The sequence below is a fragment of the Protomyctophum bolini genome (genome assembly GCF_963924005.1).
Source record: "Protomyctophum bolini genome assembly, chromosome: 8".
NCBI lineage: Eukaryota > Metazoa > Chordata > Actinopteri > Myctophiformes > Myctophidae > Protomyctophum > Protomyctophum bolini.
This window is the reverse complement of record NC_137869.1, coordinates 44,759,625-44,831,713: the sequence shown is the minus strand read 5'-3', so window position 1 is coordinate 44,831,713 and position 72,089 is coordinate 44,759,625. Positions and strand designations below refer to the sequence as shown.

Here is a 72,089-nt window from a genome sequence, read left to right as displayed (position 1 = left end):
ACAATATTGCGCATCCCTAAAATAAACTATATATATATATATAGTATATATATGTATATATATTATATATTTATATATAATTATATACACCGGTAATGAACTACTTGGGGTTGCGTCGATGGGCTTCACTGATGACCTGACGCTGCCAGATCCAAGAGGAACATGGTTACTCAATACCGCCCCCAACTGGCAGAGTCAGGTCACTTCACTGATGATGCACCTACCGTACCTGAATATCCTTGATGTTGTGCTGTAGCTGCATGGGACACAAAAAGGCACAACAGAAGACGATTACACTAATTACACTAATTGCTGTCATGTGGTAGCAATTAGCAGCAATCTAAGGCGCCAGTCACATCTATCAGACAAGCGTCTTATCAATGTTTTATGGTTTCATCTGTCTTGTCGTTTGTCGCATCAATTGACCACAATGCTTTGCGGAATCTGGGCGGTGCGTGGGCGGTGCGAGGACATGCGGAAACAGATCCACGTGTTGCCTGTTGTTGTCCTTACGCTGTTAGCTGCGGGACACAGTAGCTATAGTAGCTTGTTGGTTGTGTCAACGTGTTGCGTCTCCACTTTATCAGTACCACTACCACAGTAGGTGCCAAGTCTGGCACTGATTCCGTGTGTATGTATATAGCCTCCAGGTACGCAGACTAAGCATGGCATCATTGTGGAAAATTAATATTTTCTGTTAGCAACGACTCCATTATTTTTAATAAAGCGCATCCATTTTACCACAACACACGACTTGCTGCATTTCAGGCTGTTAGCCATGACGCAGACGTCGATGCAGGCTATAGGCGAAATATAGGATAAGAGATGACATGCGTCTCCAAGTTGGAGCCTATAGTTGCGCCTGGGCGCACGGCTCTCTCTGCCCAAAATGATTGTTTGGGAGCAGTAGCATTTTCAGAAATATAAGTCATGGCTACGACTGTTTCATAATATCCAGTCCAATGCGCACTGCCCATGCGAACGGAAAACATGTTCATTCATATTAACAGTTTTATTTTATTTTAACAACCAAATCATATGGAATGGTTTGAAGTAGGCCTTCATTTATAATGTCGCATCCTCTGTGTAAAGCACTGATGTCCTTTTATATCGTTGGTCCGTGCAGTCAGACGGATAACTATTGATTATGGGTCGGGTGGAATAACAAACTGATACGAGGTGGAACGAGAGATCTGAACGGAGTCGACGCGACACCTGAATTATATAAGCATTAGGCTATATAGACCAGAGCTAGGTTAGGAGTGAATGATAAAATGCATGCACCTTGAATTATAACGTTTGTTTTAATTTTCTGTTCGGCCACGACGGGCAGGGATTATATTTTCCTGTTGAATTGCTTACTGGAACAGACCAAACTACTTTACTTAACAATAAAATCATTTTCGTTACAAAAGTGCATAGGCTCTTTCCTCTTCCGTGTCTGCACTATGCAGAAAAAAAACAACAGACTCAGAGTGTGAAAAGACCGCCCAGTGCAGCGTAACAAACGGACCTTCTCTCCTATTGGTTGGCGGGTAAACCCAACCCTTTTTGTCTTGTCTGAGGTGCCGCCCTGTTCTTCAGCTTGTCGCCTACAAAATGTTTTGTGTCTTGTGTCTTGCCCCCCCCCCCCCCCCCCATGAAACACGTTTGTCTGATGAAACCACGTGACTCCCATTAGAAATGCATTGGGAGCTGTCTTGTCTGATGCTTTTCATCAGACAACCATAAGACGCTTGTCTGATAGAGGTGACTGCGGCCTAACACGATAGAAAGAACACCGATTATGATCCGTCCTAAACATAATGATACGAAACGTATTATATTCCTACCTTTTAGGAAGTGTTGGCAACTTGGGCAGGAACAGTTTGGATTCATCCTCGGAGGTGTAGAATGAGCTGAGGGCACTGTGGAAAAAAAACATTCATGTTATTGTGCATGTCACTGTACATTTGTGCCTCTTTTTTTAGCTGAACCTTACTGTTTTTTAATATATATATATATATATACATTATGTATTTTTTTGTTTAGTTTGTATGTTTAAATGGTGCATTTATATAGCGTCGCTTTATAAAGATTGTGCATTACATTGGTTCCAGTGTTGTTTTCGTCGACTAAAACTAGGACGAAAAATGTTTCGTCGACTACCTTTTTTCCACTGACAAAAACCTAAATGGAAACTTAAATGAAAACTAAGCTATATTATGACTAAGGTTAAGCTAAACGTATTGACAATTTCGTCAACGGACAGAAACTACACTAAAATATTAGGAAGGGGACTAGAGTGGACAAGAGGATCCAGTCATTTTACACTCGTTTTGCATGCTGAAAACAGCAGATCTAGCGCACGATCAAGCTCGTACAACGGCTATTTTCAGCAAGTGTAAAAATGAGCCTATTACGACGCCATCAAGGGCCTCCAAAATACATTTTAGTCTACATTTTAGTCGACTTTAACCCATTCTGAACGGGAACCCATTTTGGTGTTGGCATCATGTCGTACTTTAGCTATTGAAAAATAGCAGACCTACAAGCTCATAGCAGCGCCACCGAGTGGCGCGCTACGAGCTTGTAGGTCTGCTATTTTTTTTTAATCTGATCTCAGGTCAGAATGGGTTAATCAGACCAGTGTGTGTGTGTGTGTGTGTGTGTCCAGTGGAAAACTCATATATGAATCTGATCTCAGGTCAGAATGGGCTAAATAAATGATGACCGACCTGCTCTCCTCCAGCACCTCCATCCAGTGCATGCAGGACACGGCCGTTTCCACGGGGAACACGTGGAGGATCTCGGCCTTCTCCGCGTCACACAGCACCACCTGCTGGGTGTCTCCCAGGCTGAACGCCAGGACTGAGGAGGAGGAGGAGGAGCAAAATACAATTTTTTTTTTTATATATTTTTTTTTATCCCATGATTTTGTAACCCATTTTTCACCCCTGTGTCAATGATCTAATGTGATCCTGCAGGGCTCTAACACACCCTCCGCCAACCTAGTCCCCATATATGGGGGAGAGCAACGGACTTGAACTCATGCTTCCTTCATGCCTGAGTGTCCAAGTTGCTCCTTTACACCTGACAGGGGGGGAGTTTTCCTGGTTGGACGACGTGTAGCGTGTGGAAGGAACACGTTATTCCAACCAGTTCCTTTCCCCTCCATCAGGCGCCCCCGGCTGGCCAGAGGGAGGCAGTTTAGTGACCAGGATTACTGCATGTTTTTGGTGAGGGTAAATACCCTAGGGGACACGGGGAGAACATGCAAACTCCACACAGAAAGGCCCTTTCGCCAAACCCCGCCTTCGGGTATGGGCACTGATGACGCAGAGTTTGACATAGAAACATAGCTTTTTCAGAAAACTGTCAGGACGTAGAAGACATTTATATTATCTGATCTCAGGTCAGAATGGGTAATAACTCTAAACTCTTACTTTTGCCATCGGGTCTCCAGGCAATGGCAGTGATCTCCTTTCCCGTGTACTCATTGGGTGGCAAGATCCACACCCGCTGGAAGTTGGCCAATCGGTGAAGCAGCAGCTACAACAGTATCAAGACAAAAACAACATAAATATGATGGGAAGTGTCAAGCAGAGACAGTGACTCTGAGGCCCCACCTGGTCGGTCGTGAGAATATTGCAAGCGTGCCCCCCCCCAAATAAATGGCAAAAACACTAGGATTTGAATGATAAACATTGGAATTAAAAAAAAAAGAAAAGTATGTCAGAAAAAAATTAATGAAAAATATACCTTAATCTTTAAAAAGTATACTACGTTGGCTCTATGGATCAAAGTCGGAACACAATTGATCGATTGAATCCAAAATAAACACACGCCTGTCATTGGAAATGCATGACTCGGTGTTCCCGTTCCCGTTCCCGTCTGTGTTGATTTAGTCAGTCTTTTGAATAAGATAGTTTTAGTCCCATTTTAAGTCATCCGAGATGATTTAGTGTTCTATTCGACTAAATATCACAAGACGAAAAATGTATTTTGGCGGCCCACGATGGACAAGTGATTTTACACTTGGGGCGCATGCTGAAAATAGCCAATCTACAAGCTCACAATAGCAGATCTACAAGCTGTGTGCCACGCTACGAGCTTGTAGATCTGCTATTTTTTTGTTTGGTTGAAAAAGTGTCGCAAATCTTTGAATATATATTCTTTCAGAGCAAACGCTTAGTTTTAACTCAAATCTTTGCTTCCGAGAGGTCCCTGGAACAACATATTTTCAAATGGGGGGGCCACATCTAGATAATTCCAGGGGGGGTTCCTTGACATGGAAACGGTTGAGCTGCTGCACCACTGAAATAGAAACGTAGGTTTTTTTTCCAGAAAACTGTAAGGTTTTGGAATCCTTTTTTTGTGTTTGTTTGTATAATCGTCCTCAGGTGTAAATTCTGAACGGGAACCCGTTTTGGTGTTTAGCACCACGTTATGCTTTAGCTATTGAAAAATAGCAGATCTACAAGCTTGTAGGTCTGCTATTTTTGAAAAAAATCGAAGAACGACTGACATTTTTAGAATCTGATCTCAGGTCAGAATGGGTTAATCAGAGCAGTGTGTGTCCCAGTGGAAACCTCGTATGAATCTGATCTCAGGTCAGAATGGGTTAAGGTTAATACAGGCTGAAATGAGTGGCGACAGTGAGCAGGGCCTATACCTCTCCGGTGGTGTTGGCGAGGGCTATGAGGTCTCTTTTGGGAGACCAGGCCATGCAGAGCACCGGGTTCGGAAGCTGCTTCTCTCCCACCTGGCGGAAGGCAGGCATGTCTGTCTGTCTGGTTCAAAGGGCTGGAGATCTATATGAAGAGACAAAAAAAATGGTTTTTAGATATCCGTGATATTTTATTAGAGATGCTCCGATAATCGGCAAAATATTCACTTCCGATCGGTGATCGCCGGCCATTTACGTACCGTATCGGGAGAAAGCGATCTTTTTTTCACCATTTAAGTGGTATGAATGTAAACATCAGATATATTGTATAATATCATTTTGCATTTTTGTGACAGGCCTAAACATTCTCCCCTTCCTCCCCACACACACACACAGGAACAGTTTTGACATATAATAATTTTGGAAATATTAAAATTTGCCCCTTACGCGACCGGTCCAGTATCGGCCGATCATGAGAAAAACAAATCGGTCCCAAAAAACCTGCTCGGAGCATCAGAAAACCCCTCTGCACCGGCCAAGTATTACTTTTCAGTAATAAATTTTAAACTGTTCCACACCGCACAACGCACACACACACCCACACATTTCAAAATGCTATAGTGACTAACCGAGTGTACAAAAATCTAACACCGATTTCAGAATTCAGTTCGGAATGAAATCCGTTTCATTGTCATTACAGGTGTACAGTATTACAAATAGTAAATAGTATATTTTGCTGGCCACGGCTAATATCGCTAGCCAAATGCTAGTAGCCAAGCACCAGAGCGTGCTGCTCACTCTACACCACGCGTCGCTCGCTTAATAATCAGTCATTTCTGTATCAATGCGGACATAACGTGGTAAATGTTCATAAGCACACAATTGTACAAAATGCTTTTTACACTTGACTTATCTCCAGAGTCCTCAGTCCTGCAGCCCCACCATGCCATAGGGCCTATGGCATGGTGGGGCTAGACTGGCATAGCCTATGGCATAGGCTATGCCAGTCTAGCCTTAACATCTACATTTATATGTTATTCAATATATTACTTTAGCACAAAATATAAGCTTTTCTAAACCCTCATTCAAAAGTTATGTAAGTGAGTAAAAATAAATGTGATGGTGTTATTTTCAAAAAAAAGTTAGAAGGTGCTGAATTTGCGCAGTATAAACAATAGAATAAATTTTAAAACAAGGAACATATCAAAGTTATCAGAACAAAAACAAGGCAGAACAGAAACATATGGCTATACAAATGACTGTAGGCTGTCTGTCATTGTATTTTCTGTGAATTAACTCAGTTTAATCCAGTGATCCTCAGCCATTTTAATTTCAAGACCCCCAAATTAAATGTATATGAATTAGCCTATAGGGTGACAGGGTCCCAGGCCATTTCATTAGGATTTTCATCTCTGCACTGGGACCCCATGTTACAGATATGTTTACAATATTGTACAACAGTAGCTACTTATATTTTGTTATTTAAAGCAGTGATTATTTATTTAATAACCACTATTCTGAACCAATGTTCGCCTTTAAATTTAAAAAAAAATGTAATCATCCTTAACCTTTAAGCTAAGGGGACTTAAAATCATTGTTTTAATCGATGGCCTTCATGCCCTGGCACTTGGCCTTGTGCCCTCAAAAAGCTGACCACACTAAAGGCCAAGTGGCTCCCCCCCACCCCGCGAACCCCCACACGGACTTGCACCACTGATTTTTTTTTGGGACGCATGAGAATTTTTTGGGACTCATTTGAATTACCACCTGTGCATCCCGGGACCCATTACATTGAAAACCTATTTACATCACTGCAACCATCCAATGTGTGGCCCATGTGATAATGCACTGGTTCTCAACATGGGGTCCACCATCCAAGTGTCGTTGAGGGGGTTCCATGCAACCAAAACAATGGTGTACTGTAAATGGACCCTGCGAGTCCATCACTCCAATAGTGTACACTACTCTCAGAACTAAATGAGCACTGAGGATATGTTCCAGTACAGTCTTTCAAATTGAGGTCTCTGGGGACTGCAGAGGGTCGTTTAGTGTGAATATAGCACACTGGACCATGCAGGGCTATAGGAGTCGTTGAGAACCACAGTGAGGGAGCTCCAGGGGGTGCCCACCCAGCTAAATGATAGTTTTGATTGATGGATTGATTGATTGATTGAAATATTTATTAACAGTTTGCAGAATTACAGTACATTTCAAGCAACAAACTCAATACAAAGACTGTTAACTGTGAGTGGACGACCCATAATTAAGCATTACACTTGTTTACAAGAGGGTCCACCATGTTCAATTCATCAAAACATTTAGAGACGTACAATTTAAATAGACACTTCTACATAGCCAAAGAACAGAACGGGAATTCATCATAACCAAAGCAAAAGGGCCATTTGGTTCCATTTGTACACTCTCGGAGTTAAACTAACATTCATTTTACAATATAAAATGGGAGTCCCAGAGAAATGCCATTAAATGGGGGTCCGTCCGTGTAGACTAATGCATGTCAAACTGGGGTTAAATTAAACGGATTAAGAATCACTGTATAGAGCCGTAAAATAAATCTTCTCGGTCTCTTGTGAGGGCAGGGGGTCCCTGGAATATCGTTTCAAATGGGGGGTCCGCGGGCTAATGAGTGTCAATTTGGGGGTCCTTGACATGCAAAGGTTTGGGAACCGTGCACTGCTGTAGTGAATCAACCTAGTGATATTATTGCATACTTTCGTGTTGACATGTGAGTGTGTATTGTCGTTAGCACGTTAGCAGGGTTAGCTATTGCGGTTTGTACGGTACTAGACTACTATAGTTGTGTTGAACAGGGTTTAAAATGGTGTTTTCATATCTTACCACAGAGAGGAGAATCACGCAAATGCACCAGACCGAATGTACGGAACCATTCGTTTATTTACTGTTGAACTAAAGAAGTTAGAACATGAATTGTCTACATTATTTATCTCAAATAAAGCACTGGTGTTTTTTTGTTTTTTTTTACAATTCCGCGGACAGCGCCATGTTTTTACCATCGACCAATCGTCGTGCAGCAACGGATACTAGGAAGGGACAAACTTCCTCACCGTGTAACCATGGTGTGTTTATCAAGCAAGTTGGAGAGCATAATATAATGGCATATGAAAATAAAATGATGCAATAAAAAAATACTTACTAAATCTAAAAGTACTCATACAGATCTGTTCCATTTCACAAGTTATTTCAAAGGTTTTCAAAATGTGTCAAAAATATTTCGAAAAAACAACGCATCGTTGTGAGCTTGTAGATTGGCTATATTATCAAATAGACAAAGAAGGCCGTACTCGGTATAGGCCTAATGGTAATTTAATTTAAAATAATAAATCAAAATCTTCACAGTAACTTGTTTTACAGTACGTTTTCTTAACCCATGTAGGCCTGGCGTAAAAAAAACAAAAAAACAAAGTTCGCTCTGAAAGAATATATATTCAAAGATTTGTGCCGCATTTTTAACGATTTTTCAAAAATAGCTAAAGTAGGCTATAACATAATGCTTAGTTAAAACACCAAAAGGCGTCCAGAATGGGTTGGAGTTGGGGTCCACCCTTTACAATTTACAGTTTAGATATTTAGCAGCCCATAAAGCCCTAAACCACACCAAAGGGTCGAGACGGCTTTAGCGTTGCCCATGCAGTGTGAAGCCCAGCACACACCGGCTGCGTCCGCCGCGCGGCCCTCCATTATTTTCAATGAACGTTAACGCACACCGGCTCCGTCCGCCGCGTCGCGCCGCGCCGCCCGGCGCGCCGATAAAACACAGTTCTATTTTCCAGGCGGCGCCGCGCGGCAACCCACCGCGCCGCAGACGGTCGCAGACGGTGTGCGATGGGCTCGGTATGTCTTGTTGACCCACGTTGACTCTATAGTGATTCAACGCATGTAATTCAATAGCCCAAACCACACCAAAGAGTCGGGACGGTTTTAGTGTTTGCTTTTAGCGTTTGGTCCCAAGGAGTTGCATGGTGACCCTTTGGCGTGGTTAGGGCTTAGAGCGACTTCAGAAAGGTGCTGCTGTCGGGCAGAAACCCTCGTAAAACCATATTTGTATATGTATAGCTATACAGTATGTCTGAGTAATTATTTTCATAAATTTTGAACCAACGGAAAGCATTAACAAGAGCTTGTGTCTAATCAATAACTACATTGGATCCAGCTGGACCACGGGTTCTTTCCCCCCCCCCCATCTCCTGAAAAGTAATTAACTGTTTTAGACATACAAGGTTTCCACCTGACAGTGCCAATTAAGTGTTCATTGAAACCCAAAGCCAATAAACAAGATAAATAAGTGCATCAAAACAGTGCAGAGAGAACCTCTAAGGCAGTGGTTCCCAAACCTTTTCATGTCAATTAAGGAGCCCCACATGGACACTAATTAGCCCGCGGACCCTCGTTTGAAGAGATATTATGCCGGTGACCCCAAACCGTTTAATTTCAAGGACCCCCCAGTTTGACATGCAGTAGTCTTACGGGACCCCCAATTAATGGCATTTCTATCTCTGGGACCCCCAAGTTATAATTGTAAAAATCAATGTTAATTTAACTCTGAGAGTGTATACAAATGGTTCCATTTGTATACACTCTCAGAGTTACAGACCCATAAGGGTCCATTTGGTTTCAAACTATCATTTAGCTATATGGGGACACCCTGGAACTCCCGCAAAGGACCCCTGGCGGTCCCCTGGAACGTGCACTTTGGGAACCACTGCTCTGAGAAACTATAGGATTCCAGATATCCTAGTGAAGTGAAAGTACAAAAAGTATTGAAAAATCTTAGGTGTGCCCAGACCCATAATAATAATGCATCCCCAATCAAGCAGCAGGTGTTGCTGAGTGATTGGCAGAGGCACACTGTTTTCAACTGTGTTTCTTTGAGCTGTAGTCTGTATCCTGATAGTTTATTTATGCAAGCATTTATTATTGTATGCTTTTAATTTACATAAGGTGCATATTACAAACAAGACATTCTTCCCCTGTGCTCTCTCTGCTGCTGTTAAAAAGTGAAAGTACAAAAAGTATTGAAAAATGGACATTATGCAAGTAAAGTAAAAAAAAAACAACAAAAAAAAACGATCCCCCAGAATTGTATACTTATAAGTACAGTTCTTGAGTAAATGCACTGCAGTTACTTTCCCCCAACGGGCTGCATCTCGACGCTCGGCGAACTCGCGGCGTCACACTCGCCGCCGCTCTGACGCGCAAAAAAGAACGGCGCGCAACAAAGCCCGCAGTGGCAGCAGCAGTGCGAGTTCCGCAGCTCCCTGCAGGGCAGGAAGCGAGGACAGCGCGACTGCATCGCGACGACGACGACGACGGCAAAGGCGGCGACGAGCACGGTGACGAGCGCGGTGACGCCGACGAAGACCTTCCAGCCGGCCGCCATGAGCCGCGACAGGACAAACACGGCTCCCGGAAGGACCAGGAAGCAGAGGAGGACGTGGAGCAGGGGAGACCAGCGGTGCCGGGCGGCGACGTCGCCCAGGCGCCCGGCCAGCCGCACGGCTGGCGCCCGCGCCAGCGGGACGGGGTACCAGAGCAGCACGCCCGCGGCGTTGAAGAAGAAGTGACAAAGAGCGATCTGTGCAGAGGGGGGGGGGGAAGACATATAACGAGGACACAACGCGATCAGTTCTGGATTGTCAAAGACTATATGTATGTGTATGTGTGTGTGTGTGTGTGTGTGTGTGTGTGTGTGTGTGTGTGTGTGTGTGTGTGTGTGTGTGCGTGTGTGCGTGTGTGCGTGCGTGCGTGCGTGCGTGCGTAAAAAAACGTTTGCCACGGACAAGACCACGTTTTTTTCAATGGACACATTTTGTCCACATACGAACATACTGATGGCCCCTGCTTTTGTGGTACTAACTGACCTGTAATGCCTGGGCCAGTGTCTGTCTCTCCAGGGCAGCCATATAACTGACCTGTAATGCGTGGGCCAGTGTCTGTCTCTCCAGGGCAGCCATATAACTGACCTGTAATGCGTGGGCCAGTGTCTGTCTCTCCAGGGCAGCCATATAACTGACCTGTAATGCGTGGGCCAGTGTCTCTCTCTCCAGGGCAGCTATATAACTGACCTGTAATGCGTGGGCCAGTGTCTGTCTCTCCAGGGCAGCCATATAACTGACCTGTAATGTGTGGGCCAGTGTCTCTCCAGGGCAGCCATATAACTGACCTGTAATGCCTGGGCCAGTGTCTGTCTCTCCAGGGCAGCCATATAACTGACCTGTAATGCGTGGGCCAGTGTCTGTCTCTCCAGGGCAGCCATATAACTGACCTGTAATGCGTGGGCCAGTGTCTGTCTCTCCAGGGCAGCTATATAACTGACCTGTAATGCCTGGGCCAGTGTCTGACTCTCCAGGGCAGCCATATAACTGACCTGTAATGCCTGGGCCAGTGTCTGTCTCTCCAGGGCAGCCATATAACTGACCTGTAATGCGTGGGCCAGTGTCTGTCTCTCCAGGGCAGCCATATAACTGACCTGTAATGCGTGGGCCAGTGTCTCTCCAGGGCAGGCCAGGGCGGTCAGGATAGCGGTGGCCGTGGAGCCGATGTTTGAGCCCAGGGTCAGAGGGTAGGCTCTCTCCAGGCTGATGACGCCAGCACCTGATCAACGGGGACAACAAGTTATATATAGTCCCACTTTAGTTTCTGACCTGAGATCAGATTCTAAAAAAAATGTCTATTACAATCCTGACAGTTTCATTATTAACCCATTCTGACCTGAGATCAGATTCTAAAAAAACGTCTTCTATGTCAGTCGCTCTTTGATTAAAAAAACAAAAAAGCAGACCTACAAGCTCGTAGCGCGCCACTCGGTGGCGCGCTATGAGCTTGTAGATCTGCTATTTTTCAATAGCTAAAGCACGACATGATGCTAACACCAAAATGGGTTAAAGTGGGAAATTTGGTATTATAGTATTTTTTATTGGCCTGAAAATTGTCTAAATTTTTATGAATCCACTTGCTGACCGGCTGTCACTATATTGGGCAATTCTTTTTATAGGGGTTTCTTGTGACCCTATATACCATTAAACTCCTATGGCAGGCAAAAATGTCAAACTTTCCTTTTGCTTGCCTTTAAGCAGCATGTAACTAACTAACTATAGCTAACTAACTAACTAACTAACTAACGACTCGACTCGAGTTGGCTTCGTACGACGCGTAAAACGTCTTTAAATAAATACTTTTTGAAATGTCTATGGGAAAAATGCATTGGGCCTGGCGTCGTCATGAAAGGGGGCGGGACTGCGACGCTCTAACTAACTAACTAACTAACTAACCCCCTAGTTTGACATTCCACATGCTACTTAAAGCAAAAGGAAAGTTTGATATTTTTGCCTGCCAAAGGATGTTAATGGTAGAAACCCCTATAAATGCCCAATAGTGACAGCCAGTCAGCAAGTGGATTCATGAATATATGACAATATTTAGGCCAATAAAAAAAAGACTATATAACCAAATTTCCCACCCGTCCACCTCGGCTGCCGGACTATTATAAGACATTATTTTGTCGGAACATTCATGAATTCACCCATTTAGACCTGAGACCGCATTATTTTATTTTAAACTTTAGCTGTTGAAAAATAGCAGATCTACAAGCTCGTAGGCTATAGCGTTCATTCCCAGCAATAGTTTTTAATAACTCAAATATTTGCTTCTGGGGGGGGGGGGGTCCCTGGAACAACATATTGTCAGATGGGGGTCGGCGGCCAAATATATATAATTCTAGGGGTTCTTGACATGAAATAGTTTGAGCTGCGCATCAGAAAACCCTTTATAGAATCTGGTCTCGCAGGTCGAAATGGGTTAAGAACTTAAGATAGCATCATTTTGTCTGAAAGTTTATGAATTAACCCATTTTGGGGCGGGAACCCCATTTGGTGTTTTAAGCATTGTGTTATATACTTTATAGCTATTGGAAAAATAGCAGATCTACAAGCTCGTAGCGCGGCACCGAGTGCCGCGCTACGAGCTTGTATAGGGGTCTGCTATTTTTGAAAAATCGTGAAAATGTGTCGCAAATTTTCGAATATATATATTCTTTCAGAGCGAACATTTTCAACTCAGATCCTTGCTTCTGCTTATGGACCAACATAATTTCAGATGGGGGTCGGAGGCCAATTAAATGTTTGAGAACGATGGGTTTTCTTTCCTCTGCAGGTCTAAATGGGTCAAAAGCATTGACCATTGACAGTATTTACATCATCGTGTAGTGTATACAGTATATAGGTGCCATGAATAAACGTACCGACGAGGGGCATTATGGCCGAGCTGAAGACGGAGCTGCTCTGAAAGAGAACGGTCATTCCTGCTCCCACCACGATGGCGACGTAACCCTGGACCCATCCGAAAGGGAAGGGCAGATCTAGACCAGGGGGGGGGGGCAGTCAGACAGATATTTTGTGAAGCCACTAAGGAAATCGGGATTTCCTGAAAGTTCATGTAATGGCCTGTTGTGGCGCTGTCTGTCATTGGGCCCAGAAAAACCCCATAGCCCCATAGAAGTCCATGTATTTGGGCCCAACTTCACCTTAGACTGTATTACCTTAATAAACACGGTCATGAATACTTTCTGCTTCCAGTCACTATAGTTTAAAGTCTCATTTCTAATGTCACAATATTCTTTTTGGAAAATTATGGTCCCATTTATATAAAACAAATGACCATAAAGTCGCGTATGTTCTGAGGGGCGTGGCTCCCACTCGAGTCAAAATAAAAACCAACGGAGAAGAAGGGGGGAAGTCCCGCCTCGTTGTCTGGGCCAGCCAATGGGCCAGCTGGGCCCAAACGGATCTAGAAAGATGGCGACGTACAATTCAAGGACTGACAGGCTTCATTTTACGTCCATGTTAGACCCGCGGAACGCTTTGTCCATATTTTTTACAGTCTATGATCTAGACACACTAAAACAACACCAGGTGGTGAAGAGAGGGAGCAATCACACGTCTCGTTAATTATACCAGCTGGACCACACACACAACAACAACGACAACAACAGAATCAGCGGTGTCTCTATAGAGCTTTGCAGTCCCGCCCACCAGTCCCATATTTATTTAAAGACGTTTATATACGTCTTTAAATAAAATAAACATTTATATTAAACACAATGTTTCGGGCCCAAACAAAGAATTAGAAAGTAGAAAGAAAAAAAACGGCATGGGTTACACAACACTTTTTTTGTTTGTTTTTCTTCTTTGTAATTATTTGTTGTTTGGTCCAAAATATTGTGTATATTGTTTGTTCAGTAACAGGGATTCTCTCCTGTTCCAAGTGTTCCTGCAGTTCCAATGTTGTCTGCTCATTTCTTCTTTGTGTCGTCACTTAACTTAATTTCCAATCTGTATACCCTGTCCTGCGTTCTCCATCCTGATTGGATACAACAATTGGTATCGTTTATTTTAACCAATGAAAATCACTTACCCTATACCTTTTTAGCTCTGAGAGTGTAAAAAATGCAATTAACATTGAAAGAAACATGGCCGAGGCGAGCGCAGATAGAAACGGCTCTCCCCTCTCTTTGGTAAATAAATAAATAATATAGCTTAATTATTCTGGGCCAGATCTGACTATAGTTATGATATGACTTAACGGTAGAGTCAGTGATTTCACTTAATTCAAATATCACTTATTTTTTTGTTTTGTTGTGATAATCCTCTCTACTATAGAGTGTGCTGACCATATAAGGAGTTCCTCCCTGTCCCCAGTTAACCCCCTGGGGGGGGGGTCAAAAAACCTTAGGTTTCGTTTTTGTTCTCTATCCTGATTGGATGAAAGCTTGTGTCCCAAGGCAAAAACGAAACCTAAGGGTTTTTGACTGAAATCACTGACACCCCCTTTAACATTCTGGACGGTTTTAACCCATTTTGGCCTATATAACCTTCTTCTAAATCCTCCAGTTTTCTGGAAATAGCAGACCTCAAACAAGCTCGTTTTAACTCAAATATTTGCTTCCTGGAACAACATATTTTCAGACGGGGGTCGATCGGTGGCCAATTGCATGCGGCCCTCGACATGAAATATTGACAACCACTGATACAGAAACGTATACGGTATTTCAGCAAACTGTCGTGATTTAGAAGACATTAATGGGCTGTATTTTGCGTGTCTTAAGTACCAGGTCTTATTCCCTATAACTTGAGTGAACTAAAGACCTGGAGGCGTGGTCAATGCTCTTTGGCCACTCAGAATAGCCAAATGGCATTGATGATCACGCCTCCAGGTCTTTAGTTTACTCAAGTTATAGGGAATAAGACCTGATACTTAAGACACGCAAAATACAGCCCAATATTGTTTTTTAATTTCTACGTCAGGTAGAAACGGGTTGAAAACTCTCTCCGATTCGTCCAGGGACGTCCGACGTCGTAACGGGCAGAATTCATCAGGTGATATTCTCTGGGCCGGATTTGACTTGGTTTGACTTGATCTGGCCATAATGGAGACCGTCACTAATTGCTATGGGTATAACACGCTCGCTGGGGGTATATATACGGTTGTGTGTACCTGTGCGACAAAGAGAGAGTCGACCAGGTGCTCGACGGAGGTACAATAAAAGTAAAAGCATTCGGGCCGTGTGTACTGTACCTGTGTTGAGCACCTTCTTGACGGCGGCGGCCGCCCGCCCCTCCTCCAGCACGGAGCCCAGGGTCCGGCCGACCACCATGAAGCCGCCGTAGAGGACCGGCAGCAGCGCGGGGAGCAGGAGGAGTCCCACGGCCGGGTCGGACAGGCCCACGTCGGTGAAGAGGTGCGCACCTGCAAGACGTTCATAATTATAGAGTATATATAGTCCTGCCTGAAGACACCACACCACGACACGCCTATCTGGCCGCGCGGTCCCCCCTCGGTATATGTTTGGCTGTGTTTTTCTTATTTTCGAAAGAGTCGTCCGAAGAGGTGGCTTTTCGGACTATATATATACGGCAGAAGATTGGGAGTGAGTCTGTATAGTCCGAGCGCCAACCCCCTCTGACCCTTTTCGCCTGTCGTGGATAAACTCCTTTTAACTTTCCCCCCCCCACCCCACCGTTGTTCGATTCTGCTTTTAGGATCAGCGGTCAGCTGTGTTGGCTATTATAATAGTCGTGACAATTTGCTTGCTACTTTGTGGGGTTGGGGGGGACGGGGGGGGGGGGGGGGGGGGACGGTGTGATTGTGGCTGCCCAGTCGATGAATAGAGGGTATGCGCGTGACGTGACATCATCGTACCTGGAAGTTATGCGGGAACGCCCACTGAGTGGCAAAAACCTACTTTCTGGCCTCGACGGCCCATTCATCCAAAGAGAAAAGTATACTGTCTGATTGCATTGAACAATGTTAAACTCACCTACATTGCAGCAGCTGTATACGAAAAGCTTCAATTATCCTCTTTCTATCTGCAAAGTTTTTGTTTCATGAAAATCCACCATGGAAACGTTATGAGCTATACTTTCTGTCAAGAAATGCCCTGCATTTGATTTTTTTTTTTTTTAAGTGTCATAGTTTGGAAGTGCTTGTTTTCAATAGCACAACCTTTTGCTGCCTCCTGCATCATGTGACATTTAGAAACCGGTGGTACGCATGAGGACGGTTGAGTGATTTCCAACGAGCGCTTACAATCTCCCAACACTCAATGTTTTGCCACTCAGTCTAGATGAGGGGGGCGTGTCCTGATGGGAAAATCATGCATGTGCATATACTCTCTATAGAGCGTCACAGTCCCGCCCCCTTTCAGAACGACGAGTGGCCCAGGAAATGATTCTCCTTTCATTTTCTCCATAGGCTTTTCAAAACGTATTTATTTAACCCTCTAGCACCCAGAGTTGCTTTTTAGCAACAAATTTAATTTAATTAATTACTAAATTATTATTATTTTTTTCTGTTCTTTTTTCACCTAAACGTCATCAGTGATGTTCATTGCAATGCCATTTCAATGCCATTGGTCATGATATTTGCATATAAACACCCCCCACAGAGGCTGAAATTCACGCAAATAAAAAATGTCTGGACTCTGTGTCAAAGACTTTTGACCTTTACCCTAATTAAAAGTAGGTAAAATAATTGTAATATGTTTTTTTGTGATCATTAGAATGTCTAGAACATGTTTTATTCATTATTGTGAAAGATATCCCCCAAATGTAAATTATTAATTTATTATATTATTATATAATTATTATAAAGTTTTCATCAAACTTTATTTTTTTATTTTTTTTAACATATTTTTTTGTGTCAGTCCTAGTAGTACAAAGTAGTAGTAAGGTTGAAATAAATTTTTTGCAAGTAGAAATTAATGCGGGTGTTAGAGGGTTAAAGACCTTTTAAGCGTCGCACGAAGCCAACTCGAGTCGCGACAAACACAATATTTTGGACCAAACAAATATTTACTAAGAAGAAAAACAACAAAGAAAGTGTTGTAACCCATGCCGTTTTTTTCCCACTTTCTAATTCTTTGTTTGGTCCAAAACATTGTGTTTGTTTTCATGATTTGTCACGACAAGAGTTGGCTTTGTCCGCGCCGTAAAAATGCCTTTAAATAAATACTTTCTGAAAAAGTCTATGAGGAAAATGAACGGGGATTTCTTTTCCGGGGTCTCTCGAGGGGTGGGCGGGACTGCGACGCTCTAAAACTATAGGCTAACATTACATTTCTCGAGGTGTATGGTCTCCGTCACGTTGGTCTGGGTCCAGCTCAGGTTGCCCTCCTGCCAACAGTTCACAGCGGCTGTGCAGTTCTCCAGTCCCGGGGCTGTCACGTTCATTAGAACCTGCTGGCATAAAACAATGCAAAACCGAGTCTTTGATAGTCCCGAGAAAACACGCAATGATACCTTTGCGATCAACCAATGCAATGCACGAAGACGGACACCTTCCTCCACATAATTAAACACCATCTTCAATACCAAACTTCTCCTCCCCTCCTAAACAAAAACGCACGCACACACGCACGCACGCACACACGCACGCTTGTTATGGACATTTCTAGAAGCTGTCCCTGGTTTTCCTGATGGATTGAAAAGTGAATTTTAGGAAGAAGAAATGGACATGAGGCTACAAGGAGGTATAGCCATGTGGAGATAATGATGCTAATAATATAAACTTTAGTTTTAAAGGACCTTTTGAAAGACGGTCATACTAATATTAAACTTTAGTTTTAAAGGACCTTTTGAAAGACGTTGATACTAATAAACTTTAGTTTTACAGGACCTTTTGAAAGATGGTGATACTAATATTAAAATGTAGTTTTAAAGGACCTCTTGAAAGATGGTTACAAAGTGCTCATCCTGTGCCTTCACAATGAAAGCCAATGTGCTACAAGGAACAGGCCAACCTGATTGGTTAGGGTGCATACCACATGACATTGGACACAATGAATGTACTGAACCAGCTATAGTCCCCAGTGTGATTATAGGAGATAATAATACTAATAATTCTTAACCCATTTAGGCCTACGGCCGATTCTAAAAACGCCTTCTAAAGCCTGACCTAAGGTTTTAAAAACTTCAAATATTTATATAGCAGCATCAAAAAAATTACATTGAATACTGTACATACTGTACAGAACCCAAATATGGGTGCCCGGACTGAGGGGGTAAGATACCAATAGGGGTTCCCGCCCAGAATGGGTTAAAGCACTTAAACACAACAAAAGGGGAAATTACAAAGTGCTCCAGGGACAAAGACAGACACAAGTCTCCTGCTTTAAAAATGCAGTATAACTCACCCCGGTGCTTGCCTGGTTTTCCTCCCGGAATTTTCACCAGTGAGGGGGGATAACTTTGTAATATGCTATTGGCTGTTTGTGTTCTTTTTGGAAAAATATAAAAAGATACTCCTGTGGAAAGGCTATATTATTTTACTTATATTGACCCTATAAACAATTTAGTATTATTTAGTATAATTATGTAAGGTTTTCCCCACTCAAATGGTACCTCGTCAGATAATCCCCACATATCCTACAACAACTTCCGTGAACAGACTTCACTGTATAGTAGCTTTTCATGAATTATATTTGCACTTAGGCTGTGTCTGCTGTCATGAAAGTTTATAGTTAGAGAAATTCAAAGTCCAGCCGTCTGCTGTCCAGCCTCTCCCACCCCTCACTGGGGGAATATTCTGGGAGGAAAACAGAAACGGCGTGAGTTGTCTTGTTACCTCAGAAGGCACCACTGTATTAGTGGTGCAAAGTAACAGCACGATACATTACTGCACTCCACAATGGAGGGGACTTTAACCCATTCTGACCTGAGATCAGATTCATACGAGGTTTCCACTGGACACACGCTGGTCTGATTAACCCATTCTGACCTGAGATCAGATTTAAAAAAATGTCAGTCGCTCTTCGATTTTTCAAAAATAGCAGACCTACAAGCTCGTAGCGCGCCACTCGGTGGCGCGCTATGAGCTTGTAGATCTGCTATTTTTCAATAGCTAAAGCATATAACATGATGCTAACACCAAAATGGGTTCCCGTTCAGAATGTGTTAAATACATTATAAAGGACTTTGCATCCGGAAGGTCCAGGAAGATACAGTATAGCTTCTATAGGGACGCCGTTATAAGTATAGGATCTCTGTCGACATTGGTGTGCATTTGTATCATGTGGCCAAGAGTTATATGGCACTGTTGTTGAGTACTTTGTCCACCACTGTCAGCCTATACTAAACTGTCCTGTTATTTAAGCATTCGATAACATAATTGCTGAATTGGGTTGTATGCATGCGCAGTGTTTAGTTATCTGCTAATTAATTAAGTGCTGAAAAATTAAGTACCTAATGCCAATGTACTGTATCATGACCGGATGGACCATTGTAAAGCGATTTGAGTGCTTATAGAAAAGCGCCATAAAAAAAGGAGTCCATTATTACTGTATAACTATATAAGTGATGAAGCCTTACGTACCGTCTCTTCTCTGGTCCTACACCAGACTTTGATCAGACTTTTGTTCCTGGCCTCTGGATCCCCCGTGGCGATGTCTCTGATGACCCCTTTGTCCAGCTACAGGCAAACACATAGTATGAGTATATAGGGCCTTCGCAAATATTTATTCATCACACAAACGTGGCGGTCATTCCACAAACACATGCTCAATAGTACAGCTCTGGTTCATAGCTCTAATGCGTGCCTTAATAATAATAAACTTTATTTGTATAGCACCTTTCATACATAAATGTAGCGCAAAGTGCTTCACAGGGCAAAAATAGAATACAATAAAAATAAGTAGTTAAAATGATAAAACAATGGCAAAGAACAAAATTGAATATAAGAACATAAAATAAATAAAAACAAATAAAATAATAATAAAATAATAATAAAAACACCACATGCAGCAAATCAGTCAGGGCAGGGTGGGAACGTGCAAATTAAAACTCAATTAAAAGCAATGTTGTAGAAGTGGGTCTTGAGCTGAGCTTTAAAAATGTCTACAGAGGCTGCCTGTCGAAGGTACAGTGGGAGCTTGTTCCATGCCGACGGCCCATAGAAGCAAAAAGCTGCTTCCCCGTATTTTTTAGTTGCCATTTTTTTTCGGCAGCGCGAGCAGGCCAGCAGTGGAAGACCTTAGGGGGCGGTTTGGGACATATTTAGGCAGGCAGTCATTTAGGTAGGAAGGTGCGAGGCCATTGAGAGCTTTATAGACAAGTAAAATAATTTTAAAATCAATCCTAAAAACAACCGGAAGCCAGTGCAGTGATGCCAAAACTGGAGTAATATGTTCTCTCATCTTAGTTCTAGTTAAAACTCTGGCTGCTGCATTTTGGACGAGTTGTAATCTGTCAGTTGTTTTCTTAGGCAGTCCTGAATAAAGTGCATTGCAGTAGTCAAGCCGAGAGAAAACGAAGGCGTGGATTAGCGTTTTTGCATCGTCCAAGGACAAATAGGCTCTGATTCGTGCAATATTTCTAAGGTGAAAAAAGGCAATCTTGGTAACATGATTAATGTGAGAATTAAAATTCAATTCAGAATCAATAATAACCCCCAGGTTCTTTACTGTACTGTTACTTTCTACAGTCAGGTTACCAAGTCTGCTTATTATTGATTGTTTCTGCTCACTAGAACCGATTATGAGAACTTCTGTCTTATCCTCATTTAGCTTGAGAAAGTTCTCACTCATCCAACATTTAATGCTAGACAAACAGGTCTTAGAGCTATGTTACTCTCAACTTCCGCCGCTCGCATGAATGCAGACCAGCCTCTCCTCTTTGGCGTAAATAAAAAGAACGTTTTTGCTACTCAACCAAAACAAAGGCGAGTTGTGTCATTAGAAAGCCTACTTTCCTTAGTGGACGCACTCTGAGCCCCCCCCCACCACACGTATAAACTGTACTTTTTGGCCAAAAGGAGATTAGTTACTCCGCTGCGCCCTCTACTGATGTTGCCCAGAGGACTGCCTCATAGAGAATATTTTTCCTCCGGTGAAAACAAATCCCTTTCTGGCCGAAAAAGTACCGTTTATACGTGTGGTGGTGGGGGGGGCTCAGAGTGCGTCCACTAAGGAAAGTAGGCTTTCTAATGACACAACCCGCCTTTGTTTTGGTGAGTAGCAAAAAACGTAACCCACAACGCGATACTTTTGTTTTCAAGTATTGTATCACAAACGTCAGTAGTACACGCTTATATATATAAAGTTATATGCAAGAAAACCCTACCAATTCAAAATGTTCCCTCTGTATAAGTGCATTATAGCCTTATACAGTATGCAACGCCATCGCCACTAATTCCAAAGGCCACTCAGGGAACATTGTTTAACTATTTTCAGCAATTGTATAATATCTTCTGGCTGGGTATAGATCTAGTTGAGCTTGTCATTTTGAAAGTATAGCTCTCGAGTCAAAAAGGTGTGGGCGCCTCTGCTGTAGACTGTAGCGTAGACATTGTAGCATCTTAACCCATTTTGGTGTTAGCCTTATGTCATGCTTTAGCTATTGAAAAATAGCAGATCTACAAGTTCATAGCGCGCCACCGAGTGGCGCGCTACGAGCTTGTAGGTCTGCTATTTTTTGAAAAATCAAAGACATTTTTTGAATCTGATCTCAGGTCAGAATTGGTTAATAATGAAACTGTCAGGATGTAATAGACATTTTTTAGAATCTGATCTCAGGTCAGAATGGGTTAATAATGAAACTGTCAGGATGTAATAGACATTTTTTAGAATCTGATCTCAGGTCAGAATGGGTTAATAATGAAACTGTGAGGATGTAAATAGAATCTTTTTTAGAATCTGATCTCAGGTCAGAATGGGTTAATAATGAAACTGTCAGGATGTAATAGACATTTTTTTAGAATCTGATCTCAGGTCAGAATGGGTTAATAATGAAACTGTCAGGATGTAATAGACATTTTTTTAGAATCTGATCTCAGGTCAGAATGGGTTAATAATGAAACTGTCAGGATGTAATAGACATTTTTTTAGAATCTGATCTCAGGTCAGAATGGGTTAATAATGAAACTGTGAGGATGTAAATAGACATTTTTTTAGAATCTGATCTCAGGGCAGAATGGGTCAAGAAACTCGGTTATATGCTGTGCAGTGATTGAGATCGACTGCCTTATTTCACTGACGGAAACTAAATGGGAACTAAATGGAAACTAAGCTATGACGACTAAAACTATAAGACTATAAATATACTGACAATTCTGTCAACAAAAAAACAAAAAAATAGACTAAAATGTTAGGAAGGGGTTGTAGTGGACAAAGAGATCCAGTATAAGTCATTTTACACGCGTTTGCATGCTGGAAATAGCCGATCTACAATATAATTACCATCATTACGACGGCATCAAGGCCCGCCGAAATACAATTTCAGTCGACTAAATCAACTCAGCTCAGTGGCCTTGTGGTTAGAGTGTGTCGACTAAAACTATAGGCTAACATTAAAACATTCCAGGTGACTAAACGAACACGCGCGGGGCTCTACCTGGATGATGGAGTCGACGAGGGGCTTGGCCACGGCATTGAACAGCTCCGGGGCGCTGACTCCGCCTCCGCCTCCCTCCCCGCGGAGGCTGAAGAAGGAGCGGGTGGCGAGGCCGCTGAGCGTCTCCAGGGACCCCGTCACGCACTCCACGGGCAGGAGGACCGCCACGGTCAGCCAGTTGAAGATGGCGTTGAGCGCCGCGTCGGCAAACACCCTTGTTGGACCAGTCAAAAAAAGATACTGTTCTTTTGTGTCGGACGTATTTATCGCCAAGAACCTGCATCAGCGTGCGTGCGTGCGTGTGTGTGTGCGTTAGGGCATTCACTTCTGGTCATTTTTACTAGTTGACTAGTTGCCTAGTTTACTAGTCTAGTAAACTAGTCGACTAGTTGCTTAATGCCCTATAGCGTGCATGCGTGCGTGAGCGCGCGTTTTGTGTGCATTCACGCTGCGGGTATACAATCATTATGGTTCACCTGTCCAGTGCATGTGGATCTCCCCCGCCTCCTGCATCCAATCAATCATTATATGGTTCACCTGCCCAGTGCGTGTGGATCCCCCCCCCCCCCGCCTCCTGCATCCAATCAAACATTATATGGTTCACCTGCCCAGTGCATGTGGGATCCCCCCCCCCCGCCTGCATCCAATCAATCGTTATATGGTTCACCTGCCCCGTGCGTGTGGATCCCCCCCCCCCGCCTCCTGCATCCAATCAATCATTATATGGTTCACCTGCCCAGTGCATGTGGATCCCCCCCCCCCCCGCCTCCTGCATCCAATCAATCGTTATATGGTTCACCTGCCCCGTGCGTGTGGATCCCCCGCCTCCTGCATCCCAGCCACGACGTAGCTCGTGACCGTGGCGCCGACGTTGATGCCCATGACGACGGGCACCGCCGATCCCACGCTCAGCACTGCGAAATGAGACCAGAAACGCGTCAATACGCCACCAACAACAACAACAACAACGTCTCTGTGTGTCGTGGCCCGCGTGTGTTAACCCATTCTGACCTGAGATCAGATTCTAAAAATGTCTGTTTGAAATTGACAGTTTTCTGAAAAAGCTATGTTTCTATGTCAACCGTTCTTCAATTTTTCAAAAATAGCAGACCTACAAGCTCGTAGCGCGCCACTCGGTGGCGCGCTATGAGCTTGTAGATCTGCTATTTTTAAATAGCTAAAGCATAACGTAATGTTTACACCAAAAGGGGTTCCCGTACAAAATGGGTTAAACTTGTTGCACACATACTGCACCTACATGTGTGTAGACGTTGCATGTGAGAACACAATACATTAGTGTGTTTAGTACATTTGTAAACACGAATAGCTGCTGCAGCTCCCTCCCTTATTAGTTTCCTCTGAAGCGAAGTTGCTTTACGTGTAGCCACGTTATATATCACTGGATCGTTTGCGGTGACGTTGATTAATAATGAGGTTTTTATTCATCGCAGCCAGCTGGGTTTAAACGAGACTCAGTGCAACATGACGAAAACCTGACGCTTCTCCAGCTGTGATTATCCGATTGATTTTATAAAAATATCGAAGCATATGGCAACTTGGCAAGTTAACTGGTGGTTAGTGTCGGGTTATTCCATTAAGGCTCTTCACAACGCTATAAGCTCTGTAGTATTTTATTTGCAACAGCCATTAAATCACACGTACATCCAGTCGTAGTAGTGTAAACAAACTTCCTCCGTATCCGCTGCCCGCGTCAACATGCCATGACGTCACATCCGTTTAACCCCTTAAAGACCTCTCATGCATTCCACCATATCATACTACCACAGTTAGTAGCTCGTTTGGTGCGCAAACCAGAGGGAAACCATGCAGCGGTAGCAAGGTATATGCAAGAAGCAAGTCTCTCACCGTTCACTGGTCTCTACTGCCTGCGCGCGGGGCACGGGGGCAGGCTACAATGCTGCTCTGGCCTCGTACACACACATGCCGGACTGACATGATCTGTTCTGTCTGTGTTTCATGGCCGCTTCATTCTCAATGCTTTTCCAATGGAAGTCACGTGGTTTGACATGTGTGTACGAGGCCTCCCGAGTCTGAAATGCCAGTGCGATGCATGCGACCCCCGTCTCCAGTCCTCCTCCTGTCACAAGTGAATCGCCTATAGCGCACTATAAAGCGCAGCCCTCTTCATAATAAATACATACACGTATCGTATACACACAATCACATCACACAAATAACAGAATTGCTATTGTTATTATAATAACACTAATAACACCGGACCGACTAATTAGCATATGTTTTGGGCCCGGCCCGGCCCGGCCCTATAAAACGTCGGGTCGGGTCGTGGCTTGGTCGGGCCTGGTCGGGTTCGGGGCAGAGTTTGAGAACTTTAACCCATTCTGAACGGGAACCCGGTTTGGTGTCAGCATCATGTTATGCTTTAGCTATTGAAAAATAGCAGACCTACAAGCTCATATCGCGCCACCGAGTGGCGCGCTACGAGCTTGTAGGTCTGCTGTTTTTGAAAAATCGAAGAACGACTGACATTTTTAGAATCTGATCTCAGGTCAGAATGGGTTGATCAGACCAGCGTGTGTCCCAGTGGAAACCTCGTATGAATCTGATCTCAGGTCAGAATGGGTTAATGTATACAGTATGCGTCTTTAAGACTGCTCTCCTCTCCCCCCCACCGACCGACCGTAACCATGACTACAGAGAGACTGCAAACGCCACTACAGAAACACCTGCACTGACTCGAGTCATTGTTTTTTTCCCCCCCCCTTTGAAAACAAAACGCCTGCGGTTTCTATACATTTACAGTAGATCCACGTGCTACTGTATACAGCAGTGGTTCCCACATTTTTTACATGTCAAGGACCCCCCCCCCACCTCCCCCCCCCCCCCATTTGAAAATGTATTCCCCAGGACCCCCATAAGAGAAGTTTTGCGCGGCTATCTATAGCAGTGATTTTCAACCGTTCGTTCGTTCGTTCGTTCGTTCATTCATTCGTTCATTCGTTCATTCGTTCATTCGTTCGTTCGTCCGTCCGTCCGTCCGTCCGTCCGTTCGTTCGTTCGTTCGTTCGTTCGTTCGTTCGTCCGTTCGTCCGTTCGTTCGTTTGTTCGTTTGTTCGTTCGTTCATTCCTTCATTTCAAGGGCCCCCATGCAGCTTGACCTGAATTAGGCTACGGTCCCCTATTTAATGTTTATTGTAAAATCAACGTTAAGTGTACAAATGGAACCAAATGGACCCTATATAACCCGCCAAGGACCCCTCCCCGGACCCCACTTTGGGAACCACTGTAGGCCTACACAGTACACTGTAGGCCTACACACACTGTATACACAATCGTGCTGCATGCTTACGTCCAGCCGACACCATGCCGACCACCATGGAGGAGGGCGGGGCCGAGCTCTGGAACACCGCCGCGGCCAACACTCCCGTCACGCAGCCGGCCGCGGGATTGGCCAGCAGCACAGCGTTGTTGTCCTTGAACATGTCCCCGGCTGCCTTGCCTTGCGTGCGTGAGTGCGTGCGTGCGTGTGCGTGTGCGTGCGTGTGCGACAACAACAAAAGAAGGTCAAAAACATGGCAGTGCACCGCTCCATACAAAACGAATACAATTCAATAATGGCGCACCGAGCTCCGACCAGCACTTTGTGTGAGTGAGGAAGGGGGGGGGGGGGCGAACGGGAACAGTTTTGTGGTATACACACAAAAGCAAAGATATATACTGTAGTGTATAGAGCGTCCATAGTCCCACCCCCTTTATCATGACGACGCACGAGCGGCCCCCGGGGAATTAAAGGGAATTTCACTTTTTTTTTCTCCTTTCTTTTCCCATAGACGTTTCAGAAAGTATTTATTTAACCCATTTTAGGCCTGACGTCGAAATTAAAATAATATTATATTTCATGTCAAGGACCATAGAAATTATATAGTAATATGCCTCTCCCCTTTTTGGGCAGAATAAATAATTAGAAAGACGAAAAACAACAACAAAAAGTGTTGTACCCTGCCCTTTTTCCCCCCCATTATTTGTTCCCTGTTTTTTAGGATATTTTCATTGAAAAATAAATGGAAAAAAACATAGTCTAAGCATCATGTGGTCAAGGGAAAGGGGGTCACTGAATCCAAAACCGTGTGAGAACCACTGGACTAGAGCTGGTGTTGGCAAGTAAGTTGGGCCTTCATGGGACAGTTGGGCCATTAGACGGTACTGGGCCAGAATACCAAAGTTTTTCTGAAAAACCTATGTTTTTATGTCAGTGGTGCTCAACCCCCAGAATGATCTGTATTGGGGCCACGGACCCCCATGTCAAAATATGTAGTTCCACGGACCCCCATCTCGCAAATATTTTAGTTCAAAATGTTCGCTCTGAAATATATTATTCAATGATTTGCGCCACATTTGAATGATCTTTCAAAAAGAACAGACCCATACAAGCTCATACATCTCATACAATAATAACCAGGGGCGGATTTACCGTTGGGCTAGGGTGGGCTGAAGCCCGGGGGCCCACAGCTAGGGGGGGCCCCGAAAAAAATTAAAGAAAAAAATATATAATATTATAATCTTTTTTTTTTTTTTTTTTTTTTTAATAAAATTGTAAAGTATTGAAATCCAATTCAAGTGAAATGTGTGAAACTTTATTTCTATTTACTTTACAGTTTATTTAGATTACACAGGCGAGGAGACAGACAGGTCTCCTCCCCTCCCTTTTTGACTCTTTGATTTCCTCTCCTCTCCTGAGTCTCCTCTTGTGTATGACTGCGCCCGTGCGCCGTATGCGCGGCGACTCCGGCGAGTTCTGGAGGTGGAGAGTCTGGAGACAGCAGAGCAGGCAGCAGTGCAGTCCGTGTTAATGAAACCCCAAGAACCAGATAAGATCGCGTTGCGCCTTGGACCCGTGCGTTGATGGGACATTTAGATTTATAAGGCGAACGGATGGAAGTGTGGATAAAAAACAACAACGAGAGGGGAACTAACGTTAGCCACTTAGCCTCGTATTAGCTGGTTAGCTAACGTGGTTATCACTACAGCACAACAAGGCTCCAGTCCGGTGTAGCCTACTTGTGAATGAAACGACACGTGGAAACTAACATTAATCTCTAGCGGTCTAGTCCCATATGGAACCTCTCTGTAATTCTCCAATCTGTTAATACATCTTTCTTCAATCAATAAATCAATCCCTCTGCTATGTAGAGATACTGTATAATAGTAGCCCATAGGTGTGTGTGTGTGTGTGTGTGTGTGTGTGTGTGTCCCAAAAAAGTTTTAACGTTCTCATGCCCCCCATGTAATGCACAATTGAGTATTCATATACCAGTCGTTCTCAACCTGTGGGTCCCCAGACTCCCCACCTTAGGTCCCCGCATGATTTGGGGGTGGGGGGGAGGACCCCAGATGACAGTGAAAGTGACAATTTAACGACTTTTAATACTTCTATAATACCTCAAAGGCTCTAAAAGAAAAATACCATTACTGCATCAAAAATAATCAGCAAACCATGCATGCTATAAAAACTGGTCAAACATTGGCCAGATTATTAAATAATAAAGAAAAAGGCAACAATTGTGAAAATAGCCGATCTACAAGTTCACAATGAGTTTGTAGATCGGCTATTTTCACAATATTTATCTGTGGAACCATTCTCTTGCTTGTCTGGGTGGGGGGGTCCCCAGTTCAAATATGATTACTTTGGGGGACCACAGCCTGAAAAGGTTGAGAACCACTGATATGTAGACTAACTGAATATTCCTAAAATTGCTAGCCTACCACCTTGATATAAAATATAAATGTTGTGACTTGCTTATGTAACTATTCATTGATTCACTCGTATACCAAAATCCATTTGGAAAAAATAAAAAATCACACCTGAGGGACGTCATTTCGCATTATCTAACGTTTGGATAGTTGGTGTCAAGGTGATGTATGATTGCTCAGTAGTTGCTGATGTCTGCTCAGGAGGTTTGAGTGTTTGCTCAGACCGATTTTCTTTTAGAGGGAACATTGGGCCTGGGTACCCCAAAATGAAAACAAAATAGCCCAAAAAGAATTCGGCCTCGCGGCTGCGCCGCTCGGTCGAATCGCAATATGCCCCCCAAGGGGGGCCCTCAAATTTGGTCCAGCCCGGGGGCCCTCAGGAAGGTAAATCCGGCTCTGATAATAACCATATTACTATGAAAGGCTCACGTAGGTTTACTTTATAGCTGCATACTGATAGAACTGCATGTGTGATCAAATCAGTTACCGCGCAGATAAAAGATAAAAGACCGTCACGCGGTTGAGAACTTTGCCACTCTGTGCCTCCTTGGTCGTCTAATCACCAATCTTTCCAGGAAATGGAAGAAAAAAAAGAGCGTGTGTTGTGTTCCAGTGGACGCCAATGCAGTTACTAATTAGCTCTTTTCTTTGGTGAAACGTTTAAACGCCCACAGACAGACTTTCTAAAATGTGTCTGAAGTAGCAGATCTGCAAGCTCACGTCGACCTGCAATTCTTGCTACTTCTGTGTGACACACTTGAACGAGGAATACAACATTAATTCACCCCCCCCCCGTTATGCACTAATATAAAACACCTTGGGGTCTTGATCACCAGCTGCAACGCGGTCCTGCATTTGGGTTCCCTAGTATAGTCTATCTATCGCGTCATTTCGCCACCCTATAGATCTATTTTTCTTTCTTGTTTACGTGACAGTGGTTACAGTAAGCGTGTCTGTGGGCCGGTGTTATAAATATTGACCCAGTGAAAATGATTACCAAATGCCTGTGAGCTAAATAACAACTACACTGTATCGTGCTTCTTCCATTTTCTGAAAAGTAGCATTCTTGGAGACAATGGTGATGTGTACTGTGTAGGGCTATATGAGTCCCAAACATTTGTGACCAAATTTGACTGAGGGACTGCCGTTGGATTTTTCTTTTTTGAATTTGCCACATGAAAGCAGGGAGTCATAGCTTCAACAATTGACATATTGGTTGTTCAGTTTGACCCACCCGTTTTGGAGATATGGCTTGTAGAGTAATTAAATGTCTTGCAGAAAACAGCGAGTGGAGAAAACAGAAAGGTTCACTCCTGTGGAATCTATAACATTACACCTAGCTCCATGTTTAAGCATTTATTTCATAATTTACATTTCAGCTCTGATATTTATTTCAGACATGCTCTAGGTATGTGAAGAGCCTGTGCTATTAACTAATTTTTTAAAGAAAAAAAAGATTTTCTCCTCCGGTCACATTTGTTACAACGTAACCTTCTCTGCTCCAGACCAGCAGGTGACACAGCTGATACAAATGTGTCTGCAATCAAATTGCGAAGGCCACACATACAGTACGTCAACGTGCATGGCACTTAGTCAGATATTATATACAGAATGATTTCCTATATTAGCTGCCTATATATAACTCCACGGGACTATACAGCCAACGTATATATAGCCATGACAGTGGACTCATAATAATCAATATCAAAACAATAACATCTTGCTTTTGTTTGTGTTCATGGGTTCATGCATGTGCTGTGTGTGTGTGTGTGTGTGTGTGTGTGTGTGTGTGCGTGTGCGTGTGTGTGTGTGTGCTGCGTGTGTGTGTGTGTGTGGAACCACTTCAGTGACGTGACTGTTTATATACCTCCGATCAGCTGGAAGGCGATGCTCAGGAGGTGCAGAGAGCACACGATGATGTAGAAATCTGCCACCAGCAGGGACAACTTGGCCACGGCCTTGAGGACCGTCAAGGCCTTCCACTTGGCGTCCAGTTCTGTTTGCAATCAAGGGACCCAGAGAGAAGAACGCAATCGGCGGCAGGTTGTTTTAAAAGGATCCCATTCTGACCTGAGATCAGATTCATACGAGGTTTCCACTGGACACACACACACACACACACACTGGTCTGATTAACCCATTCTGACCTGAGATCAGATTTTAAAAAGATGTCAGTCGTTCTTCGATTTTTCAAAAAACGGCAGACCTACAAGCTCGTAGCGCGCCACTCGGTGGCGCGCTATGAGCTTGTAGATCTGCTGTTTTTCAATAGCTAAAGCATAACATATAGTCCAAAATGGGTTCCCGCGCAGAATGGGTTAAAACCTTATTCTCGCCCTCTATAACTAAGTTAAAAAATGAAAAACACCTTAAATGTTTCATATGTTATCCTAGAAATAGTATGTGTTTCACTGAATAGCAGCCGCTCCCGTCGCAAGTTGATGATATTGAGGAGGCGCGTTCGGAAATACCGCACCGGAGGGAATTCACATATTAGTTTGCATTCCGGCCTATGGGATATTTATGGGAATGCATGTGCTAATAAAAAACAACTTCATATACTTCCTACGGTTCAGATGAGCATCAAAGCAATATTTTAAATACTCTTTATTAGCACATTTTATTAGCACATTCCATAGGGGGCAGCAGGACCACACATGATGGGGGAAATGACATCATCAACCTGCGACAGGAGTTTTACATAATACTGAGTGAACAATGAATTCTAATGAATGATTTCTAAGATATATAAAATATTTAAGGTTGTTTTAATTTTTTTTTTAATTATAGTTACAGAGGGCAAGCATAACGCATTAGCCCATTTTGACCCGAGATCAGATTCTAAAAATGTCTTCTACATCCTGACAGTTTTCTGAAAAAGCCATGTTTCCGTGTCAGTCGTTCTTCGATTTTTCAAAACTAGCAGACCTACAAGCTCGTAGCGGCGCCACTCTATGAGCTTGTAGATCTGCTATTTTTCAATAGCTAAAGCATAACGTAAGCATAACACCAAAAGGGGTTCCCGGCCCAAAATGGGTTAAAGGACCACTTCACCACTTTTCAACCTATCTTCATATAATAGGTCCTCACTAATAATCATGAAAAAAATGGCGCAATTTCTTTCTACTCGGTCTGTGTCTCATAGGAGGGCTGTGGGCAGTTCAGAAACAGTCTTCCAGTGACATCATCGATGGGGAAGCTAATAGAAACTGCAGGCTTTCTAGTCCTGAAAAGTTACAATGCGAAAATGGAAGCCATCGTTCTCACGATAATGAAAATCTAAATGTCTTTGTAAAGAAATCTTGTTTAAAAGAATATCTGCCTCATTATGATGTCACTGGAAGACGGTTTCTAAACTGCCCACAGCCCTCCTATGAGACACAGACTGAGTAGAAAGAAATCGTGCCATTTTATCATGATTATTAGTGAGGACCTGTTATATGAAGATAGGTTGAAAAGTGGTGAAGTGGTCCTTTAAGGCATAATAAGTCTTATTAACCAGGGATCCTTTTAACCCATTCTGACCGGGAAACCCTTTTGGTGTTAGCACTATGTTATGCTTTAGCTATTAAAAATAGCAGATCTACAAGCTCGTAGCGCGCCACCGAGTGGCGCGCTACGAGCTTGTAGGTCTGCTATTTTTGAAAAATCGAAGAACGACTGACATTTTTAGAATCTGATCTCAGGTCAGAATGGGTTAATCAGACCAGTGTGTGTCCAGTGGAAACCTCGTATGAATCTGATCTCAGGTCAGAATGGGTTAAGGCAAAAACTTGCCGAGCCTACACAAGTTCAGTGAACCTGCACAGACGGGCCTAAATATTGGGGGTGAATATTATGACACGATGGGGGTATAAATGGTGCAGTGGGAACATTCTCTGACCTGCCCACTTCGGCCCCGTGTCCTCTTGCCCGGGCGGACCCCTCATGCGGCCGCCGTCCATATCTACTGGCTCCTCCCGTATTATGTGGTCCACTGACGGTAGAACGACCGGGTCTGTAATGGAGGATATAGAGATGTATTTACGTGAGAGAGAGAGAGAGAGAGAGAGAGAGAGAGAGAGAGGAGTTTGGTATACCTGTGAGACGGAGGGTGACTGATTTAAGCGGTCACACACCTGGGCCTGAGTCAAACTATATAGAACCGGACTCGGAGCTGGGTGTGGCTGCGCACCTGTTGTGCATCATGGACTTGATCAAGGGCACAACAGGATGAATCAGTCACCTCCACAAACACTCAGGAGATAGTGGAGAGATGACCGCTCCTGTGTAATGTGATATTATTGTGTGTAATTCCCTGCACGTGAAGAAGGAATAAAACTGTCTACTTAAGGAATGCTGCCCTGTTTTGTGTCCTTCCTTGCCCTCATGGTGACTATAGTCTGTCGCAGTACCATGTATTGGAAACAAGTGTTTCATCATGCTTCAAGCCCATTCTGGACGGGAACCCCTTTTGGTGTTTTAAAGCACTATGTTATACTTTAGCTACTGAAACGTATTTTTATTTTAGAGAAATCGTGAAAATGTGCACGGCGCAAACTTTTGAAGGGAAGGTCCCTGGAACAACGTATTTTCAGATGGGGGGGGGGGTCTGTGGCAAATTACATATATTTTTGGGGGTCCTTGACAAGAAATATAGGCCTAGTGTAGCCTGGCTAATAAGCCAGACTAATAAACACATATCCGCCGGCAGGCAATTATTTTTTGCCAAGGGCTGATTCGGTCTGGCTTATATTAGCCAGGCTAGGCCTATTGAGCACCACTGATGTAGAAACTGGTATTTCAGAAAACGCTTTTTTTTAATTTTGATGCGAGGTCAAAATGGGTTAATGTGTTGGTTTAAGTATAGCTTATAACAGTGGTTCCCAAACCTATTTGGCCATGCACCCCCTGTTACATCCGCTACACCCCCCTAAATTGCATAAGCTATATAGAGACATATAATTCCTATTTATCCACATATATGCACATAATATATGAACCTGAATATGGCATATATACTCAGCATTATGCTATATTCTGCATATACTTGCCATATATTGGCACAATATGATAATACATTTTAACCCATTTAGGCCTGACGTCGATTTTTTTTAAATAGCTTCTAAATCATGACACTTTTCGAAAAGATTCGAGGCACATTTTAACGATTTTCCAAAAATAGCAGACCTACAAGCTCGTAGCGCGCCACTCGGTGGCGCGCTACGAGCTTGTGGATCTGCTATTTTTCAATAGCTAAAAGCATAACATAATGCTTATAGTTAAAACACCAAAAGGGGTTCCCCCGGGTTAAATAAAGCCTATAGCAACACCATTAGCCTTTTCGTGTCACGCACCCCCTAGAATTTGATTACAGACACATTTGTATCAGCTGTGTCACCTGCTGGTCTGGAGCAGAGAAGGTTACGTTGTAACGCACCACAGTTTGCGAACCATTGGCCTATATAATATTGTGATTTTACTTGTATATCTTTTTGACCAAAATATATATGAAATACCCGGCCCCCAGCACAGATTGTGAAGACACAAGGATTGTCAGAGGAAAGGGAGACTTATACCTAGACTGGGAGAGGAATGTACTACGACGTCAAGTCCAGGCTGAACAGCCATGCTGCGTTGAAACAGAAAACAGAATTAGTGTGTGTCAGTGTGTGTGTGTGTGTGTGTGTGTGTGTGTGTGTGTGTGTGTGTGTGTGTGTGTGTGTGTGTGTGTGTGTAATTCATAAACAATAAAGCAAAGCATGTTTACATTTCAATAGCACAGAGCACCATAAGAGCATGATAAAAGAAAAGAAAAGTTATTCATAGAATATTTTTCTAAGTCTCAGTCTTAGGAGTTTTACTTTTTTTTCTCGATACGGTGAGCGAGTCTTTTCCTGTCAAAGTTTCCCTTATGTTTTCAAGACCACCGCTACCGTAGTCAAGTTTGAAGAAAAAAAAGGACGAAGAAAGACGCAACAGTTTTCTCAGTACATTTCAATACTGACATTGTGTGGAAATGCACAGGAGGGCTTGTCTCGTCAGAACTGTATACTCACTTTCTATTTGTTTCTTGTATATTCTGTATGTGTACGTTTTTTTTTATTTATCTCGTAATGTACCGGTTTTTGTACCGGTTTTCTCGTAGTGTACATGTTTGATGAATTGAAAACGGTTGAAAATGCTTTCATGGTGTCGTCCACTCATGCACAGTTAACCGTTTTTGTATTGAGTTGTGCTTGAAATGTATACTGTAATTCAAACTGTTAATAAATCAATCAATCAATCAATCAATCAATCAATGATGTGCTTCACTGCCGGCCTGTTGTGTGTATATGGTTTTGTGTGGGGACTATACGAATGAAATGTAGCACCTTTGCAAATTTCCCGTGTATTTACGTTGCATGTATTAATGTAAAAGCTCATTAATATGCTTCTTGTCCTGTCAGAATAAACACATAAAGTGAAGTACAGTAAAGTAACAGCTGATTGCTCTGCTCAAAGGGGGTAAAAAAAAAGCAATGAAATGCAGAAGACGTGCAATTTTAGACTTTAGAAAGCTCCAGACCATAGTGTGTCAACAATAAACAATAAAGATATGTTGCCCAGTGTGGTTCTATTTTCTAAAGATTTTAAAACATTTGATCTATAGGCTATAAATTATATTATATACCTTGTGTGAAACAGGATTATGCAAAATGAGTATATTTTTGCTGAGCATATTTTGATATATTGATATATCAGTATTGATATTTTTACTTAAGTAACAAAATGCAGTACCTTTCCCACCACATGCTATAGGAGTACGAACCTATAGCTGGTGCGCCGTTCAGCGCACCAGCCATGGTCCGGCTGGTCATGGTCCGGGGACCCCCAGGGGTCCTTGAGGGAGTTCCAGGGGGGTCCCCAGCTAAATGACACATAGTTTGGACATTTGGTTCCATTTGTACACTCTCAGAGGGCTGTATTTTGTGTGTCTTAAGTACCAGGTCTTATTCCCTAACTTGAGTAAACTAAAGACCTGGAGGCGTGATCAATGCTCTTTGGCCACTCAGAATAGCCAAATGGCATTGATCACGCCTCTAGGTCTTTAGTTTACTCAAGTTAGGTAATAAGACCTGGTACTTAAGACACGCAAAATACAGCCCTGTAGAGTTTAAACGAACATTGATTTTACAATTATAAACTGGGCGCCCCAGGGATGGAAATGCCATTAAATGTGGTGTCCCGTAAGACTAACGCATGTCAAACTGTGGGCGTCCTGGAAAAAAAACGTCTCTTATATGAGGGGTCCCTGGCATGTCTCTTCAAATGGGGGTCCGCACGAGGGGTTAATTATTTAGTGTCAATTATACATATATTTTTTTAAACGTTTGGGAAGCACTGATATATATGTAAAGCATATAAATGGTAAATGGTGCATATATATATATATATATATATATATATATATATAGCGCCTTTATCCAAGGCGCTTTACAGAGATTGTACATTACATTCACGCACACCGATGGCAGCTGAAACCATGCAAATTAAGGCACCAACCAGCACATCAGGAGCAATGTTTGGGTTCAGAGTCTTGCTCAAGGACACTTCGACACTAACTCTGCATGGGGGAGCCCACAGGGTTCGAACTGGCAACCTTGCGGTTCCCATCCAGTCATAAAGTATTTTTACTCCAGTGGAAATTGTACAGAAACCTGTGCCACCACAGCCGTTTAGAACGCATACAGAAAGAAAGTAAACAGTAGGCCTACAGCACTCTCTCTCTCTCTCTCTGTTTCTGGCACAACAGCGCCCCTACTGGTACTCATAGTCATACTCGTGCTCATTAACGTCACATACATGAACAACACGGACATTGCTGTTCCTTGGAGTGGTTGCACCACTCAAAAAACAATATCATGCAGTTGCATCAATGCAAGCCTATAGTGTGTAGGCTATATAGGCCTATAGCCTATCGGTTGCTGCAGAAAAGTTAGATGCTGCACGTGCAGCATGTCTCGATTAAGTGAGACAGCTGCACGTGCATGGCCAATCAATTGATTCATGCGACGCAGCTATTAGACGATAAGAATCCAATGTTGCCAGACGAGATCGCAGTATAACAGCATGGCTATAACTTTTCATTTGATGTAATTGAGATTCAGGTTACATTAAGCTTTCTACTCAAAACTTTGGCATTGATATTAGACAGCACCGTATAAGCATGCACCCCTGCACCAAATCCTATTTCCTCCCAATAGAAATATATCGGATCTGCTATTGATTATACCAAACGTTATTAACATTATATCCATGGCAGACAGTGTATATCTAGGCTATGCCAACATGGCACAATGTAACCCTAATATTATGGACACAAATCGTCATGATGGCATATAGTCAATGAATATTACGCACCTTACGCAGCGCCTGCCCTGCAGTCAGAAGTCAGAACTTTAGCCCTTAGCGGTGACCTGCGGTCCTTCTAGTCAGTCCAACATAATGTGTGCGTATAATAACCTCCAGGAAGTGCATCTCTCAACACATCCACATCCTCAAGGCTCATACATAGTCTGGATTTACGGTGGTGGGGTGACCACCGAACTACAAAATGACGTCACGAGCCGCGGTGAAGAGCAAACCACCGCCACCACTCCAGCCCTTCTCTCTGTTTTTACTCACCACCGCTCAACGTTATTTCAGCTCCGGTGGTCAGCTCACCACCGGAGCGGTGGTCACCTCACCACCGAAAATCCAGACTATGAATAGGCCGGTTGTGTATAGGCCTACAGAATGTAACCAAATGGACCGCTTAATAGGTTACACTTGTGCACCCTCGGGAGAGTTAAGGCTCATACATAGTCTGGATTTACGGCGGTGGGGTGACCACCGAACTACAACATGACGTCACGAGCCGCGGTGAAGAGCAAACCACCGCCACCGCTCCAGCCCTTCTCTCTGTTTTTACTCACCACCGCTCAACGTTATTTCAGTTCCGGTGGTCAGCTCACCACCGGAGCGGTGGTCACCTTACCACCGAAAATCCAGACTATGAATAGGCCTTTACAAGTGGATACGTGCCTCCTCCGAGTCCTCCATCCATCGAAGGACAGATTCATTCGTCCAAAGCAAACTTTTTAGTTTCGCTGCCGGTGTGCAGTAAAGATATTTGTCTGACTATATTTGAAGTTTTACACTTTTGTGTTTTGTTTGTTTGTGTGTGTGTCTAAAACTCTCATAGGCTTTTTAGGCTCGAAGCTGTTCTGTGTGCATGCCGCGGCGCGATGCGATGCGCACATGCACGCGCGCGTGACGTTCCGTGGTGTACAGGAAAGACAAGTCACCATGATGACGCCACTGGCTAAGTTGACTGTGTATAGTGCAGAGTTGCGGGGCGTTCCCCCAGCTAAATGACAATTAGTGAACCAAATGGATCCTTATGGGTCTGCATGCATGTAACTCTGACTCTGAGAGTGTACAAATGGAACCAAATGGACCCTATATATATATAACGGGTCCATTTGGTTCCATTTGTACACTCTCTAACTTGTCTTTGACCGTCGTACGATATAGGCTACGGGGTAGCCCAGAGATAGAAATGCCATTAAATGGGCAGGTCCGTCAAACCTGCTAGATCCCCTACAAATCTCCTCTCATGGGGGGGTCCCTGGCATATATTTTCAATAATGGGGTTCGCAGGCTGTCAATTTGGGAGTCCTTCACATGAAAAAGTGTGGGAACCACTGTCTTATACAGCACTGTGTCACTACACACTGTTCTGAATTGTGGGATTAATACAACCAGTCCAAATCAAACAATATTTGTAGTATAGCCTATATTTACCTTATACGTTTCACCAAAGTTTGGCACTTTGATATTGATATCTTGTGTGGGGAAATGTGAAACATGATTGAATATCATATAGTACTATACTTTACAGCTATATGCCTGCAATATAACTATAATAAGACTGATTAGACTTCTAGGCCTACACCATACTGTCTGTGAAACTGTTTATTTATCAGTCACTTAAATACTGCAGTCAGAACAGAAAATAATCACTGGCTAGATAATGCTGCCCTCTGCTGGTTGCAATATATATATATACCTTTATTGAAAGGATAAACCCCTTGTGATGCATCCTCATTGTAGTAGAGGTTATATCCATATTTTTCGAGGTTAGTTTTAGATCAAATTTAGGAAAGACTTGTGCCATCATATGGCGACAAAGATGCACTGGGTGGGAATCCATGCTGTCATTTTGACCATGTCTGAGAAGATGACTTCATTTAAGCCTTATATAATCCCATTTTGGACTGAGGTCGATAAAAAAAAACCTATGTTTCTATAACAGTGGTTCTCAAACTATTTCATGTCAAGGACCCCCAGAATGATATGTATTTGGCCGCCGACCCCCGTCTGAAAATCTGTAGTTCTAGGGAGCCCCCTCAGAAGCAAAGATATGAGTTAAAAACACTCGCTCTGAAAGAATATATATTCAAAGAATTGCAACACATTTTCACGATTTTTCAAAAATAGCAGATCTACAAGCTCGTAGTGCGGCACTCGGTGGCGCGCTATGAGCTTGTAGATCTGCTATTTTCAATAGCTAAAGTAGAACCTATATGCTTAAAACACCAAAAGGGGTTCCTGCCCTGAATGGTTACGGAAGACAGAAGTCAGAAGACATGTTGTCCAATCTGTAGACTGCAGGAGGCTAATATGGTTTCTGCATCGGGTTTGAGTAAATGGCTTGGACTGACAGCCTACACCTAAACCTAACCCTAACCTTAACCTTAGTAAAATATAGTTGCTGAAATACCTGGACTGACATCTATTCTATAGCTATAGGCTACTCCCTGCTGCCTGCTCAACACATCACAAACTTTCGTTCATGTTGACCCCTCTATCACACAGAACTATGTTTTTTGTGTCCATATCACTACACCCAAAAAAATGTTGATTGTTGTTATAGAGGGGTCAAAGTTGAATGAGAGTTGCGCTAATATTTTAGAAATAGGTCAACAATACAAATGACGTTAGTTTTGTGAATTAATTTACTTTTACTCGTGGCCCCAGTGCCCCCCCACAAAATGACCGGAACTACTTAATATTCGGAGCAGAACTCCCACCACTCCTGCAACCACTATATTAATGGCAAGTATTTCATACAGCTTAAGTTTAAAAAAAAATCTGAACTATCCCTTTTAACATTGATTTTACAATGGTTGAGAACGTACAGTATACAGTATGTAGCCTATTCATACTGCTGGCTTTCAGTGAACATTGTTCTCTATATTAATTAATTGTGTGTTAAAGAAACCGTACAAGCTGATACTGAGGCGATATGGCATGAGAAGTCCTGGATCTGTAAAACTCACTTAAAACTCATTTAGGCCTGACGTCGAAATAAAAAAAAGAACTTCTAAATCCTGACAGTTTCCTGAAATACCAATTTTTCTGTATCAGTGGTGCTCAATATTTCATGTCAAGGACCCCAAGAATTATATGTAATTGGCCGCCGACCCCCCATCTGAAAATATGTTGTTCCAGGGCCCCCCAGAAGCAAAGATTTGAGTTCAAATGTTCACTCTGTAATACTATATATTCAAAGATTTGAGGCACATTTTCACGATATAAAAAAGCAGACCTACAAGCTCATAGCGCGGCACTCGGTGCCACGCTATGAGCTTGTAGATCTGCTATTAGTATAGCATGATGCTTTAAATCACCAAAAGGGGTTCCCGCCCCAAAATGGGTTAAGATGCCCCAAACCTTATTTAGCTGTCGCTAAATAAACTCTGGAGCATCTTCAAGTGACGTCCCCTGCTTTTTTTAAATTATTTTTTACTGTTTCTTCTACAGTCTTGGCTGAGCACCAAATGGAGGATGTGAGTTACTTTTCTGACCCTGAAAGGCCTGGATATGTGCCCCACTCTAAGGGCCGATTCATACTCCTATTTTAGAGCCGAATAAAAGTCGGTTCGGCTCTGTAGAGCCTACAATGTGACGTCATTTGAGGTTCGGGGGGGCGGGTATACCGTGCTAAAGTCGGCTCTTCGGTGCTACTGAAAATTTCTGACGAGCCGAAATCATTTCGGCACTACAGCGCCGAAACAGCAGTAAAATAGGAGTATGAATCGGCCCTATAACCCAGAGACTAAAGGACAAGAACTTGGGAAGGGGAAAAAAAACCCATTAAGGCCATACCAGGGGATAGAAACGATGATGAGTATAAAAAGCATAAATAAGGTGACCGTGACATTCATGACGTCTATACTAACTATAGCCTAACGACTTATTGACAGTAGTCTGGGCAAAAGGAAGTGCATTTGCAGAGCGAGCTAAATTCTTTGCACATGCGGTAAACCACAGAGTGAATCAGCCATTATAGTTCAGTGGAGTCTGAAGCAGGGTGTATTTAACGGACGATTAGAAATGATTGGAGAACATACGTTGATGAAACTGCCGTTTGCCTATTTGGTGAGACAGAAATGACAGTACATATTTTGAGCTGTATTATGCTTGTCGTCATGCACTAGGGGACGCATGGCAAAACGGAGTACACACAAGAGCATATAAACGTTTTGTAATGATATTTATTATAGTAAGATAATTAAAGAATAGCAAAATAATTAAGTGTGGGACGTGAGGATATCAGTTATCGGTGATGTCTGCAGTGTATGGATGTGTGGAGAGTGGTGGGTGCGTGTTGTATTAGTTGGTGCAAAACATAAACAAAAGGGTGGTTAGACCCTTGAGCAGGTCCTGTTTGCAGGAAGGACAGAGAGAGAGTGAGCCGCAGCCAGGTGAGCTCCCTATATAGTGCCCTAAGCTCCGCCCACCTCAGGTGAGCACAATTGGGCTGACGGCCTGCCCCACTCTGCCATTACAGAGGCTGCTGGCTATAGCCTACAGTGAGGCAGAGGGGGCAGGGCCGTCACCGTGAAAAGTAAACAAATTGATATTAAAAAAAAAAAAACACACACATGAAGACAAATGGTGGCAATGATTGGTAGCCTGGCTAATAAGCCGGACCGAATCAGCCGTTGACAAAAACAAATTGCCTGCCGATAGTGTGATTTGAGTCTGGTTTATTAGCCAGGCTAAATGATTGGTCCATTGGATTGTGAGATTATATCTCTGGACACACGCTAGCCATAAAAACAAGTTCAGATCAGGACCTGCAGTACTATAAAACAAAGCATATAATAATGAATGAACGATGAAGGCTAATTGCAAAAGCATGCATAGCCTATCTGTGTATGAGATGCACATCTGCGTCAGATGTGTAAGATCAAGGGCTCCATTTCTGTCACCGCTAAACCCCCTTATCCCTAAACTTCTTTGCCCCTTTTTTTTCCCACTATTTTGAAAAACATTTTTTAATAGTTCAACTAGCCAATATACATTGACACGTTGTGAGCTTGTAGACTGGCCATTTTAACTATTCAAAAATGTTTAGCAAAATAGTACCCAAAAAAAAGGGCAAAGAAGTTTAGGGATAAGGGGTTTAGCGGTGACGAAAATGGTGTCTGAACAGAGTGCATGCGCAGAGCTATAAGCTCTATGCATGTGGTTATATAGCCACAGTGAAATCGCTAGGTTGTCATCTGACTTCAGAGCTATGGGAGTTTGAAACTGGACTCTGCCTGTATTTGACACTTACTGGTTTGACTATAGGCTACTGCCAAACGCTGTCCCCATTTTTCCTACCCGATGTCGGACCAGTGAGGGCTGGGAGGGACTAGCAGACGGCTGTGGAACTTGAAGGAAAAACGGAACAAAAACAGAAGCGCAACACGAGGATAAAGGAAACATTCAGTACAAAATGTCCAGTTTGCTAATTCACAACTACTGTAGGCCTACTATACTTTCGTGTTTTTTTTAATTTCTCCCAACTATAAACTTGCACGACAGCCTAACTTAGTACAAATATAATATTATGATTAAAGGAGAATTCCATACTAAAAGGCTTTCTTACCTTTCTTTGTAGTCGTTACGTCCCAAAGAGGTCCAGGTGATATTTTTTGCAAAAGCTCCTTATTGGCCCTTACCATAAGCCCTAAATGAATTGCATTGAACTGAATGGGAATTGAATGGGGCTATGGGGTGTTGGGCTAATTCGCTTAAAATTATATATTTTTTGTATATATCCTCTCTTCATAGTGTAAATAATATCCCAAGCGGCACAGTTTACTACTTATTTCGATGGAAATAAGCGAATTAGCACAACACCCCATAGCCCCATTCAATTCCCATTCAATTCAATTCAACTACAAAGACAGGTAAGAAAGGTAAGAAAGCCTTCTAGCATGGAATTCTCCTTTAAGGCTATACAGTGAAGTTGTTTCAAGTTGTTGTGGGGTTGTGGGGATTATCTGACGAGGTACCATTTGATGGGGGAAAAAAACCTTACCTTTTTACTAAATTATACTAAATTGTTTATAGGGTCAAAATAAGTTAAATAATATAGCCTTCAGTATCTTTTTATATTTTTTCCAAAAAGAATACAAACGGCCAATAGCATATCACAAGTTATGAATCTTGAACCTAAGGCGACTAAACCAATTGTAAAGGTTGTTTGTTGTGGTCAATAAGGCAGTACAGGGTCTTTGAATCTGCATACAGGCCTCCCACTCCTCACTGGTGTGAAATCGGGTAGGAAAAAAACGGGGTCGCCTGTCAAACCACACAGAGCGATCGAGAAGGTGTTCTATAGATGCTGCAGAAACAACACAGAGGAGAGAGAGAGAGAAATATTATACACAAGTGATTAATATCGCCAAAGCCTCAAACTGTATACGCACATGTTCAGGATTTAGTTTTTTGTCGTAATCTAATCATTTCGTGCCTTTCGTGTTTTATCCACAGCGGAATAGATTGCAGAGACGTCTTCATTCACTCGTGTTTTATCCACATTGGAATAGATTGCAGAGTCGTCTTCATTCCCTCGTGTTTTATCCACAGTGGAATAGATTGCAGAGACGTCTGCCTTCACAGTGGAATAGATCACATCGTCACGGTCACCAGACCTGAGAAGAACGACACACGTCCATTCGATCATACTAGTGCAGAGAATAACTACACACAAATGGCTCCTCAGCAGCACAGCTATAATTAGGAAACCCACTTCTGTGAAGCACAATTAGCGTACTGTGTCTATGATGTGGTCTTATTTTAAAATATATCTTAGTTAAAATATTGGACAGCATCTGGATGTGTGCACTACAGTATATCAGCATGTCACTGTTTCCAATGCATAGTTGAACTGTTACAATTTACAATGAAATAAACGCGTGTTCTCATGACACTTTGTCAACCCATGTAGACCTGGGGGAAAAAAGGGCTTCTGAATCCTAAAGGTTTTCAGGAAAAACCTGTTTTTTGTTTGTTTCTATGTCAGTTGTTCTCAAAAGGACCCCCAAAAGTATCTGTAATTGGCCGCCCGACCCCCCCCCCATCTGAAAATACGTTGTTCCAAGGACCCACCCAGAAGCAAAGATTTGAGTTAAAAGTGTTCGCTGTGAAAGAATATATATTTGCGGCCCCTTTTTCACGATTTCCCACCCAAATATATAGCTAGAGTATAACATAATGCTTAAAACACCGTTCTGAATGTGTTTTAACTTACGGGCCTGCGTTGTTCTGGTCAGCATGAGTCCTGGGCAACGCTTTGAACGTCACGGAAGAATAGTGAACATCCTGCTCTTGCTGAGCAATGCAACAGAAAAGGAAGAGACAAAAAAAACAAGTCATCAGTACCGGAATGGAATGCTGGTACTCAGAAGAAGTCTTATCAGATAATTAGCTGTTTTGGTTAATATATGTTTTCTCTCCAATGCAGTACAATTAACACTATCAGCCTAATGTCAACGTATTATGTTGAATAAACCAATAGGTGATATAGTTGATACAATATAACTGAATGAAGAGGAAAAGTGGAATACGATATAGTTCTGCTCCCCGTCCAGAAAAGAGAAGTATAGTTTGCGTGACTGCTATATGAGTCAGACGAGTGCAAGTGTATAATCTTAAAATCTTAAAATGCAATTTCTGTACATGTAGAAAAGGAGAAGGGATCTTGTTGTTTCTGAACGACACTTGTTCTCACACAGACATGGTGATTAAACTGTGTTCTGGAGGGTCTCTTGGGTAAAGGATTCAAGTGTAAATCAAAGACCATTATGGGCCCCGTTTACTGGTGACAGGGAGCTATAGCCATCACTGTAGGCTACACTCTATGGGAACGCAGGCGTGACTTGTCTGTGTCATTTTTATTCCAAATCTGGATGTGGCACAGGCTGGATTTAGCTGCCAGTGTACATGGGGCCTTGGACACAGTACCCATAGATATAAAAAAATAAAATAATAGATGCCTCATTGGCTGCTGCAGTTCGGTATACACTACGTTACGCTGCCACTCAAGTGACTATACTGGCCAATCGCAGCGCATCTTCTCCGGGACTTATCAGACCCGAACAAACACTCATGCTTCCGCGAATCTGGGGGATTTTTTGCCCTTCCTTTTTAGCCGAAAGGGGCGTCTGTCTACCTTCATGTGTCTATGACAGTACCTACCTGTCCGCTGTTGATCTGAGAGGATGGACACTGATAGGAGGAGTCTTGATGCACCTGTGAGATCGGAGGGTCCGAGCCCCTCCCACTGACCCCAGGGACAGAGGCCAGGCCCGTCCCACTGACCCCAGGGACGGAGGCCAGGCCCGTCCCAGTCCCACTGACCCCAGGGACGGATGCAGGCTGGAGTGGGACACAATAGAAAGTCACACATCAGAAGGTTGCAGTGATATAGGCCTAGCTGCATATTATATATTGTGATACAGTGATATAGGCCTAGCTGTATATATTATTAGTATATATTGATATAGGCCTGTAAGCAAAAACCCAAGCGAATAAATATACCTCCTGGCCTGCGTTTGCCTTTTTCCTCCTGTCAAATGAAACAAAGTACTTAATTTATTATTTACATAATTGAGCGATTATGTTCATTTTAGTTTACATGGAATCTGCTGTGAAAAGATATAATTTACATGAAAAGTTCATGTAGTATAAAAGTGGGTGTAACATTTAACACACACGCGCACGCGCGAGCACACACACACACACACACACACACACACACACACACACACACACACACACACACACACACACACACACACACCCACATTGACACACACACACACACACACACTCACCTGACCCAGAAAGCAATGGGGATAACCAAAATCAGCACAAACAGTGAAGCTGCAGCTGCCACTCCAGATATGAGAGCAACATGGTTGGCTTTACAGAGAAACACAGTCAATGAAAATGAGGAGAGAAGTTAGAATGTGCATTTCATTTGTTTTCTGTGTGGTGTGTTAATATTTAATACAATTGGTTATTTCAAAGTCCTTTGGACAACGTCTGGACACAAAGGTAATACAATACAATTCAGCTGTTCATCCCAAGTGTTTGTCTAGAGAAAACCTGACCATGCACTCATCTAATACACTTTAGTGGATTCAGTTGTCAGGTTACACCGACTGTAAAGTGTACGTTCAACTACTATACCAACGTCCTCTGTCTACTCACGTGGGACCACGCGCAGCAGCACCTCGGTAGAGCTGTTTCCTCCTCCCAGTGAGTTCCTGGTGTGACAGACGTACAGTCCAGCGTGGGACGACTGCAGAGAGGCCAGAAAATGCACCGGTCCTGACCCTACCTGGACCAACGGGGAGCTGGAACCAGGAGTCATCTTGTACCAGGTGTAGTCGTCTACTGGGGGGTTGGCGTCACAGCTGCAGGTCAGAGTCACTGAGCTGCCCTCATCCACTTCTCCTGGTGGATTCACTGACACTAAAGTGTTTTCTGGAGGGTCTGTGGAGGAATATTAAGCTCTGTTTACACAAATATAGGTTACAATATTTTAAGTTCCTGGTATGAGCAATGACAATATAATGCTTTTGAATCAAGCAAATAATGCCATATCATTTTGATCTTAATGAAATGTTCACCTCACAGTGAACATTCAGAGTGACTCGAGGTGAATTGACTGTAGCGATGTTGTGGCGCATCTGGATATAAACCAGTGTTGTTTATGGCAGCAAATTTCTGTTTTAGTTTTAGATATATAGTTTTCGCTTAGTTTAGTCACATGTTAGTCAGCTTGTAGATCGGCTATTTTCAGCATGCAACCAAGTGTAAAATGACTTATACTGGATCTCTCATCCACTAGTCCCTTCCTAACATTTTAGTCTAGTTTTTATTTGTTGACGAAATTGTCAATATATTTAGTCTTCGTTTTAGTCATAATAGCTCATATAGTTTTCATTTAGTTTTCGTCAGTTAAAAACGGTAGTCGACGAACAATTTTTCGTCTTTGTTTTAACGTCAAAAAGACTAAAGACAAATAACTTTTGACCATATAGTTAGGATATTGTTATATAAATAAATATTGACATTGGACTATACATGACATTTTCTTTCTCTCTTTACTTACAGAGAACATCAATGGAATGAGGTGACGACGTCTGGGATCCATGTTTGTTTGTCCCCCGACAGGTGTACTGTCCGGAGTCTGCACGAGACACATTGTCCTTCACCAGCTGAGGACAAGTGGAGATAGCTGTGCTTCCTCCGTCTCTGTACCAGGTGTAGGTGTCTACTAGTACTGGAGGGTTGGCATCACAGCTGCAGGTCAGAGTCACTGAGCTGCCCTCAACCACTTCTCCTGGTGGATTCGCTGACACTGAAGTGTTTTCTGGAGGGTCTGTGGAGGAATATTAAGCTCTGTTTACACAAATATAGGTTACAATATTTTATGTTCCTGGTATGAGCAATGACAATAATAATTGATGCTTTTGAATCAAGCAAATAATGCCATATCATTTTGATCCTAATGAAATGAAAACCTCACAGTGAACATTCAGAGTGACTCCAGGTGAAGTGACTGTATCGATGTTGTTCTTTGCCTGACAGGAGTATGTTCCACTGGCGCTGGGTTGGATGTTAGAGATGGTAAACATATTTTTCTGAGCCACTGCAGTGTTGTCGTTTTTAAGAATGATGTAACTCTGGATGGGTGGATTTGATCCACTGCTGCCGCAGGTCAAAGTGACGGAGCTTCCTTTGACAACATCTCCTTGTGGTCTTACTGACAAAACCACACTCTGGGGAGCATCTGTTGGAGAAAGAATAATAATAGGTGTACTTTTACACAAACTCCTAAGAGGATAATCAGATCCAATCAGATCCATTTTCTGGAGGGTCTGTGGAGGAATATTAAGCTCTGTTTACACAAATATATACGTTACAATATTTTAAGTTCCTGGTATGAGCAATGACAATAATAATTGATGCTTTTGAATCAAGCAAATAATGCCATATCATTTTGATCTTAATGAAATGAAAACCTCACAGTGAACATTCAGAGTGACTCGACGTGAAGTGATTGTAGCGATGATGTTCTTTGCCTGACAGGAGTATGTCCCACTGGCACTGGGTTGGATGTTAGAGATGGTAAACATATTTTTCTGTGACACTCTAGTGTTGTCTTTGAGAATGATGTAACTATGGATGGGTGGTTTTGATCCACTGCTGCTGCAGCTCAAAGTGACGGAGCTTCCTTTGACAACATCTCCTTGTGGACTTACTGACAAAACCACATCCTGGGGAGCATCTGTTGGAGAAAGAATATAATACAGAGGATAATCAGATCCATTTCAAACTAACCCCAATGTAACATGACATTTAAGTGTCAATATTTCGTTAAAGTTATAATACCAACTACTGGCATCATGAACCATAGTCATAGCTAGAATGGCCCTTTAAGTTGTACTTTTACAAACTATGTTTGGAATCATGTTGCTGTGAAGAAACAGCACAGTGGATACTATGCATCCTGTCGTGGATAAAGGTACGAATGAGGGGACACTGCTCGCAGCTTTCATTGAATATGATTATTCTTTGAATGTGCTGTTGTATTAATTAATTGAACGCATTAAAGACAGAATGGAACAGAGAGAAACAGATTCAACTCATATAAACTCACACTGCACATCCAACCTCACAGCGGCAGACTTCCATGTCTCTTGTCCTTCAACAGCACACTGGTAACCCCCAGCATCCTGGATGCTGGCATTGAATTTTGGGCTGGGTATTTGTTGTCCATCTTTAAACCAGACAATTGGTGGACGTCGTACTGGTTTACAAGATATTAAACAGAAGAGTATCACCTCTCCCCCCTCTGACACAGTGTTCCCATTCTTCAGCTGTGCAGTCAGTCCTGATCAGAAGAAAAAAAACAAGATGGTTGGTGAGATTGTCAGGAAAGATTTGATTTTGATTTCATGAAAGATTAAAACGGTACTGTTATTTACCGGACAGAGATCGAGGTAGTGTGTAGCTATCGAGCTTGGTCCCGTACACATCACCTGTTGTCTCAAACCTGAAGTAATAACTTCCCAAATCACTGTCTTCTATGTTATTGATCCTCAGGGTGCAATCGCGGCGGTTATCACCAATGTATTGAAAACGATCTCGAGGTTCAGAGCCACGGAGAAGGAATGCTTCGTTCTCGTTCTCGTTCTTGTACCACCATGTTTCAGTGACAGCCTGATCATCTGTCCATATGGAAACAAAGGTAGAAGAAACATATATGGAATTGTCCTGTTGCCTCCAATAGTCTTTACATTTTATATGTATGTCATTTACATGTATGTCATGTAAAGTAGGCTACATAATAGATTGTATATGTGAACTCTTGAAAGTGGCACCATTCATACAATCCTCATATAAGACAATAAAGTGAATCATGTATGAATCAAGTAAACAACATGTATGTGATCTATGAGGTAAGTACATGGCAAACTGTATTTTCCTTACATGTTCCATACAATGTTTGTAGTTTTTAATTATATGAGATATATCCTTTCCGTATATAAAAAAATACCATTATAGTATGTTCTTTATGGTTTGTAACCATTTAATTTACAAGAAACGTATGCTTTTATATGATGGTTTCTATACAATATCCTATCCGATTTTGGTTTCACTGATGTTTGCCCAACTCTACAAGTTTGACAACACACAATTACTAAGGATTGTGTATGTGGATTCACTGCAGTAATTATAAGTTCATATTATATATTTCAATTCATACTAATTTACTAAGAATATTGTATGTGGATTTACCGTCACATTATAGTTCTTATAAGTTACAACATTATATAGGTTTCACTTTACAAAAACTTTATATGGCTCTTATATGTGCTTTGACTGTTATATATAGTTCCTAAAAATGACAAAAATATATAAGTTTCACTTTACAAAAAAAAATACTATGGATCTTATATCTGCTTTGACTGTCATATATTAACTACAAGTTTCATGTAAAACATATACAAATGTAGTTACTTTTTTCCCATATGGGTGGGTAGACATATGAACATCCAATATCTACTGATGATCCTCTGAGGACACATGGAGGTGGACTGGTGTAGGTCACTCCCCAGCCCTGCTGACCATTACAGACACCTGTACAAGACAAAGAAAATAAACCCTGGTAAATATTATGATTGTTCTTGTTTGAGTGGTGCAACCACTCCAAGGAACAGCAATGTCCTATAACCTATGTGGCTATGTGACTGACTACAGTGTGTCCCAATGTTTAGAGTACCAGTAGGGGCAAAGGTGGCGCTGTTGTGCCAGAAACAGAAACAGAGAGATAGTGTTGCACTTTTGCCTGCTAATTACAGAGAGGGCAGGGGGAGAGGGGAGTTGCACCACTCAGTTCACACGGGTGTGATTTATTTTCATCATTTCATATAATATTATGTTTTTTAACTCAATATTTCATACATTTATCTGTACATATGTGTGTTGGAACCATTTCAAACTGTCCTCACCAGGTACCAAGAGCAGAATGTCCAGGATCACACTGAATTTCTTTAGAAACATCATGGTGAAAACTGACCCACAGCATCAAACTGCAATGAAAACAACCAACTAGTAATGTTACTGTTAAACTACTGTACTCTGTGTTCTGTAATAAGATATAAGATAGTAAATAATACATATTTTGCCAAGTCTCACCAATGCTAGTGAAATGGTACAGTACATGTCAAATAGCGAAGCAATATAACATTTACTATAACATGTTATAAATAAATAAGAAATGATGTAGAGTAGCTCAGTCTCTTGTAAGTAAGAGACATCATTATAGCAGCAGATTATCAATGGATTGTATAACATGTGAATGGAGAAGAATAAATGTCATACAGTGTTGATTTCGTCTACTAAAACTAAGACGGAAAATGTTCGTCGACTACCTTTTTCCACTGACAAAAACTAAATGGAAACTAAGCTATGATGACTAAAACTAAGACTAAATATACAAAAAAAATCGTCAACAAATAAAAACTAGACTAAAATGTTAGGAAGGGACTATAGTGGACAAGAGATCCAGTATAGGCCTATAAGTCATTTTACAATTAGTTGCATGCTGAGAATAGCCGATCTACAAGCTCACAACGCACGCTGCGACGGCATCAGTAGATCAGTTACGACGTCATCAAGGCCGGCCAAAATACATTTTAGTCAACTAAAATCTTATGATGTTTAGTCACATTTAGTTATAATGTGACTAAAACTAAATGCAAACTAAAATCAAAATGTGCTGCCAAAAACAACATACATAAAGAAAGTCATAGTGCCAAAAACAAGGTACATAAAGAAAGTCATAGTGCCAGTGTGACGGATGCAGGAATGACATGGCAGGGCGCAGCGTTGACGGCCTGACTGGAGAAACTTAGTCTTTTTCATTTAGTTTGTCAAACATGTATCAGTATATAAGATACAATCCTGTCAGTGATTATATCAGCTAAAGTATCATTGCTGCTAAGTTACGGTGAGGTATAATTCAGACATACTCACTTGTCTAGAGATCGTCTGTCCGTCCAGTGTGTCTACCTACTGACAGATCAACAACACACACCAACTAAACAGAGAAGTGGAGGTTAAAACCAATATGTTAATTCACTCCCTTTCCTTCCTGCTCGCTCACACTTGCGAATACAGAAGTTAGGACATATATATTCATACTGCTGACTTTTAGTTCTCTATATTAATTACTTGTGTGTTCTCTGTATTAATTACTTGATACGGTATGGCATGAGAAGGCCTGGATCTGTACCCCACAATAATAACCCAGAGACTAACTAACTTAAAAAGGAGAATGAAGGGGAAATCACCATTAACCCATTTAGACCGAGACCGATTCTACAAATGTCTTCTAAATCCTGACAGTTTTCTGAAAACCCTGTGTTTCTATATGTCAGTGGTTCTCAAATTGTTTCATGTCAAGGACCCCCAGAATTATATGTACTAGTCCTTACCCATTGTATGGACAATTTCCCCCCATAAATATATTCAATTGCTCTTCATTTGTACTTGTATAATATATTTGTATAAATGTACGTGGAGACATTTGAAAGGTGAAGATGCCTGTGGAGCCCCCCATTGAATGGCATTTGTATGTCTGTTAAATGTGAGAGTGTAAATGGGTCAATTGTATACGCTGTCTCTGAGTTGCATGAGACCCCCATTACTATTGTAAAAGCAATGTTAATTGAACTGTGAGAGTGTAAATGACTTCATTTGGTGTGGTTCCATTGGGTTCTAAATTATAATGTAGCTGGGGACATGGGGGAACTCCCCCCATGCATTACCGTAAACTATGATGTATCTCATTCTCCACACACACGCACACAAACACACACACACACACACACACACACACACACACACACACACACACACACACACACACACACACACACACACATGCTTACACACACGTGCGTTGCGAAATTAGCGAAACACACACACACGCGCGTGTGGCGAAATTACACACACACACACGTGTGTTGCGAAAGTAACGAGACACGCACACACACACACACACACACACACACACACACACACACACACACACACAATTCAATTCAATTCAAAGGGCTTTATTGGCATGAGAAATCATACGTTTACATTGCCAAAGCAGAAAGAACAATACAACAATACAGCAATACAATCAAAACAAAAATGATGTACATTTGAAGGTCAGAATCTTCAATAGATCAAATTCTATGTACCAAGGTCACTCAATGCAGGTATAGTGCAGGAATATACACAATGATTAGTCTTTAGGGTGGTTGTGTTCCATTTGATATCCTTCTCCTATCACAGCAACTCACAAATATTGCTGCTGTGTTTGCGCATTGTTGTACTTCGCCCAGCAGATATGGGAGTTTTTTGTCATTGGTCATGTTTTCAAAATCTCTGTGTGTGGTTGTAATCTGTGGGAAGTATGTGTCTCTGATGTCTTGGTACAATGGACAGATGGTTAGGAAGTGTAGCTCGGTTTCCACTTCATTTTGTGTGCAGTGGGTGCATAGTCTGTCTTCTCTCGGGATACAGGTCTGCCTATGACGGCCTTTCTCGATTGTGAGACTGTGCTCACTGAGTCTGTACCTAGTTAAGATTTTTCTTTGTTTTGGGTCGGTCACGGTGCTCAGGTATTCTGCCACTGTGTATTCTCTGTTTAGGGCCAGATAGCATTCTAGTTTACTCTGCTTTTGTGTTGCTTCTTTCCAATGTGTCAGATAGTTTTCCTTTTGCTGTTTTATAATTTGGTTTAGTCCAATGGGTTTTCTATCTCGTGGCTCTGTTTGTGTTTGTGCCCGGAGTTCCAGGGCCAGATGGCTGAGGGGGCATCTCTCTAGAGTTTCACTGTGTGTGAGTGCCTTGTTATGGAGTGCATCTAGGTCACTTTCTTTTAGGTGGTTGTAGAACTTAAGTGCTCTCTTTTTTATTTTGATTATGAGTGGGTATCGTCCTAATTCTGCCATGCATGCATTATTTGGTGTTTTTCGCTGGGTACGGAGAATGGATTTGCAGAGTTCTGTGTGTAGGGTCTCGGTTTGGTGTTTATCCCATTTTTCAAGATCATGGTTTGCTAATGGTCCCCAGATCTCGCACACACACACACACACACTCACACACACACACACACACACACACACACACACACACACACACACACACACACACACACGTGGCAAAAGTACACACACACAGGAGGGAGCGGACAGTGTGGTGTCGAAACAGATGTTGCGCGGAAAACTGTGTCCCAGTATTAATCAGTGACCAATGCAATTCACTTGTGACACTGGTGACACGTGGTTTCCGGGGAGAGGAGTTTTGCCGCCCTGTGGCCGCTGGGGGTACTGCGCCATGGGTGCGTTTTCGCATTTTTTATTCACTAATAAATTCATTATTAATCGTTAATGTGTCAAATCGAAAAAAGGGCTTCGTTGAGACCTCCATATTATTATGGTCAATGCCTGTGTGAAAAGTGGGAGTGATTTGGTGCAGGCGGTGAGGAGCTATGACAGGGTTTCTGACACACACACACACACACACACACACACACACACACACACACACACACACACACACACACAGTCAGACATTGAATTATAGTATGTGATGATGATGATGATGATAGTATGATGATATGATGATGATTTGGCCGCCCCGACCCCCCCCCCCATCTGAAAATATGTTGTTCCAGGGAAGATTTGTGTCACATGTCCACGATTTGTTCAAAAATAGCAGACCTACAAGCTATCTACGAGCTATATGAGCTTGTTGATCTGCTATTTTTCAATAGCTAAAGTATAACATAATGCTTGAAACACCAAGAGGGGTTCCAGGGAATAGAAACAATGACCATGAAATGAATGATGTCTGATTGACCAGCCTATAACGACTGTTAGACAGTGTAGTCTATGGGCAAAAGGAAGTGCAGTTGCAGAGCTAAATTCTTTGCACATGCGGTAAACCACAGTGAATCAGCCATTATAGTTCAGTGGAGTTTGAAGCAGGGCGTATTTAACGGACTCCGTCCATATGTGTCTAACGTCTATATAGCCACACTGAGCGGGAGTTATAGAGACGAGGTATAAATAAAGGCTGATTAGAAATGATTGGAGAACATTATACATTGATGATTAAATCCAGACAAGACTGTATATATGAATCATAGATGGGCGTCTGTGGCCTATCTAATAATATGTATAATTTGGGTGTCCTTCACGTGAAGATGTTTGAGAGAAAAAAAATCACTTTCACCAAGAAACTCCATTCACACTTTTTGAGTGGTGCAACCACTCCAAGGAACAGCAATGTCCGTGTTGTTCACCTTTATGTGTCCGCCTATGCATGTGACGTTAATGAGCACGAGTATGACTATTAGTACCAGTAGGGGCGCTGTTGTGCCAGAAACACAGAGAGAGAGATAGTGCTGTACTGTTGCCTGCTAATATGAGAGAGAGAGAGAGAGAGAGAGAGAGAGAGAGAGAGAGAGAGAGAGAGAGAGAGAGAGAGAGAGAGAGAGGAGGAGGGGGGGGGGAGGGGGGAGAGAGGGGAGTTGCACCACTCAGTTCACACCGGTGTGATTTTTATAATTCAGCTTACTGTGGCCACACATGCTGCACTTTTTACTTTGAAATGTTTTGTAGTTTCTGTCACACGAACCTGTGCTTTCTGTTGTTAAAGAGGACCTTCCCTCTAGAAAAAGGTGGCGTATTATAGTAGGCATTAAGTATATTTTATTATTATTATTCCCTCAAAAGTCCCCCCTGCTACATGAGTTATTTAACTTAAACGCCCAATGCATTCTCAATGGCAACAAACTTTGGTATGCTACTAGTCCTATACATACTTATACCTATAGAAACCCCATTCAAACCTATTTAGGTTCATCTTGCGGTGGACATGTTTCATAGTTTTAGAATTAGAATTTAGAATATAGTGCTTTCAAATTTGAGAAATGTATAATGGGTCTCAATGGCAGATATTGGCACACCTAGAAACTCCATTCACACTATTTTATAATTCAGCTTACTGTAAAAATAAAATAAAAAATAAATCCTCAAAAAGGATGAAATGCCGTCCGAAAAACGAGGATTTGAAAAAAAGACGAAAATCACTCCGAGACCATGAGCTATTGGTCCATGGTCTCGAAGTGATTTTCAAACTTTCTTTCAAATCCTCAAAATGATGAAAAACGGCATGCTATAGTATGCCGTCCGAGACCATGGGCTATCTCGGAGTGATACAAAAAACAGCACGCACAATACTTTTGTGCATGCTGAGACTTTCAGTCTCCTATAAGATCTGTGCTCAGTGCATCAATAATAATAATAAATAAAAGTTATTTACTAAAAATGTAAGCTCTATAATTCAAAACTTCTTGCCTATTTGAGTGAAAGAAAAACAACAAACCCTGTAGGCCTACCCTGCCCTTTTTTTCTTCTAATTGTTTGTTCGGCCCATGTTGTCGTGAATTGGCTTTGACCGAGTCTTACAGGTCTTTAAATAAATACTTTATGAAACGTCTATGGGAAAAATTAATTGGAAATTGTCTTCCGGGCCGCTTGTCGGAGGCGGGACTGCGACGCTCTATAATGACTTTTGTCTCTTATTATTGTACTTGTACGACCAAGTGTCTTTACATTATTTCTTTGTATAAGAAAGAATTGGAATTTAATCTACATTTTCTGGGGTCCTTGTGCCTTTAATGCCTTTGATGTCATCAAATTGATCATCATCACAAGCTGCACCTCTTTTCTAATCACAGACTCTGTTTAGTGCATGATTGGCTGATATTTTGTTTATAACTCTGTCAAAATGCTGTGTTATGCCTGAAGAAGGTCCGTACTCCGAATATAGGGACAGAAACGGTTTTCATTCATTGTATTATTGATGTGCACTTGCCTATGCACCTGTTCCTACGCCGTAACTCTAGTGGTGCTGAAGCTTTTTCCTATTTTCTATTTTCTATTTGCTACAAATCTACAAATCTAAGTAAAATAACGTAAAAATCTATCTTTCAGTATTACGTTATTGTTTTTGATGATGAATAAACCATCATGTGTACGTGTGATACATGGAATGGACATAGAAGTCTCTCAGAAACCCACTTTCGTGTAAAATCCACCAGCCAGCAAATGAAATATCCCCCAGACTAGGGCTGTCAACGTTAACGCGCTATTAACTATTTTTAAATATTAAATATATTTTTTGACGCGCGATTAACGCACTGTGAAGTTTGACAGAATGGTTGAGAGACGCAGGCATGTGAATGCAGGCAGTCAGTGAGCCCCGCCTCTCTCTCTCTCTCTCTCTCTCTCTCTCTCTCTCTCTCTCTCTCTCTCTCTCTCTCTCTCTCTCTCTCTCCCTCCCAGTGAGGCGCCCGTCAGCCTGTGCGCAGTGTGGGCAGGAGAGTTGAGCTGTGAGCACTCGTCAGTCGGCAGCTATAGGCTGAATGCCTCCTTTGGGCTCGCGGAGTCGTTATTAATTAATTTTCTCCACAATGTGTTAGATCAGTTGGGCAAAAGCAAAACTCTGGTCGTTTTGGTTGACAAATATAGCAGTCAGTTGTTGTAGTGGCTAATCAACACCATTACACCAACACCAACACCAATTGATGTTGTTTTTATTTGCTTCTCCAGACAGATGTAGTATGGTACAAGATGTCAAAGTGTTATCCCTAGCTGCTGGTAAAAAAACATGTACCTTCCCAGTGCTCTCTCACTCCCTGTGTGCTCTCTTAATTAAATAGATTCAGCTGTGCCCAGAACTGCCCATCACCTTCACAATAAAAGCATTAGCTGTAACAGAAATAATTGCTGTAAACAAACTAACTAAGCAAACAAACTAAATAATACATAAATACATAAAATATATAGAAAGAATACTGAATTAGCACAAATACTTAATTAGCTTCCACAGTTGTAAAAGCTTGATGCTAAACACAGACCATACTAAAGCTAATGTTGACAGCATGACTGCGGGCTTGCAGGAGAGAGAGAGAGAGAGAGAGAGAGAGAGAGAGAGAGAGGGGCAGGGAAGGGCCTCTCGTCTGGGAGTGTGTGTGTGAGAGAGAGAGAGAGAGAGAGAGAGAGAGAGAGACTGTGGGTGTTCCCCTGGTGATACTTCGCCACCTATTGGTGATATACTGGTACTGTTTTTAACACTTAATGAACCCAACACAAAAATACCTTTTCCATCACAAATTAAATATAGAAAACTTATAAATTGTCAGCAACTATATGGTTGCGCCACACAAAGAAGCAGTAGTAGTATGTTATGAAATAAAAACACAGTTCAGTAAATCATTCAAACTGTATCTTTACTAATACAAACAGAGATGTGACAGAACATCAATGTGAACGTGGAACTAAAATTAAACAGTCGAACAGTGGAAAGCTGAATCCACTTGCTTGATCTCAGAAGCTCCTGAAAACGACAGAGCAGAAGCTACATTAGAAGAATTACAATGCGCCATTTATTAACTAAATTAAAAATACAATTAGGCTATTGAATAACAGGCTTAGGTAGCTCCTACTCACTTCGTGTGAAAACTGGCACCTCCCGTCGGTCACTATATACGCTTGATGTCTGGTGATATGGACGTCACTTTAATCCGCAGGCAGTTCTCAAGGTTTAGGACTAGCATACATAGGTGGAAGGGAACATTGTGAGCACATTTATAAACGCGAGTTTCTTAATGTTACTGTACTCCTCTGAGCATGCCACCCAAAAGGCACTCACTCTGCACTCTTGAGTGCATCGCTGACTAGCCTGGGCACCATTTCATTTCGGTATATGATCCTGGCTGGAGCCGGATGATATGCTTACGTCATGTTGTAGGCAATGGTTTGCCTACAACAAACAGGAAGCTGTTTGTTGCTTCCTGTTTGATTAAAAGCAATAAAAGCTCTCGTAAGCGAGAGCTTTTATTGAGAGGGAAAAGGAAGTTGTCGCCGCCCGTTCATCCTGTCTGACGACTACAAAACAATACTACAACATGACGTAACCACATCATCCGGCCCCAGCGCGGATCATACGGACTTTTGAAACAGAGACCAGGCTTTCCTCCGAGGCAGTGGAAAGCCTGGTGAGGCGAGGTTAATCGCTGACCAGGGAGGTTGTTTGGAAATCAATTATCTCCATTTCCAAAGCAGCCGCATCTAGCGAGGGGATAGTTTCTTTCGCCTGGGAGGAGAAGTCTCCACCTGCGGTTTCACTGTGATAGGGTCACGTACAAAGGCAATGACTTCTTTTGGGATAGAGATAGACAGTCATCAAACCTAGACGTGAAGTTGGCTCGTAGCTGCTTGATGAAGTCAATCATCAACTCAGTCACATGTCCCGATCCATGTTTTTTTTTTAGTGCACTGAAATGTAGGAGCCTGCCAGTGGATATGTCTGTCTCTAATAACTCCAGCTTCATCGTGAATGACTCGAGCTTTTCGACCATGTCCACTATGATTTTCTCTCTCCCCTGTAGCTGGAGGTTATAAGCTGGTTTAGGTGGCCAAATATATCAGATAAGAAAGCTACATTGGACATGAACTTTACGTCTCCCAGAGGGGCAAGGTGGTCAGCTGCTGCTTTAGTGTTGCTTTTCATTTTAAGGAACGCCTTGACCTCATCCGTTAGTCCACAGAAGCGGTCCAATGCTTTGCCTTTTGCTCAACCAGCGCACGTCATTGTGTAGCAGCAGATCATCGTGGATCATCTTGCCACTCGGTAGGCATTCCTGCATAACTTCCGGGTTCGATGATGATGTCACGCGCAGACCCTCTATACTGGCTGACCTGCCAGTGAGGAACCCCCACCGGGAGGACGCATCATAGCGCCTCCACTCCTCCCATTCGACATTCCCAGCTGAAGAGAATTACACTCCAGCTTGTAGAAGTGCATTGACAAAGGTGAGGTATTTTGTATTGAACGTGTGTTCAAGAAGATGAGTCATTGTATGGGTTTGTATTGTATGCGTTTATTGCTCAGCGACTCAGCGAGTGAAGAATGCAGCCAAACAGTATATGTGTGGGTGTCTAAGCTATTGTAGTAACTGGTAAAGAGCCCGACTACGCCACCTCCCGCTTAATGAGGGGGGCAGGAGGAACCCCTAGAGTGTAATCCTAATAACTGACCAACTTCCCCTTTAACAGGAACGATTGACAAGAAGCATTTGTGTGGAAAACATACAACAACTTTATTTCAATTAACTACAGTATATATATATATTAAAACGTTAGGACAATATCAATAGGCAAGATAAGATAATATAGTGACAGGTTGGTAATTAGCTCTCCTAAGGAAGGGCGGGTCGGCCCGTGCACACAGTGAAATAAACTCAAACTTAGGGAAGAAAAGGGGGACAGGCCTAAGCACCAAAGCTAACTAAAAACTATTAAATCAATACAAAACATGCAGTGCAGGGGGTTAACAAATACACACCAATAAAACCCAAATGTCCCACAGTGCAGTCCCAACAGAAGAGAAAAAAGATATGCCTAAAATGCCCTTGTTATATCAACTCAAATAAACAAAACAAAAGGATAAAACAACAGTGGGAAAACAGTGGCTGGACTGGTCCCTTTAAGGAAACATAAAAACACATTTAGTGCCAGCCCTAGTAGTACACAAACACTATTCAAATCATTATTAAAAGAACAAATAAAACCTACTTTGATTTGCAGTGAACAGTGCAATCAATATCAAAGAGCAAGGGCAGGGGGGACATCAACAGCCTCACAGCTATAAACAAATGAATACATTTAAATAAGGTCAAATAAAACAATAGTGATACAGACTAAAGTGCTAAAACAATGGCCAAACGTGGCATATGTGCTCTACCAAACAAATGCCATTAGCAGTATTAGCCGCAATAACAAACAGCTTTGGCCCACCATGCTTCACTCTGTGAGAAGGAAACAGCAGGTCCTGCAGCAGAGTCAAAATGGCTCTCTACTAGGAGGAACAAGACTTCCTGCTGGTCATGTGACTATAGATCACATGAATGGTGCAGCAGGTGCACCGATCACCTTGATTCCCACACTATAATGATTAATCATTTTGTAATGTCTTCAAAAGTTCATAGTGAACATGCGTGGTTTGGGCTTAACCAAAAAATCCCAGTTTAATCAATCCTCATCCCCCCAAATTGAATCATCTGTTGTTGAACGGAGAAAACTATAAATATTACACTGCTTGATGCTCAAGTTTAAATTCAACAGATCTTGAGCCAGCCTTCTGGAATACAGCCCTGACATGTGTCTAAATCAGTGGTTCCCAAAGTGGGGTCCGGGGACCCCCAAGGGGTCCTTGAGGGAGTTCTAGCATGATAGTTTGGAACCAAATGGACCCTTATGGGTCTGTAACAAAGTGAGTGTACAAACGGCACCAAATGGACCCGTTTTAGGGTCCATTTGTACACTCTCAGAGTTAAATTAACATTGATTTTACAATATAAATTGGGGTCCCAGAGATAGAAATGCCATTAAACGGGGGGTCCGTAGTCTAACGCATGTCAAACTGGTGGTTCCTTGAAATTAAACGGGTTGAGATTCACTGCTAGAGCCGTGTACAATATTCTCTTATGAGAGGTCCCTGGCATATCTTTTCAAATGGGCTAATTATAGTGTCAATTTGGGGGTACTTGACATGAAAAGGTTTGGGAACCACTGACTAACTAACATACCTATAACATGGAAGGGATAAATAATGTCTGCCTATAGGTGGTCATTGTCGGGAGATAATTCAACCTCTCTGTGTGAGAATATACCACATGTGTCTTAAGGCACTAAGGTAGGCTACTGCAGTGGTTCTCAACATGTGGGTCCCCAGATGACAAAAGTGTCAATTTAAAAGCATAGTTCACCCCCAAAATGGCTTTTTTCTATTGATTGATCACTTGAACTGCTGCTATCATTTGTGGGGTTTATGCAAAACAAAAGAAGAGAAAGAAAAGGGGTAAAAATAACCAAATGAACAAACTATAACTACATACAGCGTAACTTGTTCCAGCTCACTACGGTATACAGACATCAAATCGGTGATGGCCAAAACATTCTATTCTAAAGCCTTTCGCAACAAACATTGCGGAGGAAGGCTACTGAAAAACCACCTGTCAGGAGAGCACAAGAGGAGGGAAATGGAAGACCAAATATGATGTCTTAACTGCATCTCATCTCACATCCCCCATCCTGATCATCCTAATCAACCTGCTCAGCCTGATCAAGCCGGCCTGTTGAGGAGTTGTACAGTCAGACTGTCTCTGAGGTCAGTCCTATGAACGGAGTGTCAACAAACCAGGTCTGATTCGGTGTAACGTTGATGGAACATCTATTACTCCACATGCTGCACTTCCTTCTCTGTCTCTCTCTGCTCCGACAACGCTTCTAAATGACTGCTCCCTCTCACTTCTATCCAAAACAATCTCAGTTACCGGTAAAGCTCAGAGCTATCTGTTGCCACTTGACTCCAAGACGTTGCTGTTCAAAACCATAATAAAAAAGTTAATTGTTTTAATTTGAAAGGGTGGCAGCCTGTGCTCAGGGGAATAGAGGCTGGTAGAACAGACGGATGGGAACCGCAAGGATGGAAGGTTTCCTAGTTCGATTCCAGGGCCGGGCTCCTCCAGAGTTAGTGTCCAAGTGTCCTTGAGCAAGACGCTGAACCCCTCCCGATGTGCAGGTTGGTGCCTCACTGTGCCTTGTGTGGTTTCTTCCACCCCACCGCTGTTATGAATGTGTGGGGGAATTTGGATAAACGCGCTTTACACCATTTTTATTTTTATTAATGTTTTGATGAAAACCTGGCACTATACTTTTTGATGAAAACAATGCTGGCATTGTAAACAGTCAACTGTTAAAAGCACTATGACAAAATATGTCACACAAGTCACATTGCATTGCTCTCAACACACTTTAGGACCAACTGCTCTCCCATGTGGTCACTTGGAGCAGCACACTGCTGGGTCAATGCAAAGAAGAAATGTCACCTCTGGGATTATTGAACTGTACTGTACTGTACTGTACTGTACTGTACTGTACTGTACTGTACTGTACTGTACTGTACTGTACTGTACTGTCCAGATAAATATGCACTGCGGTTAAGATAAGTTGAAGGCAGGAAGACAGTTAAGCTCCCTTTAAACTTGTAAGTATCAAAAGCATCTGGTGTTAGTTATAGGGTTTAAACCTACTGTCAGTAATCGTGTTGATACAGTATTCAATCAATCAATCAGTGGTTAGGACATCAAAAGTAAAACTATATGAAGTACTTTTCATTGTACAAAGAAAGAAAACAGACATAAATTGCGGTAACTACTACAGTATGTCTATAATGCACATCATACATACATACTTAATCTGCTCATAAGCAGAACAGTTCCTGCCTGCAACTCCTTTGCAGTTTTTTTTTAAATAAGTAAAAAGTTCATATACTCAGCCATGGACCAAGCAGAGTCACTGTACTGGACTCATTTGAAGATGGGGATGTTGAGGTATAGGAGTTGAGTAACAAAAGACAATGCTATATTGACAGTATTGGCCGTCTAATCTCTGAACAAAACCTTAAAAATGTGACGCACATTCTACTATGTCGCAGTAGTTTTATTTTAAGATATTTTGGGGGGCTTTTCTGCCTTTTAATTGATAGTGAACACTAGAGATGAACAGGACAAAGGGAGAGAGAGATGGGGTGAGACGTTCAGGAACGGGAATCGAGCCTGTGACGTGACGTCAGGCTGTTGTGTTCCTCTAGTCTAGACCGGAAACTGCCCATAGATCCGAAGTCCCGTTAGTCCGAACATGCACTGCTCCCGTGCTTGCGGTTAGGTTTAGGTTTGCTCCCGTGCTTGCGGTTAGGTTTAGGTTTGCTCCCGTGCTTGCGGTTAGGTTTAGGTTAGGGTTAGAGATAGGGATAGTAATTTCGGAACAATGAACCTTCTGACTAATGACACGGCACCGTCTAGACCAGGGGTGTCCAAACCTTTTTCAAAGGGTACCGAGGGCCAGCTGCAACTCCTGTTTAATACTGATTAATATAACAAAGTCACATACAAATGCATCACATTATTATAACCATTTTATTTAACTATACAGTGCGATATCAATTAGACTTGTACGTGTGCAGTGACATAATATGTGGATAACAGACGCTATATTAATACAATTACAAACAGTCACAAGATGTGGAAATTCACAGAAAAGGCATTGCACATGTTGCCACGTAATAAACAACAATGCAACAATGTCCAATCAGGTGCAAGTCTCATGCATACATTTGAAATGTAATACATCAAAGTACTATGAGAACATCAAGTTGGCAAACACACCATCACACCAACATTAACCAGTCAATGTCAACTAGATCTAGACCATGAGAAACTATAGTGGCCATGAACAGCAGGTGATATAAAAACAACTCCATTAGGCTAATGCCATCATCAAGTGTGAGTTAACAGGTGTCTTCAATCTACTTGTGATTCTCTGGTCTATGTGACTCTGTCCCAGAGAGCACTGAGAGGGCAGAGGCCCAGAAAAAAAGACAATGTAAACATTAAAGTATATAATATTGATAACAGCTATTTGGGGGGGGGGGGGGGGGGCACTTAGGCAAAAGAGCAGGTGCCTAAGTCCTAAAAGATGGAGACATGCAAATAAAATACTCTCAGCATTACCTCCACTTCCATTATCAAAGAGTTTCATCTTATTATCTTCTTATGTTGATTCTTTGATGTTTCTGACATTTGCAAGTGCATCAGCTGCACGTTGAGGTCTGACATTTGCATAAAGTGCATCAGCTGCACGTTGAGGTCTTGATGAGTGTGTGACTGAAACATGAGTTGAAATCATCTGATTAGAAGCTTTGCAGAATGTGGGCCAACAGTTTGTATTGATGAATGTGAACTGTTTTTATCTCTCAATTGGTTGCCAGAGTTCATTGAGTTCAATTCTCATTCCAGCTTAATAAATCATAATATAGTGATTATCTGTTTACTGGCAATTTGCTCAACAATGAATAACAGTATGACATGATAATATATTTAAACAGTATACTGTACCCATTGGAACGTGATGAGATCGATCCAGTACGTCATAGACGCTCGTGTTGCCTAAGTGGACAAATTGTTAATTTTTTTATTTTATTTTATACATTACGGTGATGGACTTATTGCCAGCTAATGTTTTACATTAAACAATTTTAATTTAAACCCATATAGAGCGTCGCAGTCCCGCCCCCTCGAGGGACCCGGAAAATAAATCCCTGTTCATTTTCCTCATAGACTTTTCAGAAAGTATTTATTTAAAGACGTTTACGCCGCGGACAAAGCCAACTCTTGTCGTGACAAATCATCGACAACAAACAAAAAATGTCGGGCCAAACAAAGAATTACAAAGTAGAAAAAAGGTTACAACACTTTTGTTGTTTTTCTTCTTTGTAATTATTTGTTTGGTCCAAAATATTGTGTGTGTTGTCATGATTTGTCACGACAAGAGTTGGCTTCGTACGACGCTTAAAAGGTCTTTAAATAAATACGTTTTGAAATGCCTATGGGAAAAATGCATTGGGATTAATTTCCTGGGCCACTCGTTGTTCTGAAAGGGGGAGGGACTGTGACCCTCTATAGAGCGCCGCAGTCCCGCCCCCTTTCAGAAAAGCGAGTGGCCCAGGAAGTGGAAGCCCCATGCATTCTCCCATCGGCACTTTTAATATAATTTATTTAAAGACGGTTACGCCGCGGACAAAGCCAATTCGGATCGTGACGAATCATGACAATGAACACAATATTTTGGGACGATCAAATCATTAGAAAGAAGAAAAGAAAGTCAGGAGACAACACTATTTGTTTTATTTTTCGTCTTATAAATTATTTGATCGTCCCAAAATATTGTGTTCATTGTCATGATTCGTCACGAAGCAACATGATTGGTTCAAAGACTGACCGTGTCGCAGTGGGCAGTACGTGTCATCAGAAGACCCACTTTGATTGGTCTGCTGGTGTCCAGCTGAGCCCTGATTGGTTTCCTGAGGCTGAATGGGTCTGTAAGGAAGGGGAAAATAATAAATACAAAATATATATACACACACACACACACACACACACACACACACACACACACACACACACACACACACACACACACACACACACACTCACACAGTATGTATGAGTATGGAATCTAAAGCCATGTCCGACATACAAAGATCAATTAATGCTTTACTTACTTCACACAACATGGATCTGTTAAGAAAAGAAAGAGGAAAAAAAGGCCACATTCAGTAAGTAGTATGTATGTACATGTTCACATTTCTCACAGCCGAACGGCTTAAAGATCACAGATATTTAAGCAGGAGCCTGACCATTTAGGGTTTTAAAAACAAGCAGCTATATCTTAAAATCTATTCTGAAACCCACGGGTATAGTGAAGGCCAAGGGCTGCTAGGACTGCTGTAATGTGCTCACTTCTGTTTTTGTGAGTCAGGAGCCTGGCAGCTGCATGCGTTCTGTATCAGTTGTAGTCCTTGAATATTCTGCTCACTGATATAATAACTCAAATAATGTAATATAACTCAGTGACCTTGTGGTTAGAGTGTCCACCCTGAGACTGGGAGGTCGGGGTTCGATCCAAAGACTCTGAGAAATGGGACCCAGTGCCTCCCTGCTTGACACTCAGCATCAAGGGTTGGATTGGGGGCAAGTCCCTGTGACATACTAGCGTCATGTCCAGGGGGTGTACTTGTACATCAAGCTGCCTCACGCTACAGAAACAGGAGATAGGCTCCTGGGCCTCATGGCTCGGCAAGGCTTGCTTACTTATTTCAAGCTGAAAGCATGTGGACATTTCTGCTAACTTGGGCATACATTTACATCAAGGTTGTTTCGCGTTGGGGTCTAATAATCACCATGTCAGGGTTTATTTCTCAATAATGACCTGCTCCCCATTGATTATTCCTTGTGTATGGGAAGCCTTTACTGCTTCTCTAAATGGCTGCCTGGACATTAATGACATACCTTTGCACTTCTTCCAGAGACACAGGCCCAGGATCAGCAGAAAGATGGAGATTCCGACTGATAGGCCTATCAGAGCGTAGAAATATGGAGTGTCCGGATGGTTGTTGTCTGCAGCAGAATAATGAGACACATATTCCTCTTAGACGCACATTAAGAGCTGTGAATCTATTTTAATGTCAGTCATTTCAATTTCAATTAATTTCAATAATTTGAATTTATGCTAAAAGTAGGGAGGATGCATCATTGAAAATCACACATCACATATACTGTTATACACGCACGTGTGCACACGTGCACCTTTCACGCATGCGCACACACACACACACACACACATGTGCAGGAATCCCAACTTCTCCGCCCATTTGCATCGAGTCTACCGAAGTATTAGGTGGGAATGTGACCTTAGTTGTCAGGTTACACAGACTGTAAAGTACATGTTATTACAATCATTCTTACTGCTAGACCTGTACGTCCCGTCGGCCACCGGCCTACTTGAGAACGATGCAACTTGGGAAATAATAATACCCGTTGTAAACTGACTGTGAAAAGTTGCTATGGCAATCAATTGGCTGGAGGCTAGAGGCTGAGAGTTTTACAGGACTTAGGCTGATTAGGCCCACTGGCAGAGCCTGACCAGAGCCTTTTGTGGTGGTTCTGGAGAACCGTGGGTCCGACCGACTCGATACCGGGCACTGCACTCCCTGTGGGGGTGTGGAACGCGTGTGTCGAATGTGAAGTCGGTGGGGAAAACGGTTCTCGTTACGTGCATTACAACCGTACACACACGCACGCACTCACACACGCAACGTCCTCTTTCTACTCACTTGTGAAGCCGCGCAGCAGCACCTCGGTAGAGCTGCTTCCTCCTCCCAGTGAGTTCCTGGTGTGACAGACGTACAGTCCAGCGTGGGAGGACTGCAGAGAGGCCAGAAAAAACACCGGTCCTGACCCTACCTGGACCAACGGGGAGCTGGAACCAGGAGTCATCTTGTACCAGGTGTAGTCGTCTACTGGGGGGTTGGCGTCACAGCTGCAGGTCAGAGTCACTGAGCTGCCCTCAACCACTTCTCCTGGTGGATTCACTGACACTAAAGTGTTTTCTGGAGGGTCTGTGGAGGAATATTAAGCTCTGTTTACACAAATATACGTTACGATATTTTATGTTCCTGGTATGAGCAATGACAATATTAATTAATGCTTTTGAATCAAGCAAATAATGCTATATAATTTTGATCTTAATGAAATGAAAACCTCACAGTGAACATTCAGAGTGACTCGAGGTGAAGTGACTGTAGTGATGTTGTTCTTTGCCTGACAGGAGTATGTCCCACTGTCACTGGGTTGGATGTTAGAGATCACTCTCCGTGCCACCACAGTGTTGTCGTTTTTGAGAATGATGTAACTCTGGATGGGTGGATTTGATCCACTGCTGCTGCAGCTCAAAGTGACTGAGCTTCCTTTGACAACATCTCCTTGTGGACTTACTGACAAAACCACATCTGTTGGAGAAAAAATATAATAGAGAGGATAATCAGATCCATTTCAAACTAACCCCGGTGTAAATAAAATACTGAAATAATGAAAAGCGATCAAACTCGTGAGTTTCTATCGCACGCACCAGCGACCATTTTCCACGTTTTGTCAAGAAACAGGGGATACTTTGCAACTAGAGGTCAGCCCCAAATTTCTCATTTGATATCTTATATAAGCCTTGAACACATTTAGGTGTCAATATTTTGTTAAAGTTATAATACCAACTACTGGCAACATGAACCATAGTCATAGCTAGAATGGCCTGTAAGTTGTACTTTTACAAACTATGTTTGGAATCATGTTGCTATGAAGAAACAGCACAGTGGATACTATGCATCCTGTCGTGGATAAAGGTACGAATGAGGGGACACTGCTCGCAGCTTTCATTGAATATGATTATTCTTTGAATGTGCTGTTGTATTAATTAATTAATTGAATGCATTAAAGACAGAATGGAACAGATTCAGACAGAGAAAGACTTCACATGAACTCATATAAACTCACATTGCACATCCAACCTCACAGCGGCAGACTTCCATGTCTCTTGTCCTTTAACAGCACACTGGTAACCCCCAGCATCCTGGATTTTGGCATTGAATTTTGGGCTGGGTATTTGTTGTCCTTCTTTAAACCAGACAATTGTGGGACGTGGTAAACAAGATAATTCACAGTAGAGTATCACCTCTCCCCCCTCTAACACAGTGTTCCCATTCGTCAGCTGTGCAGTCAGTCCTGATCAGAAGAATAAAAACAAGATGGACATCAGTTGGTGAGATTGTCAGGAAAGATTTGATTTTGATTTCATGAAAGATTAAAACGGTACTGTTATTTACCGGACAGAGATAGAGGTAGTGTGTAGCTGAATCTACTGGTCCCGTACGCATCATTTGTTGTCTTAAACCTGAAGTAATAACTTCCCAAATCACTGTCTTCTATGTTATTGATCCTCAGGGTGCAATCGTGGAGGTTATCACCAATGTATTGAAAACGACCTTGATGAGGTCCAGAGCCACGGAGAAGGAATTCTTCGTTCTCGTTCTCGTTCTTGTACCACCATGTTTCAGTGACAGCCTGATCATCTGGGTAGACATATGAACATCCAATATCTACTGATGATCCTCTGAGGACACATGTAGGTGGACTGGTGATGGTCACTCCCCACTGACCACTACAGACACCTGTACAAGACAACAATATAAACCCTGGTAAATATTATGATTGTTCTTGTTTGAGTGGTGCAACCACTCCAAGGAACAGCAATGTCCTAACCTATGTGGCTATGTGACTGACTACAGTGTGTCCCAATGTTTAGAGTACCAGTAGGGGCAAAGGTGGCGCTGTTGTGCCAGAAACAGAGAGAGAGAGAGAGAGAGAGAGAGAGAGAGAGAGAGAGATAGTGTTGCACTGTTGCCTGCAGAGAGGGCGGGGGAGGGGGGGGAGTTGCACCACTCAGTTCACACGGGTGTGATCTTTTTCATAATATCAGGTAATATATGTTTTTTAACTCAATATTTCATACATTTATCTGTACATATATGTGTTGAAACCATTTCAAACTGTCCTCACCAGGTACCAAGAGCAGAATGTCCAGGATCACACTGAATTTCTTTAGAAACATCATGGTATCTTGAGGTGAAAACTGACCCACAGCATCAAACTGCAATGAAAACAACCAACTAGTAATGTTACTGTTTGTTACTTTTACCTCACCAAGTCTCACCAATGCTAGTGAAATGGTATACAGTACATGTCAAATAGCCAAGCAATATAACATTTACTATAACGTGTTATAAATAAATAAGAAATGATGTAGAGTAGCTCAGTCTCTTGTAGGTAAGAGACATCATTAGCAGCAGATTATCAATGGATTGTATAACATGTGAATGGAGAATAAATATCATACAGTGTTTATTTCGTCGACTAAAACTAAGACGGAAGAGGTTCGTCGACTACCTTTTTCCACTGACTAGAACTAAATAAAAATTAAGCTATGATGACTAAAATTAAGACTAAATATACTGACAATTTCGTCAACAAATAAAAACTAGACTAAAATGTTAGGAAGGGACTAGTGGACAAGAGATCCAGTATAGGCCTATAAATCATTTTACAATTAGTTGCATGCTGAGAATAGCCGATCTACAAGCTCACAACGCACGCTGCGACGCGTTGTGACCTTGTAGTTCAGCTGCGACGGCATCAGTAGATCAGTTACGACGTCATCGAGGCCCGCCAAAATACACTTTGTCCGACTAAATAAACTGTAGATTTAGTCGACTAAAATCTTATGATGTTTGGTCACGTTTAGTTATAATGTGACTAAAACTAAATGCAAACTATTCAAGAGACTATAATATGACTACAACTAAAATCAAAATGCTGCCAAAAACAAGATAAAGAAAGTCATAGTGCCATCTTAGTCTTTTTAATTTAGTTTGTCAAACATGTGTCAGTATATAAGATACAAGCCTGTCAGTGATTAACACAACTAAAGTATCATTGCTAAGTTACGGTGAGGTATAATTCAGACATACTCACTTGTCTAGAGATCGTCTGTCCAGTCCAGTGTGTCTACATTAACAGTACATCTAGACACTACTGACAACAGATCAACAACACACACCAACTAAAGTTTAGTTGGTGGGTGTTGTTGAGAAACAGAGAATTGGAGGTTAAAACCAATATGTTAATTCACTTCCTTCCTTCCTGTAAAGCGACTACATGAGAAACTGATGTTAAAGTCGCTGAGAGGCGATGGGATGGGCCAGGTTGTCAGACGCGCTCTGCTCCACAAAAAAAAAAGGAATTCACTGGATCCAAAACAATGCGTTTAAGGGGTTTATTAAAGTAATATGAATGACTCAAAAAGTGCTCAAACATAAATCCAAGTAATCACAGCGATCAACGTAAATAAAGCAAAATAAAGCGGTCAACAAAAAGTATGGCGTCCCACACACCCCCTCTCTCTCACTGTGTGTCAGCCAGGTGAACAGGCCACCTTCTTGAGTGAACCAGATCCGCCCCTATGCCCATCAATCAATCACATTAACACCAGTGACAGTCCATTCATTTCATTGACCAACATATTACCAGAATCCAATTCATGGCTCCTACACTTCCTGCTCGCTCACACTTAAGAATACAGAAGTTATTCATACTGCTGACTTTTATGTTCTCTGTATTAATTACTTGTGTGTTTAAATAAATCATACAAGCTGATATACTGATGCGGTATGGCATGAGAAGGCCTGGATCTGTACCCCACAATAACTAATAACTAAAAAGGAGAATAAAGGGGAAATCACCATCAACCCAGTTCGACCGAGACCGATTCTACAAATGTCTTCTAAATCCTGACAGTTTTCTGAAAACCCTGTGTTTCTATATGTCAGTGGTTCTCATATTGTTTCATGTCAAGGACCCCCAGAATGATATGTATTTGGCCCCCCGACCCCCCCCCCCCCATCTGAAAATATGTTGTTCCAGGGAAGATTTGTGTCACATTTTCACGATTTGTTCAAAAATAGCAGACCTACAAGCTATATACAAGCTATGAGCTTATAGATCTGCTATTTTTCAATAGCTAAAGTATAACATAATGCCCACAATGGGTTAAGGTCATACAAGGGAATAGAAATAATAATAATAATCAGTAAAATGTTGCGTAAATAAGGTGACCATGAAATTAATGGCCTAACGACTGTTCAAAAGGAAGTGCATTTGCAGAGCTAAATTCTTTGCACATAATAATAATAATAATAATAATAAATGTTATTTATAACGCACTTTATATTTGAAACAAATCTCAAAGTGCTACAGATAAAAATGTAAAATAAAAATAAGAATAAAACAGTTAAAAACAGCACACAAGGGCAGCTTAAGAGTCCGACTGGGCAAATGCCTTACTAAAGAGGAAGGTCTTTAGTCCCTCTTTAGTCCCCTTTAGTCCCACATGCGGCAAACCACAGTGAATCAGCCATTATAGTTCAGTGGAGTTTGAAGCAGGGTGTATTTAACGGACTCTGTCCATGTGTCTATAGCCACACTGACCGGGAGTTAGAGACGAGGTATAAATAAAGGCTGATTAGAAATGATTGGAGAACATTATACATTGATCATGATTAAATCCAGACAAGACTGTTCTATATGAATGAACGGCTTGGTGCCTACGGTTCATGTATTCTTTGTTTTGTTTTACTGAGAATAAGGTTTGAAATAAAGAATAACTCTCTCTCTCGTGTTGCGAGTAACTCAGCTTGCCGCAGCCTCCTCACGGAAGTGTTTGATCTATAGCTCTCTTCTGGCGACACTGAAGTTCAAGTTGCCGCCAGAGACACGGTTAAGGTTAGGAACACGG

At 42.3% G+C, this 72,089-nt stretch overlaps 3 protein-coding genes across 3 annotated transcripts in view; all 3 read right to left on the bottom strand.

Annotated features, from left to right (window-relative positions):
* The window catches only part of anapc4 (anaphase promoting complex subunit 4), a gene marked incomplete at its 3' end in the record, with an annotated part of 30,252 nt that extends 22,593 nt beyond the window's left edge, over positions 1–7,659 (bottom strand). The window contains exons 1-6 of the mRNA XM_080770579.1: positions 7,505–7,659; positions 4,655–4,793; positions 3,426–3,531; positions 2,718–2,850; positions 1,833–1,907; positions 230–256 (exon numbers count right to left, since the gene is read on the bottom strand). Coding sequence (XP_080626705.1) covers positions 230–256; positions 1,833–1,907; positions 2,718–2,850; positions 3,426–3,531; positions 4,655–4,762 — 449 coding nt within the window. The 5' untranslated portion in view covers positions 4,763–4,793; positions 7,505–7,659. The remainder of the gene's footprint in view (positions 1–229; positions 257–1,832; positions 1,908–2,717; positions 2,851–3,425; positions 3,532–4,654; positions 4,794–7,504) is intronic.
* Positions 7,660–9,806: 2,147 nt separating this feature from the next.
* Positions 9,807–26,024, bottom strand: LOC308320261 (sodium-dependent phosphate transport protein 2B-like; the record flags this gene model as incomplete). Its single annotated transcript, XM_080770578.1, has 9 exons — positions 9,807–10,259; positions 11,154–11,278; positions 12,924–13,040; positions 15,257–15,427; positions 17,295–17,415; positions 19,550–19,645; positions 22,564–22,777; positions 23,363–23,477; positions 25,892–26,024. The coding sequence occupies 9 exons, from the start codon at positions 26,022–26,024 to the stop codon at positions 9,807–9,809; spliced, it is 1,545 nt and encodes a 514-aa protein (XP_080626704.1).
* A 17,046-nt stretch (positions 26,025–43,070) lies between these two features.
* Positions 43,071–70,347, bottom strand: LOC308320260 (hemicentin-1-like). The gene is made up of 23 exons (XM_080770577.1): positions 70,271–70,347; positions 69,299–69,389; positions 68,566–68,910; positions 68,237–68,464; positions 67,024–67,308; positions 66,200–66,307; positions 65,413–65,428; positions 65,130–65,227; positions 64,247–64,297; positions 63,953–64,015; positions 50,169–50,231; positions 49,678–49,797; positions 48,642–48,884; positions 48,314–48,547; positions 47,681–47,941; positions 47,180–47,443; positions 46,763–47,032; positions 45,856–46,140; positions 45,477–45,564; positions 45,181–45,208; positions 44,839–45,018; positions 43,892–43,971; positions 43,071–43,292 (listed from the first exon to the last, which is right to left on the bottom strand). The coding sequence occupies exons 2-23, from the start codon at positions 69,351–69,353 to the stop codon at positions 43,097–43,099; spliced, it is 3,561 nt and encodes a 1,186-aa protein (XP_080626703.1). The 5' UTR covers positions 69,354–69,389; positions 70,271–70,347; the 3' UTR covers positions 43,071–43,096.
* Positions 70,348–72,089: the final 1,742 nt, after the last annotated feature.

Bases quoted from the DNA above. Each gene is read 5' to 3' on its own strand.
- LOC308320260 (XM_080770577.1), bottom strand. From the start codon at position 69,353: ATGATGTTTCTAAAGAAATTCAGTGTGATCCTGGACATTCTGCTCTTG. The intron at 68,911-69,298 runs GTGAGGACAGTT...TGTCTTGTACAG, and splicing joins CATTCTGCTCTTGGTACCTG to GTGTCTGTAGTGGTCAGTGG. The intron at 67,309-68,236 runs GTGAGTTTATAT...ATTCCTCCACAG, and splicing joins TGTGAGGTTGGATGTGCAAT to ACCCTCCAGAAAACACTTTA.